We start from the raw sequence: 72,089 nt of genomic DNA, 5'->3' as shown, positions 1-72,089 counted from the left end.
TAAAAAAAATGTCCATACAACATTTAAAGCTCTAAATCTGACAAATGTCTTCACAAATTGCTAAGCTCTAAATCAGACGAATGTCCACTCTAAATCAGACAAATGTCCACACAATATGTCAAGGTCTCAATCAGACATATTTCCATACAATATGTCGAACTCTAATGCAGACAAATGTCCTTTCAATTTTTCAAGCCTTAAATCAGACAAATGGCTATATAATATGTCCAGCTGTAAATTAGACATATTTCCATACAATATCTCAAGATCTAAATTGGACAATTGTCCTTACAATATGTTAAGCTCTAAACCAGACGAATGTTCATATAATATGTCAAATTCTAAATCAGACGAATGTTCTTAAGGTATGTCAAGATCTAAATCAGACAAATGTCTGTGCAATATGTCGAGCTCAAAATCAGACATTTACAAATATCCATATAATATCTCTAAATCTCTATTATATAAATCCCCATACAACATGTCAAAATTTTAGTTATCCAGATATACCATCACGCCAGTTTCAACAAAGAATAGTATATATTCTCTGGCACTATATATATTACTGTCATACAAGTGAGAGGTTTAGCTAGCTATAAAACCAGGTTCAATCCACCATTTTCTACATTTGAAAATGCCTGTACCAAGTCAGGAATATGACAGTTCTTGTCCATTCGTTTTTGATGCGTTTTGTTATTTGATTTTGCCATGTGATTATGGACTTTCAAAATTGATTTTCCTCTGAGTTCAGTATTTTTGTGATTTTACTTTTTTCTAACATATGAAAGAACCAATGACTTTATTGTTTACAGGTCTAAGTGCTCATTTCAGGATAAAATATCAAACTGAAGTTCAGATAGTCCATATTTTTGTATTATTTTATGTTTTCTTATTGAGTTCGCATGTCCTGACATAATTATAAACATTTAATGTTATATAAAAAAAAAGTAACAACAATGAGTATAAAAAGAATTACTTTTATAACAGCTTTATTTTTTTCTAAGATATATCTTACTCTATAACAGCTTAATTTTTTTCTGACTTTATATTTTGAAATCGTTTGAATGACGCCATTATCAGACTAACAAAATATGTCATATGTGTTATGGTAAATAAATAAAGCCAACAGTAGTATACCGCTGTTCGAAATTCATAAATCGATAGAGAAAAAACAAATCCGGGTTACAAACAAAAACTGAGGGAAACGTATCAAATATAAGAGAACTACGACACAACAGAAACACAACACCGAAATGTACCACACATAGAAAAGAACTATAATGTAACAATGGCCATTTTCCTGACTTGTTACATGGCATTTTATGAAAAAAATGGTAGGTTGAACCTGGTTTTGTGGCATGCCAAACCTCCCGCTTTAATGGCAATGTTTATTATAACATTAAAATGACAACATTACACGACAGGGCTACAATAAATAAATGAGCCGAAATATTTGTCAACACGATTTAATAACAACAATTATAACATCTAAAAAGTTGAAGATCGCCGAGGACCAAAAGTTCCAAAAAATTGTGAGGCCAGGGTTATCCGCCTGTGACAAAAACATCATTATTATCAAGAATAATACATAGTTTTGAAAACAGTAGATTTTATGAAATGACTGTATAATAGATATGCATGATTAAACTGAAGTGATGACGAGCTATAGAATAAAAACGAATACATTACTAAATCACAGCCATGTTAGCCAAAGTCACTGCAGCGTCTAAAGTGACGTCACATTTGAATTTCTAAAACGTGTTCCGAAAATTAAGAAAGAATTTGGATGAAATTCAAGATTAGATTTGTATGACTTATCTAACTTATATTAATAACAGTGAAAATTATAATACTCCTATAATAATTATAAAATTACAATATCTAATTGTAGTAGTAATTATATAATTAATTGTATGATCTAGCTTTGTCGGTGTTTCTTCTGATCAAACTGCAAACCAAATTTATATATTAAAAAGACAAATGGTAATCATGTCAACCGTTCGATTATTGTAATCGAGGTTTCAACTCGTCCTCGGGAAGTAAATATTCTCATATACATTGAGTTTTCAATAAATTGATCATGAATGAAAATTGATTAAATCATTCAAATTAAATCTTCCTGTGCAATACTGCATCCTATAAAATTTTGTAAGCCAAATGGAAACGAAAATTCATATACTATACAAATGTACATCCCGAATAGAAGCATATAATATAAGAACGTTTAAAACACCTATTCAACGATTGTAGATATTTAAGAGGTAGCTTGGGGTAAGGAAGATAACTATCAAAAATGCTATGAAAGGCATTTCTGTGATTCAAACTAGAAATAACTATCATCGTTTACGTTATTTTCATTTGATTAACATCATCTAAAAAATAACACAAGTTACAAAGCACTAAATTATGGGATACTAATCTGAAAAATGTAGAATGGTGTCCTTCATAAAATTAATGCTCCTGAAAGAATTATGTACTTCGGGGTTTCGAGATTATGCTTCAAGATAATCAAAAGTTTGTTTCCCAAAGCTGAAAGTCTCTAGCGTACCTGATGAAAAAAGTAAAATACCAAAAATACCAAACGTCGAGGAAAATTCAAAACGGAGAGTCCATAATCAAATGTCAAAATCAAAAGCTCAAACACATTAAATGAATTGATAACAACTGTCATATTCCTGGATTTTGTAAATTTTACGTAAAATAAAGTGAGTTTAAACAATACAAACCCGTAAAATACGGTATACATGCTGAATGATTACGAAAGAGATTCAAGAAAAATGTGTAGTGTGTCAACGTTTATGTGTTACGAAAGAGATTCAAGAAAAATTCAAGAAAATGGGTCGTGTGTCAACGTTTATGTGTTCACCCTCATAGAAGTCGCTCTAGTAACGCTTTTTTTTAAATTATGTAATTATATCTGATCTTATTTTAACCAATTGGTAAAAACCTTATTCCGCCAGGAACAAATACTGCAATATGTCTTCCAGTGAAAAAAATGTCTTTCTTATATCGAAAATGTGAAGTGATTTTTCATACATTTTAAATACGGGTTAATAGGTAAGTGTTGTATTTAAAAACCAATGAAATTATACTAAAAGCTTAACTAGTTTCGCCAGAAATAACAAGTCCAGGTAGTAAACCATGAAATGACCTGACTTTGATAGTAGAAATTAAGCTTTACACAGTTTTCGATTTCTATGGAAATTATTCTTATTACCAACTCTATATTTCAAGGATTTTTAATATGAGACATATGATATTGTGTACTGTTCGTCTTCTATTCCATTCTTTGCTTCGGCATTTGCTATATTATCTTTAAGTGTTTTGTTTTCCGTTTCAAACAACTTTTGACAGAGGAATAAGGTGTTCCTGATGTTGGAATTAATGTCATACAAACACATGTGTTATGCGTAGTACAGTGTAAAATTCGAAAAATGAACACGTAAACAAAGTCAACAACTTCTTAACAAAATGTTTAAAACAACATTTTGATACCTGCCTTAGGTGTAAACGAAAAGTCAGTTTGACATATAAAAACTAATTGCTGATCTTTAAAAACATATTAAGCATTATACATACGGCATGCATATTCTGCATTAAACTGTGTTATGAAAATACCAATTACCCGCTGTCTAGAATTAAAACTCAATATTCTTATGTTTAAAAAAAAATGTACAAAATGAGCGCACAAAAAAAGTGCAGAAATAATAGTTCATGATAATTCTACCATTTGGAACTAAAATTATGAGAAACTTATAATTCGTGACACCTATACATTTTCCCTGTTATTTATTCAAAAACTAGCCATCAAGTGTTGCCTCGTTCAGAAAATTACAATGACTTTACCAAATCCCTATGTATTAATTTTCTAGGACTAAAAGATCAATTGAAAACAATAATTGAAGTTATAGTCAAGAAGTACATATCAAAATAGAAGAACGACGTGCGTTGATGTTATGTGTTTAAAAAATTGTAGTTATTTACCTCAAAGAAAATCAGTTCCATCTTGTATGTAGAGATAGACACATGGAATATTTCTATTATATAGTACCTCGCCTACTTTTAAATAATAATTCGAAAAAGGGTGTCGCATAACTTTATGTTTTTGTTTTTCGCGTGTGTGTACACTTACATTTACAGAAATTCAATTGGCTGTTACAAATGTGGAAGTAAACAAGTGATCAATAACTCGTGAAGTCTAATCTAGTGAGGATCTAATTATCAGATAAAATCGCTATAGTAGCATTGTTGACATATTTGCAGTTGTTTATTGAAGATTGTCTTCATTGGAATTAAATTAATTAAATATGACAATAAAAATAAATAATGGGTTTTTTAAAAAGACTTTCGAAATTGCATAGGAATATAAGGTTCCGAGGGTTATATATCAATGAAGCAGCAAGAAAACGATGAAAATAATCGAAGGGTATCTAGGATGCAACATACAAAACTTCGCAAAAGACTATAAAAGAGGGACGAAAGATACCAAAGGGACAGTCAAACTCATAAATCTAAAACAAACTGACAACGCCATGGCTAAAAATGAAAAAGAAAAACAGAAAAACCATAGTAAACATGACACAACATAGAAAACTAAAGAATAAACAACACGAACCCCACCAAAAAATATAAAAAATAAAAAAACTATAAAATATGTCAAGTTCTAAATCGTTCCGTTACGAATACCAATGATTTCTATACACCATGTCAAGAACTACATAGCTCTTTTGTAAATAAATTGTATATATTTATATTAATTGTTGTTTGTTTTACACGCAGTGGCACATATTCATGCATGGTCAGGACTAGACAAATCTTATTAAAAAAATAATGAATTAACTTTTATTTATGGAATCAATAGTTTTAAAGGAATGTCTTGCAAAGTTGGCATTAGATGATATTGAATATACTTTTTTTTTATGTTTGGACACAATGCTCCTAGCTTTTATATATATTTACTTTCAAATAATTTGGTTTGAGTGTTTCTTGTGAAACATGTCACGAAAATCGCTTAGAACGCACATAATCTTTAAAAAGTCATTTACATTGACTTGATATATCTTTTATGCAGTGTTTAATGCTTTTCGTTGAATAAAGGTTCAATATTTCGAAAGAAAAATTATTTCGTTTTCTATATTTTGTTTTTTTAAGATGTATTGTATACATGAATCAATGAACCACTTCATATAGACTATATATCAATATAACTATGATAGCAATGTTACGATTCGTTGGGTTAGATAAAAAAAAATACAAAAACATTCCCAAAACTAAAGAACTCTCCCCAAGTGATTATAAATATCATAAACTGATAAAAGAGTGACAACAACATAGGGAGAGTGGGGGAGAAAGACCAACTCTAGTCAATAAAAAATTCTCTAATGTTTGTGCTATTTTCACGTTTCCTGACCGGTGTGAGAAAAATATTTCTCCTCACTAGTGAAAAATCTGTTCCCGGCAAATGATTGGTTGAAATTTAACTGTGACGATAAATTTTCTTGTTTTCTACTGAATTTTCTTATTGTGGCGTCATGAAAAAAGGCGACCATGTCTGATGACATCACATCAAAAGTACACAACTTTCCTCAAATCTTTGAAAAAGAAGGATAAAAATCATAAAAGAAACAGATTCCACCACTGTAAACTACGAAGTTTAAAAGCATTGAGGTCCTAAACTTCCTAGATATTTTGCCAAATACAGCTAAGGTAATAATACACTTTAAGAGATAAGCAGAAAACTAATGTTCAAACTACATCATACAAATTTGATCTGAAATGATTAAAAGGCGTAAATGTAATGCAACTATTGATCTTACCCTATTAGTCCTGGTTAAATTGTCATTTTTTTTTAAATATTGTGTAGATTTAATCTTTCAATGAGTTTCAAATTAGATGTACTTAGCATGAGTAAAGTTTTATCCTGTCCATTATTTTACGTAACATACCATTGCGTATAAAATAAAAACCACCACTGGAAGTTTACCAATCAAATTGTCATCCTTTTTTCTCCTGTGTACAAGCTTTAGCAACCATGTTACCTCAAGTTTTCAAAAAAAAATTTGAGAAACATCAAATAAAACACGAATGTATCACGCATGAATTGTGCGTGATGGGTTATTTAAAGGAAAAGAATGTCAACATTAAAAGTGAAACAAAGGTAAATCATTTGATTGACTGATTCGATCCACATAACATCATTCTTATACAGGTAAAACGGGGATTAGCATATATTCTTTTTATCTATAAAGACCTAGAAAAATCCAATTGCACGATTTCCCTTAATTTCAATAGTTGATATCTGTATTTATGTTTATATCGCTTATATAACCATCAGAGATCTTCGGAGGTCAACTCGACAATTAATCAAATGACGTCTTGACTTAAATACACACGAAACGAAGCTACATACTGTCGAGCCCTGTATACTTTAAATGATTTTGATAATTGTTTTACATTGTTATGAATCAAATATGAGAATTTGAGTCCAATTGGGGAAAATAAATTTGACATCTATTGCCCCTTTAATAATGCTACATTATAGATAACTTGAACATTAAAGGAGTAGTCTGGATGTTTCAATATTGTTACATTACAGGCACATTGAACATAAAGGGATGCTTTCAGCCAATAGGGCTGCCAAGCTGAAAAACCAATAATCCCGATTAGTGTTCATTTAGATGTGATGTGCAGGATTTATAAATACGTAGCCACATCCGGTTAGAATGGGAGGTTATATCCTATGGCTCGTAGATATTACATTCTCTGCACATTAAAGAACCATTGCAACAATATTGTGAGGGTTTAAATTACAAGACTAAATGGTTGCACCTATCGTACTCATTTTCAAATAAGAGCAAACATTTTAATTTGTCATCCAGGACGTACTCTTTTTTGAAGAGCTTACCTTTCATATTTATTATTCATGTGTTCTCGTCATGAATATGCATGAAATATTTACCACTGGGTTACTATATTAATCCTGTAAACAAGTCCATATGATTTAAGGTTTTCAACATTTACTTTTAATTTTTTACAAAAACATTTTTTTACAAATCATTGTGGCAAAAATGATAAAATATACACCGATAAATTGTCTATTTTAACATATATTAATCTTTATTCTAGAGATAAGTGTCAACCATATTAGCATTTGAATGAATATCGTAATTGTGGTTAGCGTAATACATATAGCTTTGTTTCAGTTTCTGGAATCAAGACTATTTTTAGCCTTGTTAGCAGAGATAATCATCACAAAAATAGTTGTATTGACTGAAAATTACGGTTGTCTGATCAATAATAGTAACAGCTATGCTTACGGTTCATTCACGTTTCTGTGCACGTTTCAAGCGGTGATAATTGAAACAAAACCCGATTGCTGTTCGTGTGGTTGTATTAATTAATGCGCAGAATTGTAGGAGGTAGTGGGAGTAAAAATCTGAATTTTTTCTATGTCCAAATGGCTCACATTTTGGGGAACGTGAATTTTTGGGATAAACAAGGTCTTTCCCACCCTTGCAGATCGCCGATGAGTCGAATTAATCCTCAATGATTTCTTTTTTTAAAACAATTGCGAATCCTACGCAAACTTAAATGGTAAAAGTTCCAAAAATTGTTATTTGTGTCATGTTTCTCCTTTTATATGTGCACTTTCCAGCACGAAAGTTGAAACTATAGTAGTTTGTTTGGGCGTAATTCTTCGTAAAAAAGGTTTTAAATAAATGCCTCTTTCGAAATTGTTTGCATCGTACGTGTATCTTGAAACTAGGTCACTGAAAAGGTCCTCTTGATTTCATGATGATGTTGTTTCGACATACATGATTCTATCCGTTTATGACGCGAACTTTACAAAAGTCTCATGTAGGTTAATTTTTTCGACAATAGCTTATCGTTGTTGCCCATTAGTTTGATGTGTTTGATCTTTTGATTTTGCCAATTGACAGGTTTCTTTCCGTTTTTGAATTTTCCCCGGATTTCAGTATTTATGTGATTTTGCTTCTTATTAAATAAATACTTTTTTCCAATTAATTTGCTTTATCTAAATCAAAATATAAAAAAAATGAATAAACGGTGATCTTTTGAATAATTTTGTGTGTTTGCTAACGTATTAAATCAAAAATTAAGGGTAATAAGCTGTCACTGTGATTATAAAATTTTGCCAATGAGTGCACATCAGTTTATAATCACATTGTTTTATTCAACGCATGCTATTTTAAGGTCAGTATATTTTTGTGAGATATCGATACACATAAAAATCTATAAAAATTGGCTAGTTTCGGGGGGGGGGGGGTTCAAGTTATTGTAACATTTTAACAATATTGTTTGTGGTCATGTTCTTGACATGGTATAGGCACTTCGCAAACCAATGCAAAAAGTTGAATCACGTTTGAAGTAATTTAAATTCCAATCGTTTAAAGAATCTTGCAGAATCTACTTCAACCTGGAGTGATTGGATTCCAATGTCCATTTTGCATAGTCAAGATCACATAACCTCATTGGTGTATTGTATATTATATTGCATATTGACCCATTTAATTATAAAAACTCATTAAGGATACTCGGAAGCAATTATTTCCCGATATTCATTGTGCATACTTTATACATATGTGTATATATAGAGCATATTGCACTAGCCAATTTACAATAAAACGAAACTGTCTTTGTTTTGTCCTATGTACTTTTATAATTACTATATTAAGGACAAGAAAGGAGTAGGTCCGGTAAGACCCCTTTTTGGCCCCAAAATATAGCAGTTTGACAAAATTGTTAAAATGTAAACTTGTATTTATTAATTGAACAGTAGAATGCTTCTGTTACATAAATATGGGCTGTTTTTGACAATACAATGCACATATATCGGGTACAAGCACCATTAAGTCATGCTAAATCATTGAAATCTTCACAATTCTAGCATTTTAGTTAAATTTTAGACGGTTTTCGTGTAAAACGAAAGTGGCCGCATTCGTCTTCATCCTTAATATTAAAATGCAAGTTGTATTTTATGATAATACATAACATATATAAAGGTTGAGGATGAACATGGATGCGGCCACTTTCATTTTTGACAAAAACCATCTGAAAAATTGCATTTTTTGGCATATTTGGTAGCTTTTTCATATTTGAGCTTGAATCGGATCGTTTTTAATGACAAAATCAGTTAAAATCTTTCACATAAACTAATTGAATCAAATAAAATAGACACTTTAATAAGTGTTTAAAAAGTGGTCAAAATCTTTCGTCAGATGAACCTGAAATTTGAGGCCAAAATCGGTCCTTACCGGACCTACTCCTTTGCAGTCTGAGAGTTAATTGATGATTTCAACATTTGTCCGTTTGTTATATGTTCTTTTTATGTTTAATTAAGTCGCGTCCATGGATTTATGAGTTTTGAACAGCGGTATACTACTATTGCCATTATTTGCCTTACATCTAGTTTATCTTTGTTTAAATTGAGTCAAGTTAACTAACACCGTCTTTATGCAAAGTAAACTATTTAAATTTTTGACCGACATCAAATCATCAGCAAGAAAATTCTCAGCGCTTACTTTTTAAATCATTACAATATTATTTGTGTTCCCTTTCCCTTTAAAAAAAAACCACTAAATTGTTTTGGTTTAAATACAGCATTGGTTTTTATTAATGTTTTTCTGTTAATTACTCACTATTTCCTTATGATAACTTTATATCAATTGCATATGACCGGAAATAAAAGTGATCGAAATCATGATTCGTGTGCATAATTTCAATAATAGTTTTGTCTTACAAAAAGGTTTAATAATAGACAATTGTGTTGGTTGATTTTAAATAGGTGTATTTAGTTTTAAAAAAAATGCGTCAATATCTTTAAAAAGGTATCAGTTAGTTTTCAAAAAATCTTGTTCTTGAATGTCATTGAAAGAATATTTTGTTCCGCAAAATAATGCTTGTTCCGGTAACCCCCTCAACGGTGCCGTCTATTCCTTGATTGTATTTTCTCATATATTTTAACGATGTGGTGCTATACTAAGTTCTTAAGATACACGTCACATTAACGGTACCAATTTACTTCTTATTATTATTTGTTTGAGTCATGGTCCAGTCAGGATCCTACTTCGTCAAAATTATCTCCCCATTACGCCAGTTCATTTTCACAATCGTAAAAATGGAAGCCATTGTAGCGATGACGCGCTACCAATTTTGCTCTTGGAAACCGATAAATTTATCCACATTGCACCAATACGATCCTTATATGTCAGTTATATTTTAAAAGACAAATGTATCAACTAGCTAATGAGCATCAGTTAATGATATTGTCTGCATTGATTCAACTTAAACCTATTGTCTGATCGGTTGTTAGGTGGAATTTTCGAAAAATCATAAACATTTAAAAAAAATCTAATTAAATATTTCGTGGAAGGGCAGACTAGATTTTTTTAGTGGTTGAAGACTATAAACCCTAGTTATCACACACAAAAAATTAGAATTTTTCGAAGATATGCATTTTCATCATCCAACTTGTAAGACTTTCAGTAAAAAAATAGCTATTCAAACACACCTTCCCTGTTTTTGTGACTCATTAGATAGGTATTTCACTTGACCCATATATTTCATCTTTTAGTACTGTTATTTTTGTGTGTTATAAAGTCAACCTGTAGCTTTAATATATAAAAATGATAGAATCTGAAGCGAGACGATGTATGAAATATTCTTACTTTGAACGATATCAAGACAAAATACTCAACTCAAACACGCCCTAACATAAAAAGGTGCACTCGATTTTCTCTTTTCGATACAATTGTTACCTATTTTTTGGAATTTTTTCTTCAGTCACATAATGGAAGGGCAGACACGAAAATTACTGAACTAATAGATTGATATCTTTTCCGTCCGTGGTAATTTTTTCAAAAAAATCGGAGGTTATGCATTTTTGTGATCCAACTTGAAAGATACCCATGTCGTCGACTTGATATCTAATTGTTCTGCTTAACTATGTACTAGATAAATTGAAAACTTATGCAAATGGTGTTTTTGAAATAAAACACCTCGTAATTGAGAAGAAAATTGCAGTTTTGTTTGTTTCTATTAACTTTTTAAAAATTTGTCACTATAGTAAACAATACAGTAAACATTTATCGCCTTCTCTAATAGAGAGCTTCGATTCTTTTGTTCTATTTCAACCTGGTTTCCGACTGGGTCGATGAAAAAAGTGTTTGAATATCAAAATTCTAGTATAAACTGATTTTTAAAAATCAAAGAGGGCATACATGTGTTTTTGTAGACTTTTTTACTGACATACTTGTACTGTTAGGAATTACAGTTTATGACCAAACTCAGTAAAGACCCGTCTAAATTGCATTTAATTAATAAATTCGGCAACACTTACCGTTATCTTGATGATATGTTTTCGTAAAATAATCAAGAATTTTCTTAATATAATGCCGAAATTTTTCCAAGGGAACTTAAGTTAATAAATCTAATTTAAACGGTAATAAATGTCCTTTCCTAGATTTAGATATTTCGGATTTAAACGGTAAACTACACACTGCAATTTACGACAAAAGGGACGATATTTCGTTCCCTATTGTTATTTTTCTCTTTTGGAATGGTGATGTGCTTTTGGTACCATCTTACTGTGTTTATATTTCACAACTCGTTCGCTATGCCCGTGTCTTTTGTGACGTTTTTATCTTAACGAACGTAATCTGTGTATAACTTGTAAATTATTAAGCCAGGAATATCGTTATCACAAATTACTTAAACCTTTACAAAATTCTTCCATAGATATAAAGACTTGATTTGAAGTTTGGTTGTACCTGTAGAAAACGTATTTGAAACGGGATAGTACATTCTCAGTTTTACTTAAATGTTGTTTACCGTGCCCGGAGAAAAGATCCTGGTAAACTTATCGTTCCTTTAAATAAACTTTTTCTAAATGTTACCAATTCAAGACTGTAATTAGATCATTGAATCTTGTTTTATTTGTATTAATATTGATTTTGTTATTATAAGTAAATTAAAAGCAAACTAAATATTATTGTTTTATACATATACACATTCATGGATCTACAATCGCTCGATACCTGTATCTTGGCATTGCACAAGGTCGTGTTTTTCTCTGACTGCTTATGACGTCCTTTCACTAAATCCATTGTATGTTGGATGTGTACTGATTGATAATTCAGTCTTAGATGCATGATTTTGTTTTTATCATTATTAGTTGGATTTAAACTAGCTGTCAGTAATTGCGAGTACTGTCACATCTGAACTTGGTGTCTTTTTGTTGATGGGATGTACAAGTGCCCGGCCAAGTCCACTTGTATTTGTAATATTTGTATTTTTATGCATCTGATGAGTTAAGCCTTTTTCAACTGATTTTTATAGCTCGTTCTTATGTTGTACTGTTACACCACTGTTTTTTCGTTAATTTTTTGTACATAGATTAGGCCGTTATTTTTCTTGTTTCAATTGTTTTACAATGTCATCTCGGGGCTGACTATGCGGTATGGGCTTTGCTTAAGAAATGATTGATGCAAGTTATACTTTATTGTAGTTTTAACATGGGTAGTCATTATATTATTTTTGCCCGACAGATACACGAATATAATGCCTAACCATGTTAAAACTACAATAAAGTATAGATTGCATCAATTATTTCGATTCTCATTAGGACAATTAAGTTAATTTCTATTCCCGATGTGTATAAGTGTAGATCGTTTGTGTAGGCTCTTCCATAAGCCTCCCTTTTTTATTGTAAAAAAGCAAACGACTGGCACTGTGATTTTTCAGAGGGAAGAGTTGGAGTAGCCAACATGAACGGTTGTCGTATCTAGGTCAAATATGTCAATTTCGGAATGCAACACCTTAACAGTCATAATAAATGATTTATTTGTGCATCATTTTATAGTTTGGAAGTGTTATAAGTTATGAAATATATTAAATGCATGCCAATTTGATAAAATTCATCATTCTGCAGTAGTCAATAAACGCATGTGCAAACAAATTTTATTGGATTTAGAGCATGGGTTTGTTCACAAAGCGAAAGAAGCACGTCATATAAGAATCATTGTTAAAGACCGTGCGGTGTCCTATAGTTGTTAATTTGTGTGTAATTTGGTCTTTTGTGGATAGTTGTCTCAATGACAATCATACCACTACTTCTTATATATATATATATATATATATATATAATACTAAAATTGCGAGGTCTAATTTGTCATCACGTAAAAACGACGAATCAAAGAATTCAACTTTAAATATAACTAATATAATACAAAGGTGTAGATTAAAAATTACACCACTCCAGGCCCTTTTGTTTTCCACGTAATTAATATTGCCAAAAATTAAGAAGTTCCGGGTCGAGTCCGATACCGATACCAATAGTATATTCACCTGTTACCTATTACCTTATCTGTACGTTCCGCATCTGACAAGAGCACCAACAAACGGTGTATTCAGGATTAATATGCTATATACACGGGTCATAATCACAGGGTTAACACTAATATATTTTCAACTTGTTACCTATTGTAGTATTTTAATCAGTAAGACTTTCTAAGATAACAATACGAATACTAAAAATCTGGACTAAAAATAAGGCGTATAGGTACAGTTTTCAATTTGTTAGCGGGCATGACGTAAAACAGCGAATCAAAGAATTCAACTTTATTTATTATCTAATATAGGACAATGATGTTGATTAAAAAATACTCCGTTCCAAGACCTTTTGTTTTCCAAATAATTAATATTACCAATAATTGATAAGTTCCAGTTCGACGGGTTCAAACAGAAAGATTTGAGGCATGACTTTACCAGATGACAATACTAATACAATTTGTATTAAAATAAGGCTTGCGCATAGTTATATACTTTAATTCAGTCACGGACCCGCGATATCATGGGTATGTTCTAGTATATATATATATATATATAGAGTCTATACGAATCTACCAACCAGTAAACTTAATAGGTATTGGATCATCAAAATTGACAATACTACACAAACAGGAAAAATTATATGAGTCTGAAAGATTGTGTAACAACACCGATAAATAGATGGAAAACAAAACACTAAAAAGTGTTGAATATCATTGCACAAAGATGGAAAAACTGAACAGATGATATAAATTATACAATAATTGCAAATATTTCGGCTCAACAAATGGCCTTCTTCGGTGACAAAAGTTTTAACAATAATGAGATATAATGTATAAGTCTAGTGTTTATATTATTATATTCAGGATTTTGGATTAAAATCAATCGACCAAAACTTACCTGTATTATTAGTGATCTATGTTTACACCTTATACATTATATCTCATTATTGTTAAAACTTTTGTCACCGAAGAAGGCCATTTGTTGAGCCGAAATATTTGCAATTATTGTATAATTTATATCATCTGTTCAGTTTTTCCATCTTTGTGCAATGATATTCAACACTTTTTAGTGTTTTGTTTTCCATCTATTTATCGGTGTTGTTACACAATCTTTCAGACTCATATATATATATATATATATATATATAAAACGTCTGAATGGTAGTCAACGATTTTCCCCACGAGGGTGCTGGATCGTTACGAGTAACGATACATGTACACAATAAATAAATTATATAAACGCCTAAAAAAGTGTACACAACAACTCCAAATACAAAAAAGGTAACTATAAATGTAATTATTTATAAATATTTCGGATAACAGATATCCTTCATCGGTATATATGATTGTGATGTTGAATGAATCAATTATCAGTCTACTTAGATTAAGCTGTTACAATCTTGAAATTTATACAATAAAAAAGTCAAACCGAACATCAGGTAAGACGCTTGCACAATTCTAAAAATTTGTTAAACACCACATAGGTTATATGACTAATTACATCAGAGAGTTCAAATATATGCTTTAAAGAAAAATAATAATGTGCGATATGAACTAGCACAATTCTAAAGCTTTTACGGTGTCGACAATTATGATGTTACAAGAAGAGAAACATCGCAGTATTGTTGTAAACTTGAATAAAGCGAATCTATATTGATCCCAATAATACGAGAAGCAGTGATTGAACAACATGGTTATAATTATTAATCAATAATTAAGTCAAGAGTAGTAATCGTACAAAAACTTATTCTATCTTATTACGACACTGATGAAATACTCAAAAATTGACAGATTTATTCTACGTATGAAAGTTCTAGTTGTGTTTGCTTCCTATGAAGACATTAATTATTTTTCATTCTATTTATTGAAGCATGATAAAAATCAAATTTGAAAGACCGACCAAACCAACATTTTATAATTGATATAGTTTTCACATGGAAGGCTTATTTCAAAGGCACGCAATCGTCTTTTAAAGTTACAAGTATATGACTACATTTCTAGCTATGATGCTCTAGATTGCAATATAGTCTCATTAAAGGAACAGTTGGTGGGTTTTATTTATTTTTTTGGAGGGGGGGGGGGGCGATGGGTGGAGAGGATTCCGAAACTCAATGTCGTATTACATTTTCCCTGTAACTTTTAAAGGAAAAACATTTTTTACTTCTCTTCTGTAACAAACTTTTTCGCCAAGAAATTAAGATTCAAACAGCTCTCACTTAAACGAACGTATTACTCTTCTGGTTGGAAGTCGGCTTAAAAGAGCAATTTTTTTAAGAACAGAAAAGTTTAAGACACAAATAGCTTTCTGTAAAAGCTATACAACAATACCAAAAAAAAATGTTTTGGCTAAAATATTGTTCATTAGAAGTTGTGCTGTTACATAACTGTCGCGTTTAAGGGAAACCACACCTATGTGTCTGGACCCAAATCAAGAGACTGTAATCAGTGGTTGTCGTATAATTCATGTCTGTAATACTTTCTTTTCGTAAACCGTGTTGTTATAAATTATGCACATATTTTTTTCCATTGAATTGTATCTAATTTTTTCATGTCAGTACCTTTTATAGCAGATTATACGTTATGTGGTTTTCTCTATTTTGATTGATTGATTGTTGGTTGCTTCGCGTCAAGTGGCAAATAGTTCATGCATGTTCAGGACGAGAACAAGTTGACAAAAAATACAATAGGTAGGTCTTGTAATAATAGAGGTCATCCGGGATGATGGTCGGGGATGTGGACTGCCTCTTGAAAATAAGGGTATATTTTGCCTTGGAACGGAACACCGACGGACCCCTTAACGAGTTGTTGCAAGGGTTCTTAACGTGGAAAGAGCGCGGTACTCTCTTTAAACGAGGCATCGGATTAAGCGCACCATTCTGACCATACATGGCTGCAAGGTTGATATATCCCGCACAGTCAAACGGACGCCCCACTTCGGCAAGCGTGTTACTGCCGGTCGGAAGAAGACCAAGTGACCATATTTCTATTCCCAGGTCACCCTTTGGTGTTCTCTATGTTGAGATTAACACATGGCAAGAGTAAAATCTCTTTGTTCTTACTGTGCTATAATCTGGATAATGCACAGCAAAGGTGTGCATTAACTACCTCAGATATACTGCACAATTCAAATCTATTTTTTACCTTTAGGGGAGGTTCCTGGATTTTGAAAGGGGCGTTATTCTATTAAAAAAAATATCACCGAGTGTAGCGAGACTAAAGACATTATTGACGATTTAAAGCTAAAACACGATACTTTGTCCAGTCCAAGGGTTAACGACCCGTTTGCCCCCCCCCCCCCCCCCCCCCCCCCCTCCATGGACAAAAAACAAAATCGGGGTAACAAACTAAAACCGAGGGAAACGCATTAAATATAAGAGGAGAAAAAGGAGTAAAAGGTTTTAAAAGAGAAACGTATTTTCTGCTTATTTAACATTTTAAATTTAGGTAATACAACATTTTCCTCGGTTCTTTTAATCATATTATCATTGGGGGAAAGAAATTCATAAGCAATTAATCTTATTTAAAATCAATAACCCTTGCAGTTATGTTTTTTTTTTCATACACCGATTTGAAAGTACACAATTTATCAAAGTCTTAATCGACACCAATTAAATAAAAATTTGGAATAAATTAACGGAATTGATTAAAAAACATATACCATTAAATCGCTATTTTAGAATGAGTCTAAATATAAAAAAAAGATTAATTTAAAACTTGCCAAAGTCGTATTTCCCCCTTACTTTACCCTACAAGAAACTTTCCTAGGACCTTGGATTGCAGAATAACGTCCACATTTCTAAAACGTTCACGTAAATTGATTGCGTCATGTGTTAAAACAGTTATTGGACAATCGAATCGGTATATGTAATTTAATCGGCACAGCACGAGATGACCCAATAACCCGAACTCCTACGTCGTTCGGGTTATTGGGTCATCTCGTGCTGTGCAGATTAAATGACATATACCGACTTGCTTTGTCAATAACTATAACTTCTACAAGAAGTATTTGACATATTAACAACAGGCGATCTTTAGTTTTATTGTTGCTTCAGTTAAGTGTACGTTAATCAATGGTTTTATTAACTCCTGCAAAACTATGGATACTACGAGGTAGCAGAATGCAATATCTCTACACTATATCAAAAATCAAAATCAGACTAAAAATTATTAGTTGAACTGCATGTGTCAATTATAACGCATAAAAATAGCTATCTCATGATCATTCGTTTCTTTTAAATAGAAAGTGCATGGTGAGTGCTTCAGCAGTGTTAATTTTGGCTGTCAACTACATGCACAAACAACTAATTGTATAAGGAACTGAACGAAAAAAATCTGAATAATACAAGATCGCTTGTAGGTATCACCTAAGTTGGACAAAGGTATACAGAAAAACACATTAGTTAACATTACATTGCATATAGGTACATTTGTTGAGGAAGCATTAAATATGAGTTTTTTACAACAGTATGATCAGAATAGCCGACAGGTTAACATCAGAGAGAATCCAGTTTGTCATTTATAATTCTAATAAATTGGCACAATTTTCGAAGTTTAGATTTCTGTTTTTGGTTCATAATAGCATTGTATTTCAAAACATTACAGTTCGTTAGGTATTTCTTGTCAATAAGTAGTGTTCTGTCTGTCAAGAGACTGAACATTGCATTCCATTACATAGTAGTATTCGTCACCTATAGCAACTCTGCACAACGGACACTATCTCTGTTCTCGGGGAATGTTTTGCTATCTACCATTTTCAATCGGCAGTTTATGGTTCATTGTCCTAAACCGCGACATCAATTACGTCAAGGTAGTGTTCGAAATTGTGTGATGTCTTGTATAGGCGATAATTCAGGGCTTTAGGCGAATCGTTTACCTTTCCTGACCATGACTGTGTAAACTGATCTTCTAGTCTTTGTTTAATTATAGATTTAATGTTAGGTGATGTGTTTTGGAATGACCATAAGTAATAGAATCCACAATTGTCTAGAATACTTTTCATCTTGTCTAACGATCGCGATCGAAATGTTGTTTCTTGTGCTAACTTGAAAAGGCATCTAAACATTACAGCAGCGAGCTTACTTTTTGTACCGGTAATTAAATTTGTCCAATAAATAAAGGCAACAGTAGCATACCGCTGTTCAAACTCATTTATATATAAATCCATGGACAAAAAACAAAATCGGGGTAACAAACTAAAACTGAGGGAAAAGCAGAAATATAAGAGGAGAACAACGACACAACACTACAATGTAACTAACACACACAGAAACGGACCAAGCATCAGACAAAATCCCACGAGAATAAAAAATATAACATCAAAACCAAATACATGAATTTGGGATAGACAAGTACCGTGACACGTCTTATCGCAATGTCAATTTACACTCAAAAATAAGAGAAAACAAAAGACGCAACGTTAAATTGTAACACACACAGAAACGAACTATAATATAACAATGGCCATATTCCTGACTTGGTACAGGACATTTTTAAAGGAAAAAATGGTGGATTGAACCTGGTTTTGTGGCATGCCAAACCTCGCACTTTAATGGTAATGTTAAATATAACATAGAAATGACAACATAATATTACAGGACTACAATACAAATAAATAGGAAAACGTATAAGACAAAGAAACACATGATTAATGAATAACAAAAAGCATCAGGTTTAAAATCTAATACGCCAAAAACGCGCCTCGTCCACACAAGACTCACCAGTGACGCCAAGATATAAAAGATCGAAAGCGAAAAAAAGTACAAAGTTGTACAGCACTGAAGATCAAAGTTGAAAAAGGTTGTGTCAAATACGGCTAAGTTTTTATGCTTGGGATAAGAACATCCTTATTATTTAGAACAATTAATGCTATTGCAAACAGTAAATTTTATCAAATGAATATAACAGATATACATAATGAAACTGAAGTATTAACTCATTACTTAAAACAAACACGAATACATAATGAATGACCAACACAGAATAGACACACCCGACTCAGTCCAGGCCTCAACGCAGTAAATTATGAAAATGACGTCACATACGATGGTGAAAAGGCATTCAAAATTACGTCACATTTAAATATATGGAATTTCTGAAACAGCAGAAAAATTACGTCACATATGAAAAACTATATCTCAAAAGTAAGATAGAATTAGGATTGATTAAAGATTAAAATAGAACTAAATACTGATATTGCATTTAAACACAATGCATATTGCAATACTTATTAATAGCAATTAACTATAATATATATATGTGCAGTTTGTTATGAATCCAACTTCAAACGTAAATTATCGTATGTACAGATTATGTTGACCAAAATTAAATCTAATAAATGACGGCGGTGATTAATTTTTGTTTTCATAACACATAAATATAATAGAAAAGACGTCAACACATTTGACAAAATCCGATGAGAATTACAAATATAACTTTAAACATTTAAACTAAATACATGAATTTGGGATAGACAAGTACCGTAACACGTCCTATAGTATTGCGAATCCACAATCGGGAATAAGTCGCGTTTGGTAATTAAAAGATTAGACGACATAATGACAAACCACAATCTACCATGTGGTAAAAATGTCCTTAGCTAGTTTGGTTAAACACACATCGTATGGATCCACCAATTCGTGATGGTGTCCATAAAATTTACGGAGTGTCAATTTTAATCTGTCCTCCTCATAACTTTGTTGGAGAAGTTTCTGCGTAAGTAGCACACTCCTGTATATGAAGTCCGTATAGTGTGAACAAGCACGTGAATAACGTATCAATTGTGATATGTAAACACCATACGAAGGGGCAGATGGTATGTTACTGCTGAGAAATGGGAAACTGATAATTGGGAAGTTGAAATCGTCCCGTTTGTCATAGATTTTCGTGTGAAGTCGTCCATCTACGTCAATATTGAGGAAAAGATCAAGGTATGAAGCAGTCCTTCTAGTATCAGTAGTATCCTTAATTTCAAGTTCATTGGGATATATGAGATGTAAGTATTGGCTGAAGTATGGGTTATTCAATGATAGAACATCATCAATATATCGGAAAGTAAAATTAAAGAATTTCGCAATGTGCTTTTTCTTTTTGTCTTTTAGAAGGTTTTGAATGAATTCTGCTTCATACGAGTACAAAAACAAATCAGCCAGCAGGGATGCACAATTAGTACCCATTGGAATACCGATTGTCTGTTGAAATATTAATCCTCCAAACTCAACAAATATATTGTCGATCAAAAAGTCCAGCATTTTGATAATATCATCTTCAGTATATTTTCTGGAAGATTCAGTGTGATTCTTCACAAAATATGAATTATTGTAACCCAAAACAAGAAATTTGTATCTACGATAAGATACAATTCTAGTTTTTATATATATTTCTAGGGGATACCGACCCAGTTCTCCATAAATGAAGTCGTTTTGAGTAGATGGCTTAAGGTGTACTATTATTTGTTTGGTTTTTTTCAGTTTTAGTCATGGCGTTATCAGTTTATTTTCGATCTATAAGTTTGACTGTCCCTCTGGTATCTTTCGTCCCCCTTTTCTGTATTTATTATGATCTAATGTATTTGCTTCATTCTTTATGATACTGATGTTTTCGCTAATCTATCTACACAGGTCACTAAACATTCCCTCTTGCTTTTTAATCTTTTATGGTGAGTAACCTGGATCATTTCGATATTCTCTTGTAGCTCCATTGTTTGCCATGATGTTTTCTCTAAACGGGAAATATATACTTCTTCCTTAAAATCTAGTCTCCTAAATCTAAAAAAAAAATAATCAAAATACGTCATTTGTCATATCGGATGTATTATCAGCCTTCAGTAATTATCAGCCATCGAGCCTTCGGCCCTTGGGCTGCTTGTACGTCAGACATGAATCATGTCATGTAATATGATAATATTGTATGGGTTTTGCTCATTGTTCAAGGCCATATGGTGACCTATAATAATTATTTACGTCCACGTCCTTTGGTATCTTGTGGATAATTGTATCATTATCATTCAAACCAACATCTCTGTTTACATCAAAGTACATTTGTACTAATTTCCAAATAAAAGAAAGCACGCCATCATTAACTTCAAATCGGAATTCCTCTAGTTCTTTGAAAGATATCATACAACAACGTCATAAATATTTAAAAAGTTTGTAACGATTAACAAAATAATCATACAAAGAAGAGAAACATCAAAGTACATTTGTACTAATTTCCAAATAAAAGAAAGCACGCGATCATTAACTTCAAATCGGAATTCCTCTAGTTTTTTGAAAGACACGGTGCATAACCATAACGGCCACTTCTGGCGGAAACGGATACTGCCACCAAAACCAACGGCGACTTTCGGAGTTTTTCCTATGATGGACTCGGACGACGACCCGAATAATGATGATTTAGACAAATCTGTTAGGTAAGTGATACAATTGCTGTGTCCACGGAATCCTCGGATGTTTTTTTGTCATCTAGAAACCACTTATCCCAACGGACATGTATTCCTTTTATATTTGATTAGCATTTTAAACTAGCGACTATGTGTTGTGCAACTCTTTTTCCATCAAAATGATAATTATTTCCGCTTTAATTAGTACAGTATTATCCATACTTACATGGTTTCGACGTAATCTTTCTTTTGTTAATAACATTTTGTGCATAATTCAAGATTTATAGTCAAACTCCTTCCTTTTCAAAATTATTAGAAACGGACCCATTCACCTAGACCCGTTTCTAATAATTTTGAAAAGGAAGGAGTTTGACTTTAAATCTTGAATTATGCACAAAATGTTATTAACAAAAGAAAGTTTACGTCAAAACAATGTAAGTATGGCTAATACTGTTCTAATTAAAGCGGAAATAATTATCATTTTGATGGAAAAAGAGTTGCACAACACATAGTCACTAGTTTAAAATGCTAATCAAATATAAAAGGAATACATGTCCGTTGGGATAAGTGGTTTCGAGATGACAAAAAAGCATCCGAGGATTCCGTGGACACAGCAATTGTATCACTTACCTAACAGATTTGTCTAAATCATCATTATTCGGATCGTCGTCCGAGTCCATCATAGGAAAAACTCCGAAAGTCGCCGTTGGTTTTGGTGGCAGTATCCGTTTCCGCCAGAAGTGGCCGTTATGGTTATACACCGTGAAAGATGTCATACAACAACGTCATAAATATTAAGTTTGTAACAATTAACAAACTAATCATTCAAAGAAGAGAAACATCGCAGTATTGTTGTAAACTTGAAATAAGCGAATCTATATTGATCCCAATAATACGAGAAGCAGTGATTGAACAACATGGTTATAATTATTAATCAATAATTAAGTCAAGAGTAGTAATTGTACAAATACTTATTCTATCTATTACGACACTGATGAAATATCAAAAATTGACAGATTTATTCTACCTATCAAAGTTCTAGTTGTGTTTGCTTCCTATGAAGACATTAATTATTTTTCATTCTATTTATTGAAGCATAATAAAAATCAAATTTGAAGGACCGACCAACCCAACATTTTATAAATGATATTTTTTTTCAAATGGAAGGCTTATTTCAAAGGCACGCAATCGTCTTTTAAAGAAAAACATTTTTCAATTCTCTTCTGTAACAAACTATTTTCCCCAAGAAATTAAGATTCGAGCAGCTCTCAATTAAACGAACGGTTTACTCTACTGGTTGGAAGTCCGCTAAAAAGGCAATATTTTTAAGAACAGAAAAGTTTAAGACACAAATAGCTTTCTGCAAAAGCAATACAATACCAAAAAATGTTTTGGCTAAAATATTGTTCATTAGAAGTTGTGCTGTTGCATAACTGGCGCGTTTAAGGGAAGAGTTGTCTTCACAAACCACACCTATGTGTCTGGACCAAATCAAGAGACTGTAATCAGGGGTTGTCGTATAATTCATGTCTGTAATACTGTCTTTTCGTAAACTGTTTTGTTATAAATTATGCACTTATTTTTTCGATTGAATTGTATCTCATTTTTTCATGTCGGGACCTTTTATAGCGGATTATACGTTATGTGGTTTTCTCTATGTTGATTGATTGATTGTTGGTTGCTTAACGTCGTCCAGTGGTAAATAGTTCATGCATGTTCAGGACGAGAACAAGTTGACAAAAATACAATAGGTAGGTCTTGTAATACTAGAGGCCATCTGGGATGATGTGTTCGGGGAATGTGGACTGCCTCTTGAAAATAAGGGTGTATTGGATAGGAACAGAAATTTTGCCTTGGAACGGACCACCCCTTAACGAATTTTGTTAGGGTTTTTTAACGTGCAAAGAGCGCGGTACTCTCTTTAAACGAGGCATCGGATTAAGCGCCCCATTCTGACGGGACGTGGCTGCAAGGTTGATACATCCCGCACAGTCAAACGGATGCCCCACTTCGGCAAGCGTTTTACTGCCGGTCGGAAGAAGACCAAGTGACCATATTTCTATTCCCCAGTCACCCTTTGGTGTTCTCAATGTTGAGATTCTACGCGGTATTTGACATAACAACAGGCGATCTTTATTTTTATTGTTGCTTCAGTTAAGTGTACGTTAATCCGTGGTTTTATTAACTCCTGCAAAACTATGGATACTATACGAGGTAGCAGAATGCAATTCTTCGTGTACGAATGAGGTAACAAGATATTATTGCAACTAGATATCTCTACACTATATAAAAAATCAAAATCAGACTAAAAATTATTAGTTGAACTGTGTCAATTATAACGCATAAAAATAGCTATCTCATGATCATTCGTTTCTTTTAAATCTAAGTGCATGGTGAGTGCTTCAGCAGCGTTAATTTTGGCTGTTAACTACATGCACAAACAACTAATTGTATAAGGAAATGGATGAAATAATTCTGAATAAAACAAGATCGCTGGCTCTCGTCCCATGTGGAATTTACTGATCCGAATTATATATCATATTAGGTCACTATAGCACACTTTGTAAATGAGGGGCGAAAGATACCAGAGGGACACTCAAACTCATAGATCGAAAATAAACTGATAACGCCATGGGTATAATTGAAAAAGACAAACAGACAAATTTTATTATATATCTATATATCATTTTATTCTGGTATCAATTAAGTTGGACAAAGGTATACAGAAAAACACATTAGTTAACATAACTTGCATATATGTACATTTGTTGAGGAAGCATTAAATATGAGTTTTTTACAACGGTATGATCAGAATAGCCGACAGATTAACATCAGAGAGAATCCAGTTTGTCATTTATAATTCTAATAAATTGGCACAATTTTCGAAGTTTAGATTTCTGTTTTTGGTTCATAATAGCATTAAATTTTAAGACATTACAGTTCGTTAGGTATTTCTTGTCAATAAGTAGTGTTCTATCTGTCAAGAGACTGTTGCATTCCATTACATAGTGGTATTCGTCACCTATAGCAACTCTGCAAAACGGACACTTTCTCTGTTTTCGGGGAATGTTTTGCCATCTACCATTTTCAATCGGCAGTTCATTGTCCTAAACCACGACATTGTTATTACATCTTTATCATCAAGTACGTTAAGGTAGTGTTCGAAATTGTGTGATGTCTTGTATGGGCGATAATTCAGGGCTTTAGGCGAATCGTTTACCTTTCCTGACCATGACTGTGTAAACTGATCTTCTAGTCTTTGTTTAATTATCGATTTAATGTTAGTTGATGTGTTTAAGTGACCATAAGTAAGAGAATCCACAATTGTCTAGAATACTTTTCATCTTGTCTAACGATCGCGATCGAAATGTTGTTTCTTGTGCTAACTGGAAAAGGTATCTAAACATTACAGCAGCGAGCTTACTTTCTTTACCGGTAATTAACTTTGTCCAATAAGATACAATTCTAGTTTTTATATATATTTCTAGGGGATAGCGACCCAGTTTTCCATAAATGAAGTCGTTTTAAGTAGATGGCTTAAGATGTAAAAGTAGCTTAAAAAAATTGTTTGAACTCTTTCTAGTATATCTATGTTTTCGTAACCCCATATTTCGCCTCCATATAGCAGAATAGGTTTTACCAGTAAGTCAAACAAATCTACATGGTATTTAATTGATAAATTATAAATTCTTTTTATTACACATGTCACAACGAGACAAGTTATCTCGGATTAAAAATGCCTCAATGTGAGTATACTTTACAATAATTACAAAAATCACTTGCCAGCTTAGTACGAATCTAAACTTTGCTAGCCAAATAAAAGATTGTTGACGTGTAATAACAAAAGAAAAATCAATTGAAAATAACTAAAAACAACTGGTAAATATAGATGAGGTCGTTGGGTTTTTTTCTTCAAGAATTTTCTCACATTTCGTCTTCACAGGCGGACCTTTACTAATAACTTACTACAATGTATGGAATTTGACCTAAGGCGAAGGTCGTACCGTGTCCTATAAATATGCTAGTATTTTTCTCTGAAATATATGCCACTAAATGGCCTTCTTAAAAAAATAAGTTTAAAAAATAGAAAACTGGTAGTTTTACAGACGTGGCTTTTATAGATCTTATAAAATATATATTTATTTTTCTTTATTAAGATATACATGATATACGCTTTTGAGTTAATTGGTGTTTAAAATTTGACAATATCGCAGCATTTTATGTTTATAGTACATGTGTTTAACATGGTATACTTACTTTTACTGTTTATAGTTAATAGTTGTTGTAATCATAGTTAGTTTTTATAATGCTTACCAGTGTGTATAAAGCTTATCCACTTGTATATGCTTAGTATAAAATTGAGAATGGAAATGGGGAATCTGTCAAAGAGACAACAACCCGACCAAAGAACCGAAGGCCACCAATATGAGTCTTCAATGCAGAGAGAAATCCCCGCATCCGAAGGTGGGCCTCAGCTAGCTCATTATTAAAAATGTGTCCTAGATTATGCTTATTTTTGTTTAAAATGAGACCTCTTACCGTGAATGTTTTGCTTATCAAAAAGTTCCTTGTGGAAATGTCAGTGTACAAAGTTACAATCTTGTTTTTAACAAAAAATGTAACTTAAAAGTCTTTTTTACAAGATAGGATGATTTAGAAAGAATTTTTACAGATTTTGTTTCTTCTGTATAGAGATTTAATAGACAATATATGATATATATTGTATAAATTTACCAATTTGGCAAGATACATAAACATCATAATACAATAATTATCATAAAATAAGCAAGGTTTATTTTTGTGATAATACACAACATGCAAAGAAATGAAGTAAAATATCAAGTATAATGAGGTAGATTTTATACATAAAAAAAATTGAAAATATATATACAAATTATAAAACCAGAAATATCAGAAATATAGTTCTTCAAATCAAAAACGAGTTATCTCTCTTTATACATGACAGAATCTCCACTCCAATATGTTAGTAAATTGTATTCTATAATATTCTCTCATTTATAATTTTAAACAATTATGTGAGTATTTCTGGTGTTAAAAGTGCATGCGAATCAGTTTTATTTTTGTTTATTAATGTTTATATGAATGTAATTGGTCCTTCGTAGTTTATATGATATAGTTTGGGTTTTTAAACTTTAGACATATCTCTTAGGTGTGTTCTACTTTTGTATTCTGGTTCTAGACAATAGGCCTACATACTCAGTATCTTATACAATCTTCTTATTTTTCCATTTTTTTATTATTTGTACTTGTGTTATATTTTATATAAAAATTTGTGTTATACTGTAGACAAAATAAGTCAAAAAGTTCATTGAATTATATTCTTGAAGACAGCGGAAGTGTCGCCTGAAAATTCGAACGCTCCTTTCAAATCAGACCAAAACCCAAAAGAGCAAAGTAGAATGCAACATGGTGACTTCACAGTGATTGCGTGGACATTTATTAAGATAGCCCGATTTATCATTTAAGTAAAAGCCCTGTTTCTTTGAAAAATTAGGATGTCATCAAGGATTGAAATAAATTTCAGTCGGTTGTTAATGAGATGTGAAAATATGGCAAAAGAAAGAAGTTTGTGGGACTGGAGAATTGAGAAGGTAAACAGACATATGATAAATGACAGCTATAACATCATAAGTTTAGTCCAAATAATTATGACGTCTGGCAAGACGAAGGCGTCCCAGAAAAAAAACCTTTATTGACTCCAGGGGAGGGGAGTTATATTCAAAAACACAAAGCAGGAGCTGAAAAATACATGTTCATCACTGAAATTATCGAGATAATTTTACTCTGTCTCTGACGTCCAAAGGCTGTTTTGCCAGATAAGCTTGTCTGGCAAAACAGCCGTTGGACGTCAGAGTAATCTCGTACTAATCACTGAATATGGAAATTATACATGTACAAATTTACATTTGTATAGCACAAATTATCCCCTTTTGCTTTTTAATATTTACATGCATGAGGGTAGTAGAATCCGGGTCCATTGGCGCCCATTCACGTTCGCACCCACTCATGTTCGACCCCTTTCACTTTCGCACCCTACATGTTCGCACCCAAAGTCCGTTCGCACCCTACATGTTCGCGCCCTATTTCAACTTTGTAATCAAGTAGTATTCTTATAAGTATTATTGTTTTCATTGTCTCAAAATAAAGTGATACAGCATTTTTTTGTGTTGAATAAATCTTAATCATGTTTTGGATAGTGTATTGTTAAAAAAAAAATATTCCTTTCTAAATAAAGTGGGATTCTGTCAACGTTTTATTTTGTGTTGAATAACTCTTTATCATGTTTTGGTTAGTGTATTACTATAACATGTATAACTTTGTTTCATTGACTTGTTTCAAAATGAAGTGAGATTCTGACTACGTTTTTTTTTTTTTGAGTCTTGAATAAATTTTATCATGTTTTGGTTATAATAGTGTATTGCTATATTTTATTGTTTCATTGTTTCAGATCAAAGGGACCAAGCTGTTAAAAACAATTATCTTTTGTGTTTTTCATTTATAATCTTCAATCTTTTACTCATACCAAGCTATAAATACATTCAGTATTTACACGAAAGCAATTAAAAACAACAATGATGATTTTCCAATTATTCAACTGGAATTTGAATTAAAATTGGGCGCGAACGTGTAGAATGCAAACGGACCTTGGGTGCCAACGTGCGAGGTGCGAACGTGTAGGGTGCGAAAGTATATTGGGCGCGATACCAGGGTAGTAAATCAGGTTAAACAGTCATACACGAAAGCAAAACATTTTTGCTCAATCTCACTCTATACATGTTATATGAAATTTGTGAACCCTGGTTATATCATTTTGTGTTACAAGCACACTGTGTAAGTGTTATAAGTAACACATGTATGTATTGTTAATATAAACATTTTAAGGTATACATGTACATGTACATGGTAAATGAATGATGTTATGTAATGATTTCTTTTATTAATTCCAGTATGTTGTTGCACTGCAAGACCAGTTATCTCAGATTAAGAAGTCCTCAATGTAAGTATAATTTACATTACTGTCAATTAAGTAATTATTGCGATGTTTTTACTATTGCGAAAAATGAAAAATGCGACATGGTTACAATTAATTTGAACTGGCATTTGAATTTTTTTTTATGAAGTAAACACTAGATTTTTCACAATATCATATGTTATTACTTCCTTATTTCCAAGATGCTAAAAAACATGTCCCTTTTGATACTTCAACTTTATAAACTTACATGTACATATGATATATATATATATATATATATAATATACATGCAATGTTATAGTGGAAATTTAAAAAAAATAATTTAATACTCATTTTGATTTCATTTTGATTATTTTTCAGGAAGCCAGGTCAGGATATGCTAAATGAATACACTCGTAAGGTGGAATTCTTGAAAGGTTTACTTCAGGCAGAAAAAATGGTAGTTGTTTTTCTTTAACTGGAATTTTGAAAGTCATTTGACCAAAATAATAAAACTTTTTATGCCCCATTTATAGGCATTATGTTTTAAGGTCTGTGCAACCGTCCGTTTGTCCGTCTATCTGTCCGTTTGTCCGTCGGTCTGTCCAGCGACAGGTTAAAGTTTTTGGTTGAGGTAGTTTTTGATGAAGTTGAAGTCCAATCAACTTGGAACTTAGTACACATGTTCCCTATAAAATGATCTTTCTAAATATTTTAATGCCAAATTAGAGATTTTCCCCAATTTCACTGTCCACTGAACATAGAAAATGATATTGCGGATGGGGCATCCGTGTACTGGGGACACATTCTTGTTATTTATCATGTAACATTGAATATGAATTGAATTATTCAATATCATTCTTAATACATGTATATATATGTTGAAATAATTAGTTCATTTGTATTGTGATTATAAAGTAACAGCATGAATATATAATAGACAACATTCAGTTAATTTAAAGCTCAAAAAACAATTAAATCTGTTGAAAATATGTAATTTTTTTTTTAGAATAATAGATGGAGTACAGTGTTATATAACTTTTAATAATTATGCCATAACATACTTTTGGTTTTGTTAATTAGAAGTTAAAGTTTATTTCTTTATTTTTTTCTTTTACATGTAACAGCCAACTGTAACAGAGAAAGCTTTAGCTGCAGAACAACTTCCTAATGTGGCAAAATCTGCTAAGGGACATAACTCTGTTTCATCAGCAGAATTGCAGAAAAAAACAGTTGCTAGACATCAAAAAGATTTAAGAGAAGAGTTATTGGGACCAGAGACAGATAAACTTGATGGTAAGTAAGTCTAAAAACTTAAATGTTTTAATCAACAGTTCAGGTGTAACGGTACTTCTTAAATCTGCATGCCTATATGTACTACTCAAGACATGATCATAAAGCTATAGAAATTTATAACTACATGTATATGGCATATGTAAACATTTTTATCTCCTTTTGTTTTCAACTACCCGGTATTCATTTTCTCGGTTTCAAGAAGGAAAATGCAGAAACGCCCCTCTTGGGAACTTAATTTATAAAGCTTTATTTTCAGAATATAAAATATTGTTACAAAAAGCATGTAAAAAACAAATATTTGTCAACTATAGGTTTTATTTAACAATGTTTAACCAAGCTTATTGATATAAACCATGCCTGATCTGGCTAGTTTATACGTTACATATCCATCAAACATAAATGCAGTGAAGCTTTAAAATGTTTTAGAATTGTTTCATTAACTAATGCAATTTTATATATAGAGGATTAGAGGTCAACTGTTGGAAACAGGCTTCATGGATCATCCCTTTTGAAACTCAATTTCATTGATATAATTTTTTTCAAGTCAGATTACGTACTTAAGCTGAACTTCATGATATATCCCTTTACATTTTCTCAACTCCTTAAATAAATTTATACAGTGCTCTCTGCAAAGCCCTTTTCTTAATTTGAAATGATATTTTTCCTTAGACTAAATAACTTTAATTATATTAAAAGTTGTCTTTGTAGATAGTGGATTAAGACAAAGGAATGTTAAAACAGATAAAGATATAGATATCGTTATACAGCATCAACATCAGATGCACGAAAAACTGGCAGAGGAAATGCTGCAATTGACCAGGAATCTGAAGGAGAGTATACGAGACTCAGGACAGATTGTCAGAGAGGATAATAAGGTATGTAGATCAAATCTAAAAAAAAACCAAGAGATTTCAATAGGGATTTAAAAAAGAAAACAGCCAAATACCACCAATGAGTTTTCATCACAACAAAGAAAATCCCTCACCCTGAGGCTGGCTTCAGCTGGCCCTTAAACAAAATGTGCACTAGTTCAATGAAAACAGAGGTCACACCAAACTCCAAAACATATAAAATTGAACTAAAATGTATAAAAAAAACAAGACTAACAAAGGCCAAAAGGCTCCTGACTATGGACAGGCACAAATAAAAGGCTTGGTTAAACATATTGAGTGAAATCTTCACCCTCCCTCTATACCTCTAGCAAATGTAGAATAAATAAACGCACAGCACACAACATTTAAACCCGCTGCAATTGTTTGTACTTGTCATAAGGATGATAAGTCTGGAATCTGATGTTCAGTAGTTCACTTAGTTGTCGTAATGTTGATGTGGTTCATAAGTGTGTCTCTTTTCTTAATTTTTTATATAGACTAGACGGTTGGTTTTCCCGTTTGAATAGTTTAACACTAGCAATTTTTCAGGGCCCTTTATAGCTTACTGTTCGGTGTGAACCAAGGGTACGTGTTGAAGACTGTACTTTGACCTTTAATGGTTTATTTCTATACTATTAAACGAGAAGACCTCATTTTGTGTGTCGCTTCTCCTCCTTCCACAATAAATTAATCATCATGCCTCTGTGTCCTATTGGTAACATGTATAGTCGCATTTGTCATCCATTCTTATGATCATTCAGTTTGGGTTATTTTGGGATAAAAACGAAAAAGAATGCGTCCAGATATTTTCCCGTCATTGGACAAAACTTTAAGTCGGATTAGACTTCCGGTTTGTGTTTTTCTGTACTTTGAACATACAAAGACTATGAATAAAGTATATAAATTTGCTTTCTGCTATCATTTTGAGTTCTAGCACGTATCATCCTTGCTTAACGTGTTTCAGTTTGGGTTGTTTTTGGAGGAAAACGAAAATGAATAATATTTGCTATTTACTATCAATTAGCTTACAGTGGTGGATACAGAACTTTTCATAAGGGAGGGGCGCTGACTGACCTAAAAGGGGAGGCGTTCCTCTCATGCTTCAGTGATTCAGCTTATGGTTTACTATCAACGGCGTATCAAAGGATATATTTCTGTTTACTTACATACATTTAGTATGAATAACTGTATTTGTTATAATTTACTATAAATTCCAATGGTTATCTTGGGAGGGGGCTCTTTACTATTCATGGCGTTCACTGATATATATATAATATGAGGAAGGCGCTACCTTAAATGCCAGCTTTATACCAAGACAATGTCCTATATATTGATTGGTTGTTGGTTACTTAACGTCCAGTGGCAAATATTTCATGCATGTTCATGACGAATGTTCAGGACGAATGTCGTAGACTTCATTAACATAAAGTTTTTGTCTAAAATAAAATAAGTTCAGATGGAAAATGTTTAGGAAATGATCATTGAACTTCAAAAGCCAGGAGGGGCTATAGTATTTTCCTTTTTAATAAAAAAAAAAATCAATTCCCAAATTGATGAAAAAAATATCTGTTCAAGCAGAGGACAAAAAAATATTTTAAACCCAGATCTTCACCAAAAACGATTTTATCTTTCAGATATGCAAAATAAATTTAACTTTTATATATCTAAAAACATTTAAAACTTCCCAAACCGCACAGGTAATTAAGTCTGTACACAGTTGTTTATTAGGTGAAAATACAGTTGTTTTTACCAATTTCTTATGATGAACCTAAATACTAGTGTTAAATTTTTACTAAATAATTTTAATTGATATCGCTGAAGGGGTTTGGTGAATAAAATCTGAATTGAACGTAAAAAAAACATGATCATCTTCAGTTTATGGGTTCTACATCAATAATTCAGAGTCAGTTTAATGTCATTTCTTGCATATATTTTTTTTGTTAGTTGACTTTTTAAGTTTTTAGGATATGACAACAAAATAAAATTGAGAATGGAAATGGGAAATACAAGTATGTCAAAAATTTGCTTTCGAGTAATGCTTAATCATGTCGTAGTTGTTTTCAAGAAGACACATTTGGTTTCCAGACAATAACTTTAGTATAATTGAATGGATCTCTATGAAATTGTGCTAGAAGATTCAATACTCGAAAGGAAGATTAGAATTGATTTTGGGGGTTATGGTACAACATTTTTGGTATGTTTTCTTTTACAAAACTTTGTGTTTATCTTCAAAAATTTACCATTTTGCATTGATTATTACTTATCTAGTTTATATAGATGAAACAAATACTGATTTGGCAGGAGATGCACACAAAATAGGGTGTTTTAATTATTTTATCTGTAATTTGTGCATTTATCCTACGATGTGTACTCCTTGATAATGTCGACTTCAGTATCATGATAAATAAATATATTTGGTAAGTATAATAATTATTCACAATTGACATGCGCCAGTGGGTGGCAAAAGGATTTTCTTTCCCTTTTTTTTTTTAAATTTCCCAAAATTGCACATGAATTTTTTTCTCTTACAGAAACACAAAGGTTTTTTGGTAAATAAAATTTTCAGTAATCAAAATTTAGTTTAGCCTTTTTTGAAAGTTTCACTGATTGTGTAAAATTTTTAACAGAAAATGTACAAAACACTTGATATAAAAATTGCATTATCTGCAGAATTATTGATAACTTTCCTTACTATTCACAAGGACATATATCTAACATATTGTCCATGCTATTCTCATCTGAGTTTTTATTCATATATATATTGGCATGGCTGGTACTGTTCCAAGTTTTCTTCTTTTTCTGCTTCTTGAGAAGTATTTGTTTGACCTGTTCAGTCACTATAAAGTGTTACAATTCTTATTTAGACGCAACACATAAATAGTGACCAAAAAGGTACCGCTTTCACATGAGAGAAGCTAGAAAAGAAAAAAAAATCAACAAATTTTCAATATCTTTGTAGGACTATCATATAAAATTAAGGAGATATGAAGTTAGTGACTGCTGTTGAATAGAAATGTTTGGGTTCACCTGATACCTGTTTTCAAATTAGTCCATATTGAAGTTTGAAGGGTCCAAAATTAAAATATGCTTGATTTCAACTGATTTTTGGTGTTTTTATATGATAGATATACATCTATGGTCATATCAGGCTGTGTATGGCAAAGCATTTTATTGCCTTCAGGGATGTACTTTCTTTTTTATTTTGGTCATAAAAATAAATTTGTATTTGTGAAGTTGCTTACATTAGAGTACCCAAATTGCACCTATATTGTCAGTTTTTTACCAGCTTTTTTTATGAACTAGACAAAAGTCCATTCTGTGCTTATTTTGTAGACTATATCCTTGATTACAATATAGTTAAACCAATTTAATTTTCAGTCCATGTATGTAGAGTCATAGAGAAATGGGTTTGAACTGACCTACAAACAGTCCATGATTCTGTAATGAGGTCAGTACCCAAATTCCATACATCATTACATGTTTAATTTCAAATCCTTAAAACTGGAATATAAACAGATGTTTTGTTTTATTTCTTCAAAACAATTTCACATTATTCCATGCTTCAACTCTTATTTTTTGAAGAAAAGGACACTGGTGACAAATTTAATTTGCTCATTTTAAAAATATGATAATTAGATAACTTCACATGGTGAAAGAAAACTTGTAAGATTTCCGCAGCTTTTTTGTTGACTACATGTAGGTGCAATTTGGTAGCTGAGTGCAATTTTGGTACTGTGACTGATGTTATATAACCATAAGTGTGTATTTCTAAATAGGTTGAAATGTGAACCTGATAGTGATATAGTGATAAAGTACACATGTACTTGGTAGAGTGAAAATGTTTTGATCAGGTTTAAACTGATGCATAAAATATACAGGCGACTGCTGCAGCTTGAATTTTATGTAGCCAACATACTTCCAACTTCTTGGAAGTTCAAAGTAACATGCCCTGTATATACCTATCAAAGTCATGGTATTCTCATGGGTTATCATAATAACTCCATCTTCCTATAAAATCCAATTTTGGACAATATGGGAGCATACAATACATGCAATATATACAGTACTAAATGTACTACTCAGACTCAATTAAGTCTCCTTTTATGATTAAAGTTAAACTTAGAGAGAGAAAACAAAAAAAGTTTCCATCTCCTGGGACTCTATATAAAGGTAGATAGATATCTGATATCTGACATAATCAATGAAAAGATTTATTGAGAGTTTGACAAAGGAAGTACAGAATTAGAAGATTGTGAATTATTTCAATATTTGAATATTTTTTTTGTTAAGTTTTTAATTAGTCTGTGGGCTACCATGGACGAATTCAGGGGGGCCGCCTCCCACCCCTCTTTCGTGTGAAAAATTTTTTTGATTATATAGGGAATCACTGAAGCATGACTGGAGCTCCCCTTTACTTTAGGTCAGTCAGCGCCCCCCCCCCCCCCCCCCCCCCCCCCCCTTTATGAAAAGTTCTGGATTCGCCACTGTCTACATGAATAACCGTGATCACATTCAAAATTATAACCAACGGCATTATCACTGTTCCTTGATGTGGGGAATTATGTGGCAGATAATCATAAGAAGTCATTGTCAACCAGTGCACTGGAGTTTACCCCGCATGCCGCATGGCCATTATAAAAAAAATCCGAAATGTATTGCTTGCAGAGGTTTTATCTGTGTTCCCATAGCTGGACGGAACTTTTACGCTAAATATGTTATCGTTAATTATTATTTTGTGACTTTTAAATAAAGTACCTGTGATTATTGAGGTAATTTGTATTGACCTCACTGATAATGGAAAGTTGAAGCAGACGAAACATGGCGTCAGATGTTGTTGTCCTAACTTCGGTGATTTCCGTGGTACAATAAAATTAAAATAAGCTACACAAGTTACCAAAATTTCTGAATTCTTGTTTTTGTAAACAAATAAAAATTTATGTCGTATTTAACCTCGAAATTATTCCGATCTGTCCCGTTTTTTCAAGTTCGCGTTGAAACGTTAAATTCGGCCGCCATTAAAAAAATAGTCGTACGAGATTTAACGAGAGTGACGAAACTTTTCTGATGGGTCGTGTAGAGAGAGTTATCGTTCTTTATTCCAAAACGATGCTTCTACCATAAGTGCCAGCTAAAGCTGGCATATAAGTGCCTTTGACTTTTTATACCTCTCCTGAAATTCTCTGTATAGTAATTTAAGTATATAATGTTCATAGAGTACAGAATAACAGAAGGTATAAAAATCGGTATTTGGAAAATAGGGGGAGGGCAAAAAAATGTGCCCAGTCCCTAAGTACCTTTGACTTTTTATACCTCTCCCGAAATTCTCCAGTCAGTATATTTTTTTTGCATTTTACATACGCTCTATTTCCCCAATTTCGCGGGTGTGTTGTAGAAACATGTGCCTAGCAGGAGCATATCTATACTATTAAACGAGAAGACCTCATTTTGTGTGACGCTTCTCTTCTTTCAACAATAAATTAATCAACACGCCTCTGTGTCCTATAGGTACAGTGCATAGTTGCATTTGTCAGCCATCTATACTATTAAACAAGAAGACCTCATTTTGTGTGTCGCTTCTCTTCTTTCCACAATAAATTAATCAACACGCCTCTGTGTCCTATAGGTACAGTGCATAGTCGTATTTGTCATCCATTCATATGATTATTCAGATTGAGCTATTTTGGGAGAAAAAAGGCATCCAGATATTGTCCCGTCATTGGACGAAATTTTAAGTCAGATTAGACTTCCGGTTTGCGTTTTTCTGTATACTTTGAACATACATATACTACGAATAAAGTGTATTTTGAATTTTTCAGAATTTTATCTGCTATCATTTTCAAGTTAACTATCCACGGCGGTCACAGAGTTTATTAAATAGAGAGGGTCTGTATACTATATCAATGACCACCATGGATCGATTAGTAAACTTAGAATTGAAAGTAAAATAAATACACTTTATTTATATAGTAATGAATGTTCATAATATACAGATAAGTGCTAAAATTATTCATGTGAACTTTTGATACCTTTTCTGAAATTCTCCAGTCATTAAATCTTTTACAAAATTCATTGATTACAAAAAAAAGAAGATGTGGTATGATTGCCATGTTGAGACAACTCTCCACAAGAGAACAAAATGACACAGAAATTAACAACTATAGGTCAACGTACGGCCTTCAACAAAGAGCAAAGCCCATATCGCATACTCAGGTTCAAAAGCCCCTGAAATATGACAATGTAAAACAATGCAAACGAGAAAACTAGCGGCCTTATTTATGTACAAAAATGAACGAGAAACACATATGTAACACATAAACAAACGACAACCACTGAATTACAGGCTCCTTACTTAAATGTTCATAACATACTAAATGTATGATCATATTGAAATTGATAGAAAACCCAAAATTAGGAACTTTGGAAATAAAGGTGGAGGGATAAAAAAAAAACATTTTCCTGTCGCCAATAACCTATAACATGATACTTTTGCTGAAATTCTCCAGTCATTCAGTATTTTACAAAATTTTTCAAACAACACTTTACATACTTTAAACTACGCTCTGAATGCCCGCGATTTCACAGGTGTGTTCTAGTTTATATAAATTGTGATTGTGATGGAGAGTTGTCTCATTAGCACTCACACTACATCTTCCTATATCTATACACGGCCGTATGTCTTTTTAAAACAGCCTTGAATTTAAAACCTGTACACTTCATGTAAAGATTCATATGTTTATTCACATTTTTCATGTCAGGGCAATTTATATGGGGACGAAGTCCCCAATAACAGTAGAAAATTCAATAAAAAAAATAAATTCGGGAAAATTTCCCTAACTTTTTATTGTATACTAATGAACTCAAAATCGTTCAATTTTTTTTTGTCGTGTTTTGAAATCCCGGACCTGCGCACAAATGTACAATGTACTTCCTTTTTCCGGTCTTGTTTGTATGAAACTTTGAGTAAAATATATATTTATCAGTCTAGTATAAAATAGGAAGGAACGCGCAATACCAATTTCATTTTTAATAATTCCTTGATATGAAAAAACGTTACCTGATGATAGCGTTTCTTTGTTTACATTGCATATGACGTCATAATTTAAATAACGTCACAACTAAAATCCCTAAAAACAGAACCAAAATCGGAAACGTTACGGTATTTCCGTTTCTTTTTTTTAACAAATATTTAAGTTACAAAAAAATAATTCATACAGACTTCGTCCCCATTTACAGGTAATGCCTGCCTCATATTAGTAAACTATAACATGTTTAAGGTTTGGGTTTTTCTCATTGTTGAAAGGCCTTATTTTTGCTAACTTTCATATCATTTTGACTCTGCTTGATAGTTATTTCATAAGTTATTATACCATATCTCCTCATTTTTATATGACATGCAAAATGCTAATGAGAGCTTCTTTTAAGGCCATATGACATATTAGGTAGTTCAGATTATAACAGATCCAAATATAGCATGTGTTGTCACTACATTACTAATTATAGGCAGCCTTAAAACATGTGGAAAATACACCGATGTCATCAAATAGAATGAAATTCAAAACAGTGTGGCTGTGGTCATTGATTGACACATTAAATTCATCCATTGACTGGGACAATTTATATGAACGTTTGTATGTAACAACCGCTGTTCACTATGTACTTGTTAAAGGCACTTAAACTGTGGGGTCATAAAAGGTTCTCAACACCTAAATAAAGAAATTAGAAAAACTAATCAGGAATAACACGATGTTTTGATTTATATCAATAATATAAATCAAAACATAAAGTTATTCCTGATTAATTTTTCGAACTATTTTAATATTAAAGGCGTTAAGAACCTTTGGTGACCCCACAGTTTAAATTCTATAATAAGTAAGTAGTTAGCAGTTGTCGTTGCAGACACACGTTCTCCTAATCTGCCCCAGTCAATGGGATACTTTAAGGTTGCCAATCAATGGCCACATCTACACTGTTTTGAATATGATTCTATTTGTTTAATCATTTAACCATCCAATCAACTGATCAATAAATGCTTAATTTTTAAAATAAGAAGATGTGGTATGATCGCCAATGAGACAACACTTTACCAGAGTCTTAATGATACAGAAATTAACAACTGTAGGTCACCATACAGCCTTCAACAATGAGTAAAACCCATACCAATAAGTCAGCTATAAAAGGCCATGAAATGACAAAAGTAAAACATTTCAAATAAGAAAATAAATGGCATGATTTATGTACAAAATAATGATCGAAAATGCATTATTAGGAATTTTTATAAATGATAATCTGCGAATATATTGATAATTACGTGCTTTTAATATGGCGATTTTGTCATTTAGACTAAATTGGTATTTCAATTTTTGTGATGTGGAGAAAAATCCTGTTTAATTCATTTAAAATTTCATAATCCGAGTTTTAAATATTTTGATTATAACCCTGTCGCATTTTTGGCAATAAGTTCTGAATTAACAGTACATGGAATTTACCATTCAGAAGGTTCAACCCTTTTCAACATTTACAAACAAAATGTACAATATGTTATGAAAGATTGTTAACATTGTCTCAGCATCTGTTTAGATTTATTGGATATTTAAAAATATTGTTAGGTAATCATAATTGGAATAATTTTACACACTTGATAATGGCATGATTTTCTACTGGCCAATCTCGATCTATACTACTTATGTCTCTGATTTATGTCAATAGAAGGCTCAAAGCATATTTTACAAAAATGTTATCTCCCCTGGCCTTGTCAATGTATATTTTTTCCCCTAACAGAGATTCCCATGAAATATTTTATAAACAATGCCATAATATCTTTAACTTTTCCTGTTGGAACCAATATTCTATACCCTTTATTCCATAAGGAACAAATATGGTATTAACAATATTGTTCTTTCTGTGAAAATAATATTACAGATTATTTTATGGTATACAAATCTCGGTGTCCGTCCGTCTGTCTGTCCGGCGTAAACATGTCGCACCGTAACTTGAGAATGACTTATCCAAATTTCATGAAACTTAAAATAGCTGTTTCTTATGATGGTCAAATGATCTGTTTACTTTTTGGTGAAAATAAGATTAAAACTTTTTGAGTTAAGGCCAAGGTTGGGCGGTATTTACCACCCCCGGTATTTACCAGTGGTATTTACCGGTATTTACCGCCCTGGACAATACTCTTCAAGTGGTCAATACTGGCAAATACTGGTCAATTGAAATTTTCATTGTGGTTTTTACTATTTATTGAAGTAAAAACTTGATAAAAAGTAAAATATATTTAATTATTTATCTTTAAGCATGTTTCAGCTGATATAAATGAATGAATTTAATATGTTTTATTCATCTTAAACTCTTATACCTCCAAATTTAGTCCTTATAAACTATTTCATTGCATACTTTAGATATATAAATAATAAAGACATATTAATTATTTCAATATTTATAAATCCAGATATTATTTTTTATTGAAAATGCATAATTTTTACAGGTAAATACAGGTAAATGAAGTTACAGGTGTCATATTACCTATATAGCTATCACCTGGCATTACTAGGTGTGATAATTTTAAATTACTGAAACAACAGCCCCCAATAAATGATGACAAAACATGGATTGAAAGTAATAAAAGGGATATTTGAAGATGCCTTTAAACAATAAAATTTTTCCTGTCTATTTTAAAATGGGGACAAAAATCATCTTCCTACAGGAAATAGATGGTATGAAGGACCTTTTCTCTTATGGCTTCTGTAATTAATGGTGTAAACTAAAAAATATATAATGTGGTGTAAATTTTACCTTTACTTATATATAATCAATGTTTACATACACATTGTATAACCATCTAAACTTTAAACTCCAAACTGAAACCTACAGATCCTATTTGGAACTTTTATACAGTATAAGAAGACAACAAAAAAACCATTGCAAAATGTAATGATTGCAATGGTATATTCTGTGTCAAAGTCAACTGATGAGTCCCCTTGGCAGGAACAAAACTTTTTATATCTTTTGTACAAAAAAGTCATTGTAAATCACTCTTTATTAAGAATTTACAATAAAAATAGAAATGAGAACATTTAAAATGACTTTTAACACTTTCATTATTTCAGTACTAACAGTAAGTGACCAGGTAGAGTGGTTTTAATAATAATGTACACCTAAAATTTCAATCGACCAGTATTTGCCGGTATTTCCCGGTATTTACCGGTAATTACCACCGGCATGGTCAATACTAGTATTGACCACTTTTTTGCCAACCTTGGTTAAGGCACTTTGTAACTAAAACAGGGGTGTGTTTTTTTCTCATGTCGCACCGTATCTCAAAAACGATTCTTGATTATGGCTTAAAACTTTAAACACTTCTTAGTTATATTAATCTTAATATCTGTATACTTTTTGGTGATGATTCAAAATTTTATTTTTGAGTTATTGAGTATATATATATTTTGTAAAAAAGGGGGAGGGTTTTTTTACATGTCGCACCATATCTCAAAAACGATTTATGATTATTGCTTAAAACTTTACACATGTCTTTGTTATATTAATCTGAAGATCTGTATACTTTTTGGTGATGATTCAAAATTTCATTTTGGAGTTATTGAGTATTTTGTAAAAAAGGGGGAGGGTTTTTTTACATGTTGTGCCGTATCTCAAAAACAATTTATGATTATTGCTTAAAACTTTACACATTTCTTTGTTATATTAATATAAAGATCTGTATACTTTTTGGTGATGATTCAAAACTTTATTTTGGAGTTATTGAGTATTTTGTTAAACAGGGGAGGGTTTTTTTACATGTCGCGCCGTATCTCAAAAATAACTTATGATTATTGCTTAAAACTTTACACACTTCTTTGTTATATTAATCTAAAGATCTGTATACTTTTTGGTTTTGATTCAAAATTTTATTTTAGTGATATTTAGTTTTTTGTAAAAAAAAACAGGGTTGGGGGTTTCACATGTCCCGCCATGTGTCTCAAAAATAATATATGGTTATCGCTTAAAACTTTCTCAGAAACTATTTATGATTATTGCATAAAACTTAAAAACAAGACGTCAGGTGTATCATGTGCTCATGGCGCAGCTGTTTATTTTCAATTTGGAACTTATATTCTAATGGAACTTTCTGTTCCATCATGACAGCCTGGTATATAATGAATAGAAACTGTGCCTGTTTGGAAAAAGACAGACACATCAATTTTAAAATTTTAAAATTTTAAAATTTATTTGCCTGATATTTTTTCACATCCTATTTTGTGTTAAATCAAATTTATGTATTTAAGCTGTCACATAATGATTTATCTGATCATCAGCTGATCATTAAAATATAAAAAAAAAATCAACTGTTTATATTATCATGTTAATAAATAAACTAAAACTTATAAAAAAGAAGATGTGGTATGAAGCAATTTGAAGGAAGGAAGGTGTTGGCTGTTGTTTCAATTAAACAAACAGTTCTCATAGTTAAAAGACAAAAAAACTTGCTTTATGGTAGTAAATATTCAACTAAGAGTGATGGGTAAACATTCACTTGTTAACTGTCATTATCAAAACTTCTCAAACTCTTGAAAACATGATGATGAAATACATTGATTAGACTTGTTTATAATGAAAAATGTTTATGATGATCAGTGTTTATGAAATCAAGTATTTAGTGACAGATGGAAAAAAATGAAAAACAGGAATTATTGTAAACAGCAAATATTTTAAAGCCTTTTGTTTAAATTTATTGTTATACATTTAGACATAAATTGAGAGATCTGTCTGAAATAATCAATTTAATGATTTATTGAGGTGAAGAATACTCATCCACTTACAGAGGAGGAAGAAGAATTTTTGTATTAAATGTTTTAAAAGAATAATTATGTAAACATGGTAAACAATGAGATAGCAACATTAACAAAAAAAGAAAATGAAAATTTAAAAAAAAAATAAAAAAAAAAAAAAAAAATTAAATTGCAACTTTAATTGGAACTTGAGTTAATTAAAAAAAATCTGATTTATAATTTTGTTAATTTAGCTATAGCTAGATATTTGATTCAAAACTAGTATATCAGATTTCAAAACGAATGATAATATGATAGATTAATATTTAATTGTAACATAAGTTTTTTGGTGAATATAACATGCTTACCTATGAGCTATCAAAAAATTGCTGGGGAGAACACTAGGCACCTGAGCAAGACGGTTAAAGAGAGAATTTTTATCTAAATTAATGTGTGATATGTTCAAAGCCCTAAAAATATAATTTAAACAGATAAAGAAAGAAAAAATCAGCCCTGTATTAATCTATAAGTTTTTGGTTTTTTTTATACGCTATTATGGTATACAAATGTCCGGTGTCCATCTGTCTGTCCGTCTGTCTGTCCGGCGTAAACATGTCGCACCGTAACTTGAGAACGACTTATCTAAATTTCATGAAACTTAATATAGTTGTTTTTTATGATGGTCAAATGATCTGTAAACTTTTTGAGTTACGGCACTTTGTAACTAAAACAGGGGGGTGTTTTTTTTTCACATGTCGCATCGTATCTCAAAAACGATTCTTGATTATTGCATAAAACTTTACACACTTCTTAGTTATATTAATCTTAATATCTGTATACTTTTTGGTGATGATTCAAAATTTCATTTTTGAGTTATTGAGTATTTTGTAAAAAAGGGGGAGGGGTTTTTTACATGTCGCACCGTATCTCAAAAATGATTTATGATTATTGCTTAAAACTTTACACACTTTTTTGTTATATTAATCTAAAGATCTGTATACTTTTTGGTGATGATTCAAAATTTCATTTTTGAGTGATTGAGTATTTTGTAAAAAAGGGGAGGGGGTTTTTACATGTCGTGCTGTATCTCAAAAACGATTTATGATTATTGCTTAAAACTTTACACACTTCTTTTTTATATTAATCTAAAGATCTGTATACTTTTTGGTGATGATTCAAAGTTTTATTTTTGAGTTATTGAGTATTTTGTAAAAAATGGGAGGGTTTTTTTTACATGTCACGCCGTATCTCAAAAAACAATTTATGATTATTGCTTGGAACTGTACACACTTTTTTGTTATATTAATCTAAAGATCTGTATACTTTTTGTTGATTCAAAATTTTATTTTAGTGATATTTGTAAAAAAAAAAACAGGGTGGGGGGGGGGGGGGGGGTTCACATGTCGCGCCGTATCTTAAAAGCAATTTATGATTATTGCTTGAAACTGTACACACTGCTTTGTTATATTAATCTAAAGATCTGTATTTTTTTTGGTTTGATTCAAAATTTTATTTTAGTGATATTTGTAAAAAAAAAAACAGGGTGGGGGGGTTTCACATGTCCTGCCGTGTCTCAAAAACAATAATTGGTTATTGCTTAAAACTTTCTCAGAAACTATTTATGATTATTGCATAAAACTTCCACACAATATGTCAGGCGTATCATGCGCTCATGGCGCAGCTGTTTATTTATTATGTATTAGAAATGAAGTGTTACATCATAAAACATTTTTTTAGTACTTTCTAAGTTTCATTATGTTTATTTTGCTCATAAAAACTTTGTTTAAACTTCAAAAAATAATCATCAAGTAATTACAATTTTTAATAGAATCTAAAAACTGAATTTTATTATTGTGAAATAGATGCAATGCCTCCTAAATTATATAAATGAAACAAATGAACATTTAAAAAAAATCATCTCATCTAAGCATCTGTCACGAATTAGAAAAATAATTGCATTCTTTGCATTTTGTTTTGAAATGAACAGTTTCCGTTGCCAAGTAATTGTTTCAAGTTAATAATGTATTTTTTTTAGATTTTTATTGCATTTTTTTACTTAATGGATTAAATTGTTTCTTTTATTTGCAGAAATTAGAAGAAAGCGTTAAACTAACTGACGGAAATTACGTTAAATTGAAGAAGGAAAGTGATCGTTTAGAGAAACATACACAGACTTGTTCCTGGTGGATATGGATAATGTTAGTTATTGTGACCTTAACCTTTTTATCTATGATTATGTTTATGAAATTATTTTCTAAAAAACTTTGACGAAGGTGTACACATTGTTGTTATATATACTTATTTATTCAAAGAGTGAAAATAAATGTGCAATATATACCTGTTCTTTTAATTGATGATTCAATGGTTCAATAAAAGCATGTAACTGGGTACATTTGATAAATATCTGTACAAAATGTACAAGAGTTCATTAAAAAAAATAGGGACTCTTAAAAGGCTGTGTCACTCACCTGATTCTATTTGCATCTTCTACAATGGCTTTCCAACATTTCAGACCTGATTTTGATTGATGGCTAAAACTCTCTTTTTTTCCTGATCATTTGCATTGTTTACAGTTTATCTCTACTATATATTTTGAGAAATATGATAATTAATAAAAATAAATCAACATTTATGTAGAATAACTCTTATAAGGGGTGCACTGATAGTCAAAGGTATGAAAACGATCAATAGCAATTGAAGTAGGGAACAGAACAGATATGATCTCTGTGACAGAGATTGGCACAGCTTGTCGATCTAGTGCAAAGCAGACTTCATATTTATATCCCATTAAAAAGTTGTCCTCCCGATGTGCAAAAATGTAATAATTGCGACTTAAAGTTAAACACCTATGTTGATGCAAATGTAAGAGTAAAACTGAGATCAAAACTTACATTTAATTTATTTCTACCACATACTAGTATCTAGGGATATAAATTTGCATTGTTCGGTTCAGTTTCATCCTACTGTGCCCACATTTGAATACACTAATTATCAAATTAAGAAATAATTGATGCAAGCTATACTTTATTGTAGTTTTAACATGGGTAGGAAATTATATTCGTGATTATTTTTGCCCGAGCGATTATTTCGATTCTGATTAGGACAAATTAAGGTAATTTCTATGTCCAATGTGCATAAGAGAAGAGCGTTTGTGTAGGCTCTTCCATGAACCTCTCTTTTATGTTTGTAAACAAGCAAAGGACTTGCATGTGATTTTTCAGAGGGAGGAGTTTTGACCAGCCAGCATGAGTCTTATCTAGGTCAAATATGTCAATTTCGAAGTGCAACACATGACAACCATAATTAATGAATTAGAAACAATATGCGCATCATTTAAAAGTTTGGAAGAGTTTTAAGTTAATAAAATATATTTAATGCTTGCCAATTTGATAAAATACATTATTCTGCGGTAGTAAATATACTCATGTGCAAACAAATTTTATTTGATTTAGAGAATGGCTTTGTTCACAAAGGGAAAGAAGCACGTCATATTAAAATATTTGATTAAGCATAAAGGGACACAGTATGTACTGTGCAAACTAAAAAAAAATTGTAAGGTTTCTGGGGAACCTAGTGTCACCTCTTTTTTAAGCTGTTTGTCACAGGCTCATCAAAAATGGGTTAAAAATTATTAAAATTGTCATCTAGATACTATCTTTTGATTGTAAGACGCTTCTATCCAAGTTTGGTAAAAATAGTTTATGAATCAAATAAATGTTTTAAAAACTTTTAACTGCAGACTGTATGTAATGTTAACTTGGGAAAAAAATAGCTCCATTTATAAGTTTTATATTGAAAAACAGGAAATACATTTTTACAAAATTTCTTTATAGATACTACCTTTTGATCATAAACAAGCATCTGTTCAAGTTTGGTACTAACCCAGGATAGTTTAAGAAAGTTATTAGAATTTTAAAAACTGTTACCACAGAGTGAATGTAATGTTAAATGGCAGAGAAACTTGGTCCATTTATAAGTAAAATACGAATAAACAGGAATTTTTTTAATTTCAAAAACATTAACCACAGAGTGAACATTTCTGAACGAGGACGACAGAATGTAGGATCACTATGTCTCGCTTTTGAAAAAAGCCGCAGGCTCGACAAAAAATACAGTTTAAATAGCATACAATTGCATAATCTTTTCAAATTATATGTGCGCCGTGTTATTATGTTTACTGTGTAAAAGTTAATTAGATATCAGTTCCGTTTATTCAATAGACATTCAACATGCCTAGTTGTTTTGCACTCATAACGTTGGTTGGTAGCATTTGGTTTTGTAAGTTCTTATGAACTTCCTTTTTTGAAATGACCTTGGAGTTTGGTATTTCTGTTATTATTGTCTTTTTTATACACCAGATTCGAGTTAAGTCTACACAATACTTATCGGTCGCGCTGAAGTAAAACAGTTCGGAGGCAACATCAATATTCAAGTTGTGAGTACTAAATCCGAAAATTACAGACAAGTGTGCCAAATCTACTGAAGGTCATTATCTTGAAGGTTGTTTACTTTGTTAGAGTTGTTCAAAGAAATAATGTCTTGCTAGTTGAGACACCTATGATTATTTTATTCAAAGATGCGTATAACAATGGCGAATATAATTTTATATTTGGAAGTATCAATTCACAAATTCAAGGACATTTGAATTACGACTAAATATTCAAGAATTATGATCACATCTCAAATTCTTACCAACAACACTGTTTTGTTTTAAAATAGTTTCACACTAATCAACATCATTTGGGTTATAAAAAAAAGAAGTCAACAGTGGTATACCGCTGTTCCAAAGTTATAAATTGATTGAGAGAAAATAAATCCGGGTTCCAAACTAAAACCGAGGGGAACACATCAACTATAAGAGGAAAACAACAAAACAACAGAAACACTGAAGTGCAACAACAACAAAAAAAACTACAATGCAACAGACACAGAAACGAACTTTAAGATAACAACTGACATTTTCCTGACTTGGTACAGGAAATATAAAGCAAAAAATGGTGGGTTGAACCTGGTTTTGTGGCTAGCCAAACCTCGTACTTGTATGGCAATTTTAAATATACTACTAACATGACAGGATTACAGTACAAATAAATTCAAGAACATTCAGGACAGAGAAAAACACACATAAACAATACAATAATTTTTACTAATGCGGGCGAAACCAAAACAGTTTTTATATATTGGTGTATTGTACAATGCTATTAAAATTATATATTTTACTTTGAGGGTTTCTTAATATTAGACTGACCATGGGATGTTGTGTATTGAGCTTATAACACTGTATAACACAGGTATCACAGTTCTTTTACAACCACTGGGTCGATGCCACTACTGGTGAAGATTTATTTCCCCGAGGGTATCACCAGCCCAGTAGTCAGCACTTTTGTGCTGACATGAATTATCATTGATATGGTTATATTTATAAATTAACTGTTTACAAAATTTTGAATTTTTGAAATACTAAGGCTTTTCTACCTCACGCATAGATTACCTTAGCTAGATTTGGCCAAACTTTTAGGAATGTTGGTCCTCAATGCTGTTCAACTTCGTACTTTATTTGGCCTTTTTAACTTTTTTGGATTCGAGCGTCACTGATGAGTCTTTGTAGACGAAACGCGCGTCTGGCGTATATACAAAATTAAGTCCTGATATCTATGATGAGTTTATTTACAACCACTGGGTCGATGCCACTACTGGTGGAGATTTATTTTCCCGAGGGTATCACCAGCCCAGAAGTCAGCACTTTTGTGCTGACATGAATTATCATTGATATGGTTATATTTATAAATTAACTGTTTACAAAATTTTGAATTTTTGAAATACTAAGGCTTTTCTACCTCAGGCATAGATTATCTTAGCTGGATTTGGCAAAACTTTTAGGAATGTTGGTCCTCAATGCTCTTCAACTTAGTACTTTATTTGGTCTTTTTAACCTTTTTGGATTCGAGCGTCACTGATGAGTCTTTGTAGACGAAACGCGCGTCTGGCGTATATACAAAATTTAGTCCTGATATATATGATGAGTTTATTTACAACCACTGGGTCGATGCCACTACTGGTGGAGATTTATTTCCCCGAGGGTATCACCAGCCCAGTAGTAAGCACTTTTGTGCTGACATGAATTATCATTGATATGGTTATATTTATAAATTAACTGTTTACAAAATTTTGAATTTTTGAAATACTAAGGCTTTTCTACCTCACGCATAGATTATCTTAGCTGGATTTGGCAAAACTTTTAGGAATGTTGGTCCTCAATGCTCTTCAACTTAGTACTTTATTTGGTCTTTTTAACCTTTTTGGATTCGAGCGTCACTGATGAGTCTTTGTAGACGAAACGCGCGTCTGGCGTATATACAAAATTTAGTCCTGATATATATGATGAGTTTATTTACAACCACTGGGTCGATGCCACTACTGGTGGAGATTTATTTTCCCGAGGGTATCACCAGCCCAGAAGTCAGCACTTTTGTGCTGACATGAATTATCATTGATATGGTTATATTTATAAATTAACTGTTTACAAAATTTTGAATTTTTGAAATACTAAGGCTTTTCTACCTCAGGCATAGATTATCTTAGCTGGATTTGGCAAAACTTTTAGGAATGTTGGTCCTCAATGCTCTTCAACTTAGTACTTTATTTGGTCTTTTTAACCTTTTTGGATTCGAGCGTCACTGATGAGTCTTTGTAGACGAAACGCGCGTCTGGCGTATATACAAAATTTAGTCCTGATATATATGATGAGTTTATTTACAACCACTGGGTCGATGCCACTACTGGTGGAGATTTATTTCCCCGAGGGTATCACCAGCCCAGTAGTAAGCACTTTTGTGCTGACATGAATTATCATTGATATGGTTATATTTATAAATTAACTGTTTACAAAATTTTGAATTTTTGAAATACTAAGGCTTTTCTACCTCACGCATAGATTATCTTAGCTGGATTTGGCCAAACTTTTAGGAATGTTGGTCCTCAATGCTGTTCAACTTCGTACTTTATTTGGCCTTTTTAACTTTTTTGGATTCGAGCGTCACTGATGAGTCTTTGTAGACGAAACGCGCGTCTGGCGTATATACAAAATTTAGTCCTGGTATCTATGTTTAATTAGATAGTGAACTGTTTTCAGCAAAATTTGGGTCACTCTGAGAAACATATTACTTTTTCAATTTTTTCCCCCTTGATAACGACGGTGAATTTGTTTCCTGAAAACACAATTAAATCCAATCAGATTAAACGGAACCGTTATGTATTTAATGAATGGCTATTATTTATTTTGAATTTATTGACCCATAAAATTAATTTTTGACTCTTCACATTGAATAATCCGCGAAGCAAATTACTTTAAAGTAAATCCAAAAAAGTTCAAAAGTGCAAACACATCGAACGAAATGAAAACAGCTGTCATATAACTGACATGTTACAGACCTTCTTATGTCGAAAATAATGGATAAGACTTGGTTTTATAGCTATCTAAAACTCGCATTTGTATTACATTCTCCTTGAATTTTATAATTTGACAACAATCTGTGAGCAAACGAAAAGACATAATAAGTAAAAATGTCAAAAACTAGGGTACACCAGTCAACATATATTTAGGAGTTCAGTATGATGTTCATTTTCACTGAACTAGTACACATTTTGAGCGCCAGTTGAAGTCCCACTCCGGGTGCGGGATTTTTTAGCTGTGTTGAAGACCCATTTGCGGCTGTGTGTTTTACTCTTTACTCGGAATGTTATTTCTTTGACACATAACCCATTCTCTATTTTATTTATCATAATCTTAATCATTATAAATGAAAATCTGTTTTAACAAAAAACACAAAATGGCATGGAGACAAAGTAAATCAGCAAAAATAAAAATGACATGTATTCTTTTATTGAAAACAGTTGAACCTCTATAAGTAGTAGTCGAAGGGATCCTTCTATGTCAGGCTGCATGAGTAACATAGATTTAAACGACGCTTATAACCAAGTCGATGTACGTTCATCAATAGGCACTATGTTTGAGATATATATATTTCTGAATGATTCCTCTGACGACATTTCATGATATCCAAGACGACGATATACAGATTGACATGAGTTGTCTATTATTTTCTTATCCTCTATCGACAATAGTGTCCGCCATTTCATTGACTTTAAAAAGCCGCTATTTTCTGTTAAAATACGTGATTTCTTCTGACTGTTATACCGACTACCTCTGTATGATAAATTAATAATTTTATTTTCAAGTGCTTTGGAAAAATTAAGTCCTAGAAAGTCAAAGAGTTTTTGCGAAACACCAATAGGATCTTTTGCTATACGTTCAGCAGAAACAAAAATAACATTTTCTGAATATTTATTTGTTAATTCCAACATGATTCTACTATCTGTATCCATTTTACCACATACTGCTTTAATCATTGCCGTTATTGACCCTTTCATATGTTTCGTTCTTGAACGAATAATTGCTCTGGGATCTCGATATAAATATATGATTTTTAAATTAGGTCTTGTTTGGATCAGACCTTCTATCAATTCAGCTCCCATTCGAAGCACCTTTGTTACTCGTGAATTCGCTGAGGTACATATGGTTTTTAGTTTTGAAATATTCCTTTCTTTAAAGGCTGTACTGGTACTGCCACTACTGGTACATGTGATTTTTGTTTGTACCTCTGTTGTTAACTTTTCAATAGTTTCAGTATTGCAATCATATAAAGAACTCAGAAGTTTTGGAATGTTCAGTGAAATACTGTTGTAACTCCTGAAATACGTTAGACATTTTTATGATAATTAGAATAGGAAATACGATACAAACATAGACGTATGTACAGCGGTTAGTTTGAACTTCCGGTGCATGTGATACCATTGTATTTTTATTATATACAGGTATAACTTATTTGCAATCTGACAGACATAGTATTGATGTTACGATACAAACATAAAACCACCGTGGAACTATTTGTAAACGCTTCAAATTATCCAAAGTGTTAACGTTTCAAATATATCGTTCACATCTTTGTTATTATTTACTAGAATGTTTTCGAAGAGAAAAGATTTGAAATGCCACCGAAATACGTGGGTTTTCATTAATGGTAATATTTAAGGCTTGTCTCAATAAAACAAAAAAGAGGTTCATTAAAGCAATTCTTTAGATTTTAAATTGGAATTTGATGCCACAATAGCAAATGATTAAACGAATTTATCTTGAAATGAAACTCAAAATAAAGAGTTTGATTTCAGCCGGTTCATGTTTTTGACCATGATATATCAGATATCGACAAGAGAGTCATGAGGGAGAGACGAAACGCGAAAACGCAAATCTGACCATAACAATTTTCATCCTATTCGATATCAAATTTAAGTTACAATGCATATACATTACTTGCAGGTATTCTCATGGAATCCACATTCCTTGTCTTTTGTAAAATAGCCTCCTATAGAAAGTGACCAGAGCGGCTCATAAAAATAAAATACGTTTGTCCTACAACCAACAATATTCCCAACAAATGTGGTTTCTCCTTTCATATAACCAAATAATAAAATATCTGTACTGGTACTTGTTATATTTTTCTGTTGGACCATGATTCTCGTATTTATGAGTTGTTTTTCAGTAGCGTAGTACAAATCCTTTACTACAACACATAATAAAGAATGAAATTATTGATTGTCTTTCCTGGAAATAATGCTTCACACAAAGTATAAAAAGAGTACTAACGTATTCAAATACGTTTTATTTAAATTTCATAAGCCATACTCGAATATTCTATTGGTCCGAGAACACAATTATTTCGTAGTGCATTTCTTTTAGAACATAAATGAAAATAAAAAAAATCCCACCTGCGCTTTCTCAAAGAAACTTTAACAGTGTGTTGTACTACTTTTGGGACAAATTATATCAAAATTATAGAAAACTTCATCGGCTCTAACTCAAAATAGGGACAATTTTATGTTTAGGGCGTCTTGAAATCTTTTGACAGCTTCCGAAGTGCTAATTTTCAACCTTTTTCAGCTGCACCAAATCACTACTTTCCTTTAAAATTCTGGACCCAAATTTTTTAACAGTGTAATTTTAACCCCATAGTTTAAGTGTCTTTAAAAAGTACACAGTGAGCATTGGTCGTTACATACAAACGTTCACCTAAATTGTCCAAGTCAATGGATGATTTTAATGTGTCAATCAATGGCCACAGCTACACTGTTTTGAATATCCTTTCTATATTCATATAAAATTGAGAATGGAAATGGGGAATGTGTCAAAGAGACAACAACCCGACCAAATAAAAAACAACAGCAGAGGGTCACCAACAGGTCTTCAATGTAGCGAGAAATTCCCGCACCCGGAGGCGTCCTTCAGCTGGCCCCTAAACAAATATATACTAGTCCAGTGATAATGAACGCCATACTAATTTCCAAATTGTACACAAGAAACTAAAATTAAAATAATACAAGACTAACAAAGGCCAGAGGCTCCTGACTTGGGACAGGCGCAAAAATGCGGCGGGGTTAAACATGTTTGTGAGATCTCAACCCTCCCCCTTTACCTCTAACCAATGTAGTAAAGTAAACGCTAAACAATACGCACATTAAAATTCAGTTCAAGAGAAATCCGAGTCTGATGTCAGAAGATGTAACCAAAGAAAATAAACAAAATGACAATAATACATAAATAACAATAGACTACTAGCAGTTAACTGACATGCCAGCTCCAGACTTCAATTAAACTGACTGAAAGATTATGATTTCATCATATGAACATCAGGCACAATCCTTCCCGTTAGGGGTTTAGTATCATACCATCATAACATATATGAGAAGAACATAACCCGTGTCATGCCAACAACTGTTTTTAGAATAAATGTGTTTAGTTCCGATGCAAAGACCTTATCAGTGACTCAATATTAACGCCAAAATATGCAATTTTTAATGACTTGACAACAGTATCGTAATTATATCCCTTCTTAATAAGTCTATTCAAAGGTTTTGTAAGTTTCTGAGGTGAATACTGACACCTTTGTGCTTTATAAAGAATATTACCATAAAAAATTGGATGTGAAATACCTGAACGTATTAGAAGTCTGCATGTTGAGCTATATTTACGAATGATGTCTTTATACCGATGATAAAATTTAGTAAATGTTTTGACTAGTTTGTGATATCGAAAACCCTGGTGTAATAATTTTTCAGTAATACATAAATTTCTCTCGTTAAAATCTAAAACATTGTTACATACACGAGCGAATCGTACAAGTTGAGATATATAAACACCGTAAGATGGTGACAAGGGAACGTCACCATCTAAAAACGGATAATTAACGATAGGAAATGAAAAATCATCCCTTTTATCATAAATTTTAGTAATCAGCTTTCCATTAGTGATATAGATATCAAGATCGAGAAAAGGGCAGTGGTCATTGTTAGTATTAGCTTTATTTAAAGTAAGTTCAACAGGATAAATTTCATTAATATACATACTTGGAGTCGTCATTATTGAGAGCCAAAATATCATCCAAATATCTAAAAGTATTATTAAATTTGTTTATCAGATGTTGTTTCGATGGGTCTTTGCTTATTTTTGTCATAAATTGTAACTCATAACAATACAAAAACAGGTCCGCAATAAGTGGTGCACAGTTAGTCCCCATTGGAATTCCGATAATCTGACGATATACGGAATCCCCAAAGCGAACAAAAATGTTATCTAGTAAATATTCAAGGGCATATATAGTATCAAAGCATGTCCAATTAACATAGTTTTTTTGTTTATTGCTACTAAAAAATGACCTAAAAGAGTTTGAACATATATATTCACATTCTGATTTTTTGAATGCCCATTTAATTAGGTGTGTGAATTTTTTCTTAATGAGAATGTGAGGCAATGTGGTATACAGGGTAGAAAAATCAAAACTTTGAACAGATTCAAAATATCTATTTAAAACGTTCTTGCCCTGTTATTTGTGGTACTATTGTCATTTGAAGTTCAACACAAATTCATCATAAAAAACCATATGGTTGTCATCTTTAATCTACATGAAATAAAAACGAGTAAGAAGGGAAACCATATCACCGTTAGGTCTTCAAAATTTAAGGGAATATATTTTAAATGAAATAAAACATACCATATATATTTTGATGCCGGTATGACAGAAAAACTAAGACCAAAACTGACATAACTCCTACCGCAAAATATATTTTCATTGTTTAGTTCTCTTATACTGAAAAATAAACAACACATTCAGGTTTATCATAGTTTCCCGACGTTTAAATAGACCAAGTATCAAATAGTTGAATAAGCTAAAAATAGACAAAGCGTTTTCATGGGCAAACAATTATCAGATAATTAAATAAGTAAAAAGGACAAAGGGTTTACTGAGCATATAATTGCATAATTTGTTTCAAGTATTTATGTATCGTGTTATTACGTTGGTTATTGTATAAAAGTTAATTAACATATCAGTTCAATGTATTTAGCTTGCTTTAAAACCACTATTTTTTACATAAGAAACTGCCTGTACCAAATCAGGAATATGACAGCTGTTATCTATTCGTTTGATGTGTTTTGTCATTTGATTTTGCCTTTTGATTAGGGACTCGGCGTTCAGTATTTTTGTGATTTTACTTTTCAAGAGATGTTCAACTTATATTATGGACGCCAGATGCGAGTTTTGTGTATATTTTACTTTTCTGTTACGCTGAAGTAAAACAGTAAACTAGACACCTGTTGTGTTCACTTAATTTTCTCTGCACTAACGGAGAAGAGCAGAGCTTAAAATGGAATGGTGGACCAGTTTAGTAAAGAAACTGGAAGAAAAAATCAATATCGCAGTTGAGAGAACAAAAAAATGTAAATCCTACAATTTTGTGCCAAATCTGGTTAAGGACATCTTTGCCTGGATTAGTAAAACCTCAGTGCTTCTGGTGATTTTAACCTTGATATTATGAACAGTTAATGTTCACAACATGACCTGTAAGGTGTAAAGCAATAATTATTACATTGTAAGTCTAAATTTTCTTGTGTAGGTCCAATATTTTGAACTATTTTTGGTTTTTGATCGCATCTGTCAAAGGTATTATAAACACGGTTGCTCAGCAACATGCCTTGCGTCTTCATTCGTTCGATTCTGTTTTGCGGAGCTTTTCGAGTTCTTTCTCTGGTTTCTATTCGAATAACCCCTGTCAAGTTGTTTTATTGTCTGCATAATTAAGAACAAATCCGTCGTTGGTTTATTTGCTAGATGTTTTTTTGGGGTCGAACTTGACCAGATAACCATATGTTGCATTTTTATTATGGTAGTCAAATTCAATGAATTAACGTTTAAAAAGTGGTCAAAATCTTACCAACATATTAAAACTTTTGCATAATTGTCCGAAACTTTTTTTTCAAATTATTACATTTCTCCATAAAATTCCGTTTTGAAATTTCCTCGGAATTCAGTATTTTGTGATTTTACTTTTTTCACCAAATTCGGCATTTCTGTTTAAGAATTTGTCGAAACATATTATTATTTCCTTTAGTGTAAAAGATACAATATCTAGGATTTTCACAAAGAAAGGTTGAAGAAAGGGATGCTCAATGATAATTAAAACGTACAATTAGAAATGACTAATCAATTGATGTATTTGAAATTTGAAAACATTTTGTATTAGAGGAGACAAACTGCAAATAATACACTATGGACAAAAATAACTATGAAAATACACGATTATAACATACCTTCTAATTGGCTATCCACTAGAAGATATCCTGAATGCATGAATTTTATAAATTTGCTGCGTCCAAAGCGCTTTTTCTTATTTTTCTTATTTTCATTTCATTCGATAAGAATAGAACAGTTTTCCCAGTGTTAACTAGAGAGAATATATCTGGTAATAAACATAAACATTTTTTCAGGATCCAGCCTAATAAATCACTCTAAATGAGTAATAAATCACAATATACATTTTGACATAAATACAACACGTACTAAGTGAATTACAATAGCTGTAAAAAGGGGGCTAAAAAGAGACCGATAAATACAACAGTTATAACTGTCTCTTATGTCGTTGCTACTTACCAGTTCCAAGATACATTATTTGTATTGGTGATGGTACATCGACCATCTACGACCAAATTTGGTGACTAAATCATATTGTGTTACCCAATATTGTTGGAATAAGTATACAAAACAAGTGGACTTATTATACACTTCATATGTTACTTTATACTCATAACATTTGTTAGCTAATATTTGTGTTTTCATCATTTTCTTTGGTTTTCTCAAATCGCTATACTAAAGTCATGCTCCTAATGAGTACAAGAACAAGTTAGTGAGCAAATGCACTCGATACGTATTCCTTTGAATAACAAATCTTTGTTGTAATACCTTGTTTATCAAAAAAATCAAGAGCTGTAGGTAGGATTATTCTTATACAAAATATTTGTTTTTGAACACATTTTGATTTTTCCTTACTTTGGACAAAAAAGCTGGTACATACGTTCACAATCTTTAATTAAAGATATATGTTATACATAGAAGGAAAAAGACTAAATAAGAAAAAAATCTGAAAACGTATCTTTCGTATTAAAAAAAAATTATTACTTGTAGAAACAAATCAAGCACAAATAATGTTCCAGTAGTCACTGAATCTGCATTGACTTTATATGAATATTATATATATTTTACTGTTAATGTTTCAATTTGAAAAATTAGATTGCACTAAACATAAGTTGGAACTCCCTGCAAATGAACTGTAGATGTTTTGAATTGTTCAATAAGTGTCAATGCTCTCAAACATGTTCAAAAATTTTATTGTAAAAAAGTAAAATCACAAAAATACTGAACTCTGAGGAAAATTCAAAACGGAAAGTCCCTAATTAAATGGCAAAATCATATCAAACACATCAAACGAATGGACAACAACTGTCATATTCCTGACAAATTTATTCCTGGTACAGTCAAACCTGCTTCACAGACCATCTGTATTAAAACAACTGTATTAACACACCACTAATTTAAGATTCCACTGTAGTATATTTCATATAAATAGAACCTGTATTAAATGACCACCTGTCCTACATGTAAAGGTCCACGGTGTCCCTTACGTGGTCTCTTAAAACAGGTTTGACTGTATATGGTAATTTATAAACATATTTCCAGCGCACGTGAAATCTTAAGATTATGATACACTTATACGTTGCCTTAAAATATTATCTTTTTTAAATGAAATAATATAATATAGCATTGAAATCATAACTAAAAAAAATCTGTGCAATTATCAGATTTGTAAAACGCACAACTAAATAGTAAATAACTATATTCGAAGAATTACCTTTAAGCGAATAACACGATCACTTGATTAAACATATTCCATAGCCAAAACTATTCACATTTACTTACACCTGCTGCATCAACAACTAATTCTTTTAATATAATTCTACGATGTATTGCTATTTAAAAGAGACCTATATGAAAATGAGACCGAATCAATACTCCTTACCAGAACACAGATTACTATAAGTACATGTTGCTTGTTTCTGATGCGAATTTTTATTGTAATTTGTATATATAATTTATAATGAAATATTGTTTACACCAAATGGACACCACTGACTGTTACGATTACTTTTCCTGCAGTTTAAGTTTGTAACTCGGATTTGTTTTCTCTCCTTTTGAACAGCGGTATACTACTGTTGCACTTGTTGCACTTGTTTAGCGGTGAATTTAATCAGAGTGCGTTGGGGTATATTAAATAAGAAATAAAGAACACTTCAGATCCCCCCTAATGTTTGGTGGGGCTTCGTTTTGCGCAATCTTAATTTTTATGTAGTGTTTAGTAAATTTGTTTTTCTTTTCCATATTTTTTTTTTGTCACCGGCTTTCTCTGTTTTAGCGGTCAACATATTGTCACCAGCTTTCTCTGTTTTAGCAGTCAACATATTGTCACCAGCTTTCTCTGTTTTAGCGGTCAACATATTGTCACCAGCTTTCTCTGTTTAAGCGGTCAACATATTATCTTCAGCTTCCTCTGTTTTAGCGGTCAACATATTGTCACTAGCTTTCTCTGTTTTAGCGGTCAATATATTGTCAACAGCTTTCTGTTTTAGTGATCAATATATTGTCACCAGCTTTTTCTGTTTAAGTGGTCAACACATTGTCACCAGCTCTCTCTATTTTAGCGGTCAACATATTGTCACCAGCTTTCTCTGTTTTAGCGATCAACATATTGTCACCAGCTTTCTCTGTTTTAGCGGTCAACATATTGTCACCAGCTTTCTCTGTTTTAGCGGTCAACATATTGTCACCAGCTTTCTCTGTCTTAGCGGTCAACATATTGTCACCAGCTTTCTCTGTTTTAGCGGTCAACATATTGTCACCAGCTTTCTCTGTTTTAGTGATCAACATATTGTCACCAGCTTTCTCTGTTTTAGTGATCAACATATTGTCACCAGCTTTCTCTGTTTTAGCGGTCAACATATTGTCACCAGCTTTCTCTGTTTTAGTGATCAACATATTGTCACCAGCTTTCTCTGTTTTAGCGGTCAACATATTGTCAACAGCTTTCTCTGTTTTAGTGATCAACATATTGTCACCAGCTTTCTCTGTTTAAGCGGTCAACATATTGTCACCAGCTTTCTCTGTTTTAGCGGTCAACATATTGTCACAAGTTTTCTCTGTTTTAGCGGCCAACATATTGTCAACAGCTTTATCTGTTTAAGTGATCAACATATTGTCACCAGCTTTTTATGTTTTAGTGATCAACATATTGTCACCAGCTTTCTCTGTTTAAGCAGTCAACATATTGTCACCAGCTTTCTCTATTCTAGCGGTCAACATATTGTCGCCAGCTTCCTCTGTTTTAGCGATCAACATATTGTCACCAGCTTTCTCTGTTTTAGCGGTCAACATATTGTCAACAGCTTTCTCTGTTTTAGAGATCAACATTTTGTCACCAGCTTTCTCTGTTTTAGTGATCAACATATTGTCTTCAGCTTTTTCTGTTTTAGTGATCAACATATTGTCTTAAGCTTTCTCTGTTTTTGTGGTCAACATATTGTCTTCAGCGTCCTTTTTTTTTGTGGTCAACATAATGTCTTAACCTTCCCCTTTTTTTGTGGTCAACATAGTATCCTCAGCTTTCTCTGTTTTAGTGGTCGAATATTGTCTTCAGCTTCCTCTTTTTTAGTGGTCAACATTATAAAAACATATTGTTTTCAGCTTTCTCTGTTTTAGAGGTCAAATATTGTCTACAGTTTCCTCCTTTTTTGTGATCAACACATTGTCTTCAGCTATCTCTGTTTAAGAGGTCAAATATTGTCGGCAGCTTCTTCTTTTTTTTTTGTATTCAACATATCATTTTCAACTTTCCCTGTTTAAGAGGTCAAATATTGTCTTCACCTTCGCTTTTTTTGTGGTCAACATATTATCCTCAGCTTTCTCTGTTTTAGTGGTCAAATATTGTCTTCAGCTTCCTCTTTTTTAGTGGTCAACATATTATACCAGCTAAATGCAAGTAACTATTTATATACAACATATCAAGCTATCAATTTCTTTGATTCTTGGCGATTTGTGAAAAAACAATTATATACAATAAATATAAGCGAGTATTCATACAAATACCTACCAGTCAGAGGTGTTTCATTCAGTCCTTATAGGACTTAACCATTAACTGTGATTTATAACAGCAAGTCACTTAACTATGCACTTTTCGTCTAAACTAGCATATATAAATCAGATAGAAAAAAAAACTGATGCTTGAATTCTGTCTTTGCATAATCAAATATTGATTGGTTCGTATGTATGTGTTAAGTTATTAGAAATGAATAGTAAATACTACCACCGTTATAATTTTTACTGAAAGTCCATTTTATGAAATAGGGAAAATCAATAATGGAAAAGGAGAAAACGGACCATAGAACCTCATCATGGTACATGCTTTATGAGTTGGTATGCTACACGCGCGTTTAGTCTACCAACGACTCGTGCATCATTGGAGCTCGAATCAAAACAGTGGGAAAGTCATAAACTGAGTTGAAATGTATTGATAACCGAACATTCTATGTTGAGAATACGATATCCAATTAACGTAATATATACCTTCTCTAGTATTTCATTTGCGATTTTACAGGCCAAATGTTTCAAAAACGCCCAGTTAACTAAAGCAAAGGATCAGCCTTCTCCTGAACAATCAACCTTCCCAAAGACGTAGGATGATGCTATACGAAGAAAAGGAAGAAATGATTGTTTCGGCAATTTAAGGTAGCACAATACAAATATTTTTTTACTTCCAATCACTAACCTTTAAAATGCTGTAACTTTCTTATGAATGCATAGAAAATAATAAAAGAGGCATATATAGAAAGATAAAAAGATTAATCTTTTAAATGGTTGCATTATTTTTATTATGCAATCATTATGTAATCAATTATTATGTAATTAGTGGCAAAATCTGAGTCAGTTCACTTGAATGAATTTAGCTCTATCATCTCTTTAACTATACAGAAAATTTTAACGAAATCTTAATCAACACATCAAGGGCTTCAAAAGAGTGTCTCAAATTGTTCTTATGGTATTCCATTCTCTCATAAATCTCTAATTAGTGTAAACATCATAACCACATAAAAGAAGAAAATGTTTGATTAGGTGTAAAATTTGTTCTATACATTCTATCTGAAATCTGAGACACCCTCTGGTAGATAATGGCCATAGGAACAACATATAATAAAATCAACCCTCTAGGGATACCTATGCAGAAGCTAATTTCATTTGAAGGTGGAAATTTGGTGAAAAAATATTTTAGACACAGTTAACATTATAATTGGTTACATAATTGTTGAATAATGCTAACATTGCATTAACGTGAAAGAGTAATCTGTTAGCTATCCAAAACTACCACTTTTATAAATTTTCAAGCATTATTAAGAAAGTTACAGCATTTTAAAACTTGGGAGTTGGAGTTTTAAAATCTTTGTATTGTGCTACCTTAAAGCTTTGATTATCGAATAGCTGTTTGAAGTAGTCAAAAATGTTTGATCGGTATGTAACAATTATGCTTGTGGACAGAACATTAGAAAATTACGTTTGTGGAAATAGTGAAACAAAAGTTGCTAAAAATATTAGTTAAATAGAAAGAAATCTTATCATTACTTCAACCCTCAACAAAACCAACAGCAGTTAACTTATAATCAAATCTAACAAAAATAAACCAAAAAAGACAACTAAAATTTAAAAAAAAAAAACAATATTGAGCTAATCACATGAACTCAAAAAAAGCGAGACTGGTGCGTCGACAGGGAAATCGTCACCTGCAAGGAATGCAGCACCCGGCATGCGAATCCACACTCAGTCAAAATGTTACAACCCGGAAGGGAGTCTGAAAAACATAATAAGTAAAATAACAGAGTAGTCTACCATTCTGGTATCTGAAGTTATAAGAAAACTTTGTTTTAGTGAGTTGAGAAACGAACATGTTGTATTGGTCAAGGAATTATATTGAAGATGATCGTAAATCTTATGTAGTATCGATTTTAGTAGTACTTCCTCAGAAATATGTTGGAACAGTTATTGCGTAAAGAAAGAACTCTTTCTAGTGAATTTTCTATAATGTGAACATGCATTATGTATTAATGAGGGGTGTATGTAACGCAATACGATGGTGCGACCGTATATTAACGTGTTAAAGAGAAGTTTACGATTGGAAAGTAAATGCATTCATGGTCAAACTTTGTTGCGCGAAATACGTGTTTCCATTAAACTTTCAAATTTTAGGTCCCAGTCGTGTTAATCCCACATGTGATAGAATCATATTCAAAAAAGTGTGACTGTGGCCATTGATTGACGACCTTAATTATCCCTTTGACTGGGATAGATTATGTGAACGTTTGCCTGTAACGACCACGGCTCACTATGTACTATTAAAGACACTTAAACTGTGGGGTCACCAAAGGTTCTCAAAACCTTAATAAAGTAATTCGAAAAATTAATCAGGAATACCACGATGTTTTGATTTACATCAATTGATATAAATCAAAACATAAAGGTTATTCCTGGTTAATGTTTTCGATTTTTTAATTATTAAAGGCGTTAAAAACCTTTGATGGCCACACAGTTTAAATTCTATAATAAGTGAGTAGTGAGCAGTGATCGTTATAGACAAACGTTCACCTAATCTGTCCCAGTCAGTGGGATAAATTAGGTCGTCAATCAATATCCACAGCCACACTGTTTTGAATACGATTCTATGTTCAATGGAAAAGTTGTAAAACAGCGCGTAAAATTACAAACGAAGAGCAGAAAGAAGAATTTTTGACGGTTTATCAGACTCATGTTGATGAAGATTAGAAACCAATTAAGATTATTATAACAAAGAATCTACATGTTTCCATTGTACTCGAGGAAGCCGATACATAGTGGGAATCACGTTGTGGCCTTTTCAACCTTTTAGTTTAGTCTGTGTTTTGAATTTGTTTTTCAATACGAATGCTTCTCCGTGTAAACAATAGCTATGAACGTTTTGATTTATTGACTTAGTACTTATTATCTCAGTATAGTACATACAACAAACACTGAAAAAAAATGTTGGCGAATAGTCACAAAGGTTTTGCACTTGGATCTTAAGACGAATAAAATGCACGTGAGGTGTACATTCATGAGACAGCAAGAAAAGTAAAAATGCTTATAACATTTCTACATGTCAAAGTTAGTTTATTAGAATGGCATAATTAGACATAAACTGTAGTGCCAAGCTTCAGTTGGTGTCATCTACATACTGCGGTGCAATCATATAACATTGTCATGTTACATTTTGGTGGGTATTTATTGATGGTGACCTTAAAACGTATGTAGTGTCGATTTCAGTAGTTCTTCCTGAGAAATATGTTTTAACAGTTATTGCATAATGAATAAACTCTTGCTTATGAAGTCTGTTTAGTGTGAACATGCGAAATGTATGAATTGACGGTGTATGAAATGTAATACGATTGGGCGACGGTACATTACTGCTATAAAATGTGATGTTAACGATTGGGAAGGAAAAGCATTCCAAAACAGATCTAATCAACCCTTGGAGTTTCAGTTATATGATTATCATCTTGATCTGAAATAAAGACAACCTCTAAACTATTTTTTTTTAAATGCAATGCTAAAACTTAAGAATATATTAGGAACTTTTTGTAACGAAAATGCAAGATTTCCTCAATTCTAGAAAATTGATACCCACGAAAATGAATGAATTCACAGTACTTCTGCTGGTTTACTTGTAACCATTATATTCTGTTTGCTGTTGCAATATGAAAGATCAGGACTAAAGGTCGACAGTTGTTTCGTGAATTCCGTGTTTCCACTAAACTTTCAAAGTCTAGGACCAGTCGTTCAACCCCACATGGGATATGTTCAATTGAGAGTTGTGAAGCAGCGATTAATTCCAAAACCACGAGCATTTTCTGAGGGCTAATCCTACTCATATTAGTGAAGATCAGAAACCAAGTAAGCTCATTATAAAAAAAAAAAGAGAATCTACATGTTTCCTTTGTACTTGATGAAGCCAGTGCATAACTGGAATCACGTGGTGGTCCGTTTTTGCCTTATGTTCAGTCTGTGGTTTTTTTAATCAATACGGATGTTCCTTAATGTAAATAGTATGTATGAACGTACTTTGATTTAATAACTTAGTTCTTAGAACCTACGTATAGTACTTACAACAATCAACGAAAAAAATACTGTTGGCGTTTAGTCCCAATTGTTTTGCACCACTTGAATCGTATGACGAAAGGGAAATGTGAGGTGAACATTCATGAGACAGCAAGAAAAGTAAAAGAATGCTTATAACATTTCTACAAGTCAAAGCTAGTTTATTAGAATGGCATAATTAGACATAAACTGTAGTGTCAATCTTCAGTTGGTGTCATCTACATACCTCGGTACAATCACATAGCATTGTCATGCTAAATTTTCGTGGGTGGAATCTTATGATTAATTAATGTCTGTCTTGAAATGTTTCAGGGTTGATAAATCAGACAGTTATTAACTGTCTGTTACATCAACAAATTATAAACTGTTGTTTTACGGTTTGAAAGTTTTTGTATATATGAACATTCCTACAGGTAATGTATCTTAATAAAGAACATTTGTTTACATACACACAGATGCAAAACAGGTGTTTGCTATTGTATCGACGAACAAATTTTCTTCGGCAAATTCGTCACTGATAAAAAAAAAAAGTGTACATTAACATTTTGTATAACTAAACTTTTTTTTATTTTTGGTCTTAAATGGAAACTCTTGGTTCAAAAAGGCTGGGAATCAAAATCTACGACCCTAAAACGAAATACGACATTTCAGGTTCTTGTGAGCCGTTTGTCTAAGTATGGACGAGGTGTTATTCTTTTAAAGAACATTTTAATGAAAAAAGAAAAGAAGTAAAATACCACAAATACCGTACTCCGAGGAAATTTAAAAACGGAAAGTCCATAATCAAATGGCAAAATCAAAAGCTCAAAATCATCAAACGAATGTATAACAACTGTCATATTCCTGACTTGGTACAGGCATTTTCTTATTTAGAAATGGTGGATCATACCTGTTGTTTTTAGCTAGATAACCCTCTTTATGACAGTCACATAAAATACCAGATATTGCAAGGAGTATTCAAAGCCAATTATCTGAAAATCGTAACATGAAATTAAGTATAATTTAAAGTAAAGGAACGAAACACAATAAAAATCAGAGAGATCGATGCACTAACCAGCTAGAATTCATAGGAAAAGTCTCGTCTTGTATTAGATGACAATTGATTGCTGAGTGCTACACCTGCACATAATAAAGGAAAGTAATGAGTGCATTATTTCCAAATTGTCTTATTTAAATTTATTCAAAATATCCAATGTTATGCTATTATAATATTTTAAAAAATTGGTTATATCAAAAAGAGGTATGATATTTATACAGTCTAAGAGGGAAAACATGCATGGCTGTGCCTCACGTAGAGCAAGATCTGCTTACCTTTCTGAAGAACCTGAGAGCCCCTGTCACGATTTTCGGTGAGTTTTGCAGGTTACTTTCGTAATTGTTGATTGTCTCATGGTCGTATTTATCTTTTGCCATGAAGTTATAAGTTTGACAAGGACTTTGATTTTTTATATATCCCCTTGGTATCTTTTACCGATCTTGTACTTTTTTCGGAAGACAAAATAAACGGAAAAATCAGAATTAGTAAGGAAATCCAAAAGCGACTTTTAGTAACATCAAATATATTCTTGTAAATATTTTTCACATTTTGTATTTGAATAAATGTCAGTCTAGACTTTTGTTGTGTGATTACACCCTGTGATAATTTTAACTTTTCATATCTCCCGTTATCATTCAAAGTAATGTACTATTTTTTATCTGAATATTCTTTGCTGTTTTCTGTAATATTTTTCAATAATTACCAATATTCACATTAAACCGGTTGATTAATTCACATACAGTAAAAATGGGAACAATTAATAATGTCATGTTTAATTTATTTGAGATGCATTTAACGTTTCCTATAACTATTTTGCTTACCGCTTCATGACGTTTGGGTTTTTTTGTCATTTTTGTTTTTGTTTAACGTATCATCCAAATATATTTTTTTTTTCATTTTTATCTATTGTGAAGTTGAGTAACGTTTTCTATTCTTTCTTTTTTTTTTTTTTGATAGTTTTGAAATGTTTAAAATTTCTTTTCGTACTTTACAGAGAAGAGCAAAACAATTTTTTTAAACGCATATTTCTTTAAATTTAAAATGTGAATGACAAAGAACGGCATATAAGAATAAGAAGATTTGCTCTCTGACGACTTCAGTATGTATACTAAAGAAATGTATCCTGTTGAACTTACTTTAAATAAAGCTAATACTAACAATGACCACTACCCTTTCCTCGATCTTGATATCTTTATCATTAATGGAAAGCTTAATACTAAAATTTATGATAAACGAGATGATTTTTCATTTCCTATCGTTAATTGTCCATTTTTAGATGGTGACGTTCCCTTGTCTCCATCTTACAGTGTTTTTATGTCTCAACTTGTACGATTCGCTCGTGTATGTCACAACGTTTTAGATTTTAACGAGAGAAATTTATGTATTACTGAAAAATAATTACACCAGGGTTTTCAATATCACAAACTAGTCAATTTACTAAATTTTATCATCGGTACAAGGACATCATTCGTAGTTATAGCTCCACATCCATTTTTTTATGGTAGTATTCTTTATAAAGCACCAAAATGTCAGTATTCACCTCAGAAGCTAACAAAACCGTTAAATAGACTTATTAAGAAGGGATACAGTTACGATACTGTTGTCAGGTCATTAAAGATTGCATATTTTGGCGTTAATATTGATTCACTTATATGTTCTTTGCATCGGAACTAAACACATTTATTTCAAAACCAGTGGTTGGCATGACACGGGTTATGTTCTTCCCATATGTTATGATGGTATGATACTAAACTCCTAACGGGAGGGATTGTGCCTGATATTCATAGGATGAAGACACATGCATAATCTTTCAATCAGTTTAATTGAAGTCTGGAGCTGGCATGTCGGTTAACTGCTAGTAGTCTGTTGTTATTTATGTATTATTGTTATTTTGTTTATTTTCTTTTGTTATATCTTCTGACACCAGACTCGGAATTCTCTTGAACTGAATTTTAATGTGCGTATTGTTATGCGTTTACTTTTCTATATTGGCTAGAGGTATAGGGGCAGGGTTGAGATCTCATAAACATGTTTAACCCCGCCGCATTTTTGCGCCTGTCCCAAGTCAGGGGCCTTTAATTTTAGTTTCTTTTGTATAATTTGGAGTTTAGTATGGGCGTTCATTATCACTGAACTAGTATATATATATTTTTTAGGGGTCAGCTGAAGGACGCCTCCGTGTGCGGGAATTTCTCGCTGCATTGAAAACATATTGGTGACCTTCTGCTGTTGTTTGTTCTATGGTTGGGTTGTTGTCTCTTTGACACATTCCCCATTTTCATTCACAATTTTATTGATATGGTTGCCAATTTACCTGAGGCAGAGGTCGGCAAATACAGGCCACCGCCCTTCAACAATGAGCAAAAAATAAACCACATACTCAGTTAGAAAAGGCCCAGAAATCACAAATGTAAAACAATTCATACGAAAAAATAAAAGCGCCGATTTATGTTTAACACAATAAACTAAATTCAAACATAACATACGGTAACAAACGACAACCCCTTAATCACAGGCTCCTGACTTGGGGCATGCACGTACATATTTGGCGGGATTTAACATGTTTACATACGTCCATTTTGCTTATTTTCTTATCCAATTGTCTTTAACCTCTATTTGCATCCCTTAGTTTCAAAATATCGTCAGACGAAAGTATAAAAGTAATGAAAAAAGACTGTTATTACCAGATAGGAAGTTTGTCAGAAAATGCTTACCTTATTTATTTTTAGTTATTCAATTATATTTCTCCATTGTTTTTTACATATTACATAGGGAGGACCTTTCGTGGCCATAGAAATAAAAAGGCTTTTTGTAGCACATAATGTTTGCAAACTGGATGTATTTCTTATTTCTTGCATCCTCGCACTTCTCATCTACTAACAATGATTGAAACGGGCCGGTAACCTGCATTTCGAATTATTAAATCTGTGTGCTCGGGTTTTTTTTTATTTTTAAATAAGACATAAGATTTCGCTTTACTTAAATGGAAAAAAACTTATAATTTTCCTTCCAAATAAGAGCCTTCATGTGATACTTTTTGTTTTACTGAGGGTAAAACAAATATTCTTATTCTCTGAGATAATTTTTTCATATCTAATTTAGGCTTCTCCTTTTTCAATCCCAGATGTATACAAACCATACCGAAGCGAATTTGTAAAGGAATCGAAATTCAGAGAATCCAGAGAACAGCAAAGGAGTCAGACACCACACCCGTCAATACAAAGACTAACTCATGACTAAGACAACACATGCACAAACACCGGAAGTATAGGAAAATCCAGAAAAACAGTTCGATTGCATAATAAAAACAGTATTAATATGTGTATACTTATCTAATCTTCCTTTTCAATAATGTTAAAATGTCAGATGCAATATTTACTGCTGATTATTAGGCTTTGATGTTTGAAAAACTGTAAATGAAATGCAAGAAAATTAATAACATGGAATGTTTTTACAATATACTGACTGTATCTTTTATGAATGGTTGTATTTGCAGACTTGGATATCTCGTTTGGTTAATAAATAATTTTTGCATGATAGAAGATTAAATTGTACAATGTCTTTATTACATGTTCATTTTACATAGATGTGATAAATTATGAAAGCATTCATTTTGAAAGATATTTAACGAACACCTCGAAGAAACGTACTAATTAAGCTTATCAATATTCTTCAAGACATTATTATAGTTCCAAACAGAGACAAAGCACATGTACAAAAATGTACTTCATTTGACGAAGCTTTACGGGTTGATATCTCACTGTCTTAATGTTTTCAATATTTATGGAATTTTGTAAATTTTAATAGTGGATGAACTTTTCTGTGGAACATTTGCTACTGTTTTAGATACGGGGCGATTCGGAACCTTCTTGTATTAAATACAGCTTCGTCGTCTGTTAACTTTTATAATCTTATTTTCTCCTTTGGACTATACTGGGTTAAACATAAACAAACTAGGACACCCCTTTCATAGATAGTTTGGCAGTGTAGGATGTATAAATACACATCCACGTCCTGTTATAACTGGACTAAATCCAGTGTCGTATTGGGCGAATGTAACATTTTCTGCACGCAAAAAGAAACAGTGACTTTGCAATAACTCTTTGATGAATTTGAAGGTGAGCTTTTGTCAAGTTTCCCCAAACTCAACATCGGAAATAAGGTTTATCGAAAGATTGCAGTATCCATAACCAATTGCACCCCTGTAATATAAGTTGGTATAAATCGCACTTCATGGCTAAACTCAGTAAACATCTGCCTAAATTCTATTTCATTGATAAAATCAACAACATTTTTGCTTACCTTGAGGATTTTTTTTAATAATCAAGACTTCTCTAAATATACTTACGAAGTATGTTGCTGTATATAATTTTTTGTTTCCTTTAACTGTTTTTTTACCATAAATCTCGTATACAATTTGTTATTTCGGGCCTTTAAAAATATTCTGCTATGGGGAATGTGTTTTACTGATTGTAGGGGCGGTACGATGACAAATAGTGTCTAACATCTATAGGATTTGGTCTCTCGTGTGCTGTTGTCTCATTGGCAATCATACCACATTTTCTTATCCGTACATCTTCTCGTTTTTTCATTGGCAATTAATTATTTCTGCTTTTCATTCTGGCAATCTATCTTTCAGAACTATGAAATCGATTGATTATTCATTTTGTTCTCGCCACGTATGGAAAAAATATATACTAAGAAAAACAAAACAAACGATTTACATAAATATAGCTGGATATTAAAAAAAATCTCGAAAAGAAATGACTGAAAATTCAAATTGTTCAATGAGTATAAATCAAAGTTGGCACCGAGGAGGAAACTATTCAAAACGATAACCAACAGGCAAAAGGGAGACGTCCTCTCTCTTATCTTAATATTAGTTTGGACACTATGTTTGTTTCACAAATTATTCTTCATATATTTTACATTTGCCATATCTCATTGTGTATTCTTATTTAAAGTAGAAACCGACTACTTTTTTTAAGTAGATGAGTTCATCCTTGGTTTTTCACGGGGTAGTGGATCTTCTAGTTTCTGTTTTCATTGTTTTGCCTGTTATTTACGTGTTTTTATACTTTCCAGGCATCCTGTAATTTTATTTTTTTTAATTCATGTTAGGTTACACAGCAACTTGCAGCAACAATTACTAGTTTCATGTTACTAGCTTCATTGGATAGAGCTATTGGTAGAGACAAGAATCCTTGGTAGAGCTAACATAAAATTTCTATACGGTTTTTATCTTCAAATTTGTCACTTATATGAGTTCAATGTTTGGCATTAACTTTGGATGGTCCGTTTATGTAACTTCGGAATAGGTTTCCTTTTATTTCGGAAGTATTCTTTCTAGAGGTGTCATTTGTCTTTGTAAATAAACGTCAAGATTTCAGTATTTCAGATAAAGGAAGAAGAATCATTTGTCAAGTTAAGTCCACATAATGCAATCTGTCATATATTTTATTAAGGGATTGTATTTCCATCCCTTTCCTATACAACTCACTATAGATTTAAGAAGATGTGGTATGATTGCCACTGAGACAACTCACTATCCAAGTCACAATTTATAAAGGTAAACCATTATAGGTCAAAGTATGGCCTTCATCCCGAACAGCAAGTTATAGAGGGGCACAAAAATGACTAGTGTAAAACCATTTAAGCAGGAAAACAACAGTATAATCTATATAAAAGAACGAGAAATGAGAAACAGTTTTATTTACTCTCAGAATGGCTCTCTTAAGCTACAATGACCATATTTAGTGTCTGTACATACTACCATGGAGGTTGTATGACCTCCTTGGTAGTATAAAGCACAATGGCATTAATATCTCTCAACTCGACAATATACACAGCTCCGAATGAACATCAGTATAACTATACGGGATACATAAGTGATATACATCTGTATTATAATTAACCTATCTGCAGGTAACTGATCTTTGCATAACTAAATATATGAAAAGATGTTTCAACTAGCATTTCAGAATATTACATAAAGGATGACTTAAATTTTTAAAATATTGGGCATAACAGAAAACCACAACAACTCTCTAATTTATTTTTACTTTATTAGTTCCCGTCCTGGAATATTGGCAACTGGACGTTAAGCAAATAAACACCCAATCAGTCAGGATACTTATTGAACATTATGGTATCGTTTATAAATTTCTTCTTCTCTGGAATAATTGGTTTACAATTTTCGAAACATTTTTAGTCTGAAATTATGTTTTTGTGGGAAGAAACAAAAGATCTCTAGTATATTTTTTTAATTTACATACGGATGAATTAGCTTCTCTATATTGACACAACTGTCTGGCGAAATGTTATATTGTACCACACTCATGTGATTAATCGGAGTACAAGTATGCCAGGTCAAACAAACGATACATTATCAAATAAAATATAAGTTTTATATATATTAACATATTTTGCTTCTGTACACGGCGGTTACTATACATCTTTTCTCAAACAAAAGACAAACTTGTGACAAATCTGGTTTCAATCTTATTCTGCCAGATTGAATTAAATGAAGCAGCTTTGAATTGAATGAAGCAGCTTCCATGGTATTTTTAATTATAGTCTCATACTGGGTAAACAAGGACATCATACAAGGTACACAAGGACATCATACAAGATACACAAGGACATCATACTAGGTACACAAAGACATCTATAACAAGCTGTGGAGCAAACAGAGATTTCATAGCAGCATATTTGCAAGTACAATAGAGAAAGTGAAGATTTCATATCATTTTAATGTGTTCCTACGTTTCT

At 32.0% G+C, this 72,089-nt stretch overlaps 2 protein-coding genes across 3 annotated transcripts; one reads left to right on the top strand and one right to left on the bottom strand.

Moving 5' to 3' along the window:
• The first annotated feature begins 25,449 nt into the window (after window positions 1-25,449).
• On the top strand, window positions 25,450-44,967 carry LOC139520190 (vesicle transport protein USE1-like). Of its 2 annotated transcripts, none has more exons than XM_071312663.1 (6): window positions 25,450-25,472; window positions 28,695-28,744; window positions 29,081-29,159; window positions 29,827-29,995; window positions 30,704-30,870; window positions 44,721-44,967. In XM_071312663.1, coding segments are annotated over exons 2-6 (597 nt in total). In that variant the 5' UTR covers window positions 25,450-25,472; window positions 28,695-28,742; the 3' UTR covers window positions 44,901-44,967. The 2 variants fall into 2 exon arrangements, with proteins under 2 accessions (XP_071168764.1, XP_071168763.1); XM_071312662.1 differs by lacking the exon at window positions 25,450-25,472 and adding an exon at window positions 27,128-27,338.
• Window positions 44,968-50,498: 5,531 nt separating this feature from the next.
• Window positions 50,499-58,032, bottom strand: LOC139520189 (carbohydrate sulfotransferase 1-like). The gene is made up of 4 exons (XM_071312661.1): window positions 57,927-58,032; window positions 54,737-54,832; window positions 52,003-52,252; window positions 50,499-51,381 (listed from the first exon to the last, which is right to left on the bottom strand). The coding sequence occupies exons 2-4, from the start codon at window positions 54,813-54,815 to the stop codon at window positions 50,601-50,603; spliced, it is 1,110 nt and encodes a 369-aa protein (XP_071168762.1). The 5' UTR covers window positions 54,816-54,832; window positions 57,927-58,032; the 3' UTR covers window positions 50,499-50,600.
• Window positions 58,033-72,089: the final 14,057 nt, after the last annotated feature.

Source organism: Mytilus edulis, chromosome 4 (genome assembly GCF_963676685.1).
Source record: "Mytilus edulis chromosome 4, xbMytEdul2.2, whole genome shotgun sequence".
Classification (NCBI taxonomy): Eukaryota; Metazoa; Mollusca; class Bivalvia; order Mytilida; family Mytilidae; genus Mytilus; species Mytilus edulis.
This window is presented reverse-complemented; position numbering and strand designations above follow the sequence as displayed.

Bases quoted from the DNA above. Each gene is read 5' to 3' on its own strand.
- LOC139520190 (XM_071312662.1), top strand. From the start codon at position 27,243: ATGTCATCAAGGATTGAAATAAATTTCAGTCGGTTGTTAATGAGATGT. The intron at 29,996-30,703 runs GTAAGTAAGTCT...TTGTCTTTGTAG, and splicing joins AGAGACAGATAAACTTGATG to ATAGTGGATTAAGACAAAGG. The intron at 30,871-44,720 runs GTATGTAGATCA...TTTTATTTGCAG, and splicing joins TTGTCAGAGAGGATAATAAG to AAATTAGAAGAAAGCGTTAA.
- LOC139520189 (XM_071312661.1), bottom strand. From the start codon at position 54,815: ATGAAAATATATTTTGCGGTAGGAGTTATGTCAGTTTTGGTCTTAGTT. The intron at 52,253-54,736 runs GTATGTTTTATT...TATGTGTTGTAG, and splicing joins CCGGCATCAAAATATATATG to TAAAGGATTTGTACTACGCT. The intron at 51,382-52,002 runs GTAATGTATATG...AACGTATTTCAG, and splicing joins TTCCATGAGAATACCTGCAA to GAGTTACAACAGTATTTCAC.